This window comes from Malaclemys terrapin, chromosome 4 (assembly GCF_027887155.1).
Source record: "Malaclemys terrapin pileata isolate rMalTer1 chromosome 4, rMalTer1.hap1, whole genome shotgun sequence".
In the NCBI taxonomy this organism is placed as follows: Eukaryota; Metazoa; Chordata; order Testudines; family Emydidae; genus Malaclemys; species Malaclemys terrapin.
In genome coordinates, this window is record NC_071508.1 from 23,820,573 (window position 1) to 23,891,532 (window position 70,960).

Sequence of the window (70,960 nt, forward strand, 5' to 3'; positions counted from 1 at the left end):
CTCCTGACTGATAGAGCGCTGGACTGGGACTCAGGAGACCTGGATTCAGTTCCTGGTTCCGCCACTGGCCTGCTGGGTGACCTCAGGCACTGCTCTGTGCCTCAGTTTCCCACTCTGTAAAATGGGGATGTTACTGACCCTATTTGTAAAGCTCCACTATTGAGCTCCACTGCGGAGAAGCACCATATCAGAGCTAGGTATTATTTTATTCTGGTAACTGATCAAGGCTGATGAGGGTGAAACCGGACCCATCAGGACTGGTTAAAAACCACTATGATTGCATCATGTCATTTGCATAGCATCAGACGTGCGTGTGACATTTGACTGAGCTGACAATTTAGGTGGAGTGGGAATAGGAAGGCGTATCACACAGGTGCGGAGGTTGCTTGCTTTGCTTTGCATGCCGCACTGGGGGGTTTTGTTCTCTGTGCGTTCAGGACCTTCCCGACCAGGCAAATGAATATTTGCATAACAAAGTCTCTCCCCCGTGCCCAACTGACGTGATCTCTCCAACGTCACGGGGAAGCTAGTGTTCTGGTTCTGTAGCAGCTATAGTCCATTCCCTCCCGCCCACCCGAGGAGTCTCACATGGGGAGAAACGGGGGCACTGGCTCTAGCCAGGGGCTGATGGCTGTAGCTGCGGGACAGCCTGGTGAGGGACCCCAGCAGAGCTGCTCTCTACCAAGATGTTGTTCTCAAGATCCTGGCCTGGGGCTTCCCAAAGGTGTGGAAGGGGACTATGCCTCCCTCCCCAAGGGCTGATGGCTCTTAGAATTCAGGCCAGGAGAGTGGAGAGAAGGGATGGGGAGGAACAAAGTGAGCAAGTCTGACTCATGGGAAGTGCTAAAGGTGGAGGAAAGAGACATCTCCCAGTTGTTGTAGGGGAAATAAATTTTATCAGCTGGATGAAATCTTGTTATGGGGGGGGGGGAAGGAGGTAAAACCTCATTGAGATCTATAGGTTGGCACTCATCTTTCAATTAACATCACTGTAGGGAGAAGCTCCCACCTAAGACAAAAGGAGTATATGAACCCACCCAGGAGCTTTTACTGAAGACAGAGCAGGAAAAAACTCCTGGGTGAGACTGACAGACAAGACAGCTGGAAGGAGCAGCTGAAAGCAGAGTGGCTGAGCCCGGTAGAAAGCAGGGCAGAGGCTTTGGGGCAGGGGAGTGCAGGCTGAAAAGATTGGTGCTGTGAGGTGAGCAAAAGAAGCTGTTTCCTGCTATAGGATTCCTTCTGTGCTCAGTTACACAGGACTTGCTACATTCTTTGTAAATAAAGAAAACTGCGCCTAAGTGTCACCAATCTCTACTCCAGCTGGAACATCCTCCTCAGGGCCCCAACCTGCTCCTGTGTGCAAGGGCTTGGAGCAGCTCACCCTTAGCTCAGTGCATGGATCGCTCTCTCGCAATCATATTTTCTCCCTCTAAAGCAGGGGTGGGCAAACTTTTTGGCCTGACGGCCATGTTGGGTTTCAAAAATTGTGTGGCGGGCCAGTTAGGGGAGGCTGTGCTGCCCCCAAACAGCCAGGTATGTATGGCCCGGCCCCTGCCCCCTATCCACCTCCACCCCTGCTTCTCACCCCTGACGGCCCCCCGGGACTCCTGCCCCATCCAACCTGCCCTGTTCCCTGACCCTGACGGCTCCCCTGGGCCCCTGCCCCATCCACCCCACCTTCTCCCTGTCCCCTGACTGCCCCCAGTCGCCCCATCCAACCCCTCCTCTCCTTCCTGACTCCCCCCCGGGATCCCTGCCCCATCCACCCCCCCCTGCTCCCTGACAGCCCCCAGAACCCCCACCCCTGACGGCCTCCCGCAGCCCCATCCAACCCCTCCTCTCATTCCTGACTCCCCCTGGGACCTCTGCCCCATCCAACCACCCCTTCTGCTTGACCGCCCCCGGAACCCCTGCCCCTATTCAACCCCCCTGTTCCCTGCCCTCTGACTGCCCCGACCCCATCCACACCCCTGGCCCCTGACCACCCTCCGAACTCCCCTGCCCTCTATCCACCCCCCCTCCCCCACTCTCTGCCCCCTTACTGCGCTGCCTGGAGCACCTGCTGGAGCCAGCCACACACCGTGCAGCACAGAGCACCAGGTCAGGCCGGGCTCTGCAGTTGCGCTGCCCCAGGAGCTCACTGCCCCACCACCCAGAACATTGTGCCAGTGGGATGAGCTGAGGCTGCGGGTGAGGGGGGACAGCGGGGGAGGGGCCAGGGGCGAACCTCCCGAGTCAGGAGCTCAGGGGCTGGGGAGAACAGTCCCGCAGGCCGGATGTGGCCCGCGGGCCATAGTTTGCCCACCTCTTCTCTAAAGCAACCTCACATCACTAAGCATGGGAGTGAATTACAAGGAAATGGGGAACAGAAATTTGGTAATCGAGGGCTGTTCAGGTTAACAGACAAGTCTAGCAAGATCCAATTGCTGGGAGTTGAAGCTAGACAATTTTAGACTGGAAATAAGGACATATTTAACTGTGAGAGTAATTAATCAGTGGAACAACTTACCGAGGGTTGTGGTGGATTCTCCAGCATTGGAAATATTTAGATCAAGATGGGATATTTTTCTAAAAATTTCTACTTCAGTTCAACCAGGAATTAATTCAGGGACATCCTACTGCCTGTGTTGCACAGGACGGCAGACTGGATGATCACAGGGGTCTTCTGGCTTTAGAATCATTGAAATCCACGCAGGTCTCAGTAGCAGGAGGGCAGAGGGGCATTTAAGTGGCTGACAGAGTGGGGGAAGAGGCTGAGATGTGGGGCATCTACTTTGAATGTGGGCTTGGGGCCCATCTGAATATTGCTCTGCTTCACAGCCTGGGACTAGCTGGCACTGGGCCTCTCAAGGTGCAAATCTCTTGGATATCTTGCCCTGATTTCTTGGATATAAAACGGAGGGCCCGGTCACTTGTGGTCATTAAAGATCCCAGGGTATTATGGAAGGGCAGATTATTAGCTCTGGTCAGTTTCCAGTTCTGGGTATTACATTTATCCTACCTAAATTCCGCACCACAGTTTCAACCAGAGAAAAGATTCTCTTTACCCTAAAGCGACGGTGCGATCCCTCAGACAGTGCAGGGTTACTGGGGCAGAACATCTGGGATGTTACCACCCCAGGGGCCCAGGAGAAAAGCCCCCCCTGCACATACCACCTGCAAAGGGCTTTGAGTTCTCGTGGTGCTTTACAAGAGTAAAGGGTTTATTGGTCTTAAAGTGTCCCAAGGGACTTGTGGATCCTCTTATTTCAATGAGTGTTTGCCCTCACTAATCCTGCTTTTCAAGGTGCCAGGGGGCAGATTATAAAGTTCGCCTGGCATTTAATGAATCAATTAGTTCTAAATTCCATGCTGATAAGAGGATGATGACAAGATTGTGTCTTATATATACTATGTTATTGAACCAAGCCCAGATCTATGGCAGTACTGCCCTCGCCAGTAATTATAGCCCTTTCTCAGGCACAGCGGATACACCACCGAACAGTTCGGCTCGTTTCGATATGGCTCGGCATGAAAAATAATAAAACGCGCTGCAGCTGGAGTCAAACTAGAGCAACAACACTGTAGGCAGACAGGGGAATAAGACAGAGATGTGCAATTTTAACCCGTTAGTTACTGGACTAACATGCTGCACATAGTATATAGTGACAGGATTCAGAGTGGTAGCTGTGTTAGTCTGTATCAGCAAAAAACAACGAGGAGTCCTTGCGGCACCTTAGAGACTAACAAATTTATTTGGGCATAAGCTTTCGTGGGCTACAGCCCACTTCATACCATGCATGGAGTGGAAAATACAGGAGCAGGTATAAATACATGAAAGGATGGGGGTTGCTTTACCAAGTGTGAGGTCAGTCTAACGAGATAAATCAATTAACAGCAGGATACCAAGGGAGGAAAAATAACTTTTGAAGTGGTAAGAGAGTGGCCCATTACAGACAGTTGATAAGAAGGTGTTAGTAACAGTAGGGAGAAATTAGTAATGGGGAAATTAAGTTGGGTGGGTATTGCAGTTTTAAGATTTCCACCCTACCATCAACCTCAGCCTGGACCAGTCCACACAAGAGGTCCACTTCCTAGACACTACAGTGCTAATAAGCGATGGTCACATAAACACCACCCTATACCGGAAACCTACTGACCACTACACTTATCTACATGCCTCCAGCTTTCATCCAGACCACATCACACAATCCATTGTCTACAGCCAAGCTCTAAGCTACAACCGCATTTGCTCCGATCCATCAAACAGAGACAAACACCTACAGAATCTCTATCAAGCGTTCTTAAAACTGCAATACCCACCTGGTGAAGTGAAGAAACAGACTGACAGAGCCAGAAGGGTACCAAGAAGTCACCTACTACAAGACAGGCCCAACAAAGAAAGTAACAGAACACCACTAGCCGTCACCTACAGCCCCCAACTAAAACCTCTCCAGCGCATCATCAAGGATCTACAACCTATCCTGAAGGACGATCCCTCACTCTCACAGACCTTGAGAGACAGGCCAGTCCTTGCCTACAGACAGCCCCACAACCTGAAATAAATACTCACCAGCAATTACATACCACACAACAAAAATACCAAACCAGGAACCAAACCCTGCTACAAACCCCAGTGCCAACTCTGGCCATATGTCTATTCGAGGGACACCATCATAGGACCTAATCACATCAGCCACACCATCCAGGGCTCATTCACATGCACATCTATCAATGTGATATATGCCATCATGTGCCAGCAATGCCCCTCTGCCAAGTACATTGGCCAAACCGGACAGTCTCTATGCAAAAGAATAAATAGACACAAATCTGACATCAGGAATCATAACATTCAAAAACCAGTAGGAGAACACTTCAATCTCTCTAGTCACTCAATAACAGACCTAAAAGTGGCAATTCTTCAACAAAAAAACTTCAAAAACAGACTCCAATGTGAAGCTGCAGAACTGGAATTAATTTGCAAACTAGATACCATCAGATTAGGCCTGAATAAAATTTGGGAGTTGTTGGGTTATTACAAAACCTAAACTTAATTTCCCCATTACTAATTTCACCCTACTGTTACTCACACCTTCTTGTCAACTGTCTGCAATGTGCCACTCTCTTACCACTTCAAAAGTTATTTTTCCTCCCTTGGTATCCTGCTGTTAATTGATTTATCTCATTAGACTGACCTCACACTTGGTAAAGCAACCCCCATCCTTTCATGTATTTATACCTGCTCCTGTATTTTTCACTTCATGCATCCGATGAAGTGGGCTGTAGCCCACGAAAGCTTATGCCCAAATAAATTTGATAGTATATAGTGTGTCGCAATGGTGGACAGCGTGCTAGACCAAGGGGGAAAATGGTAAGAGGAAGGAATAAGGGAACAGAAAGTGTGAGTGAAGGGTGGAGATAACAGTGAAGAGAGACTAGAAGGATGATTATCTATCATCCCCATACACAAGGCCATCTACCCATCCATTCATCATCCCCACACAGCCATCTAACTACCAACCAACATCCCCAGACACACATCCATCCATCTGTCTGTCATCCCCAGACACACATCCATCCATTCATCATCCCCAGACACAAGGCCATCTACCCATCCATCATCATCCCCCCTACACACACAGATCTACCTACCAACCAACATCCCCATACACACATCCATCCATCCATTCCTTCATCATCCCCAGACGCACAGCCATCTATCCATCCATCCATCCTCCCCAGACACACAGCCATCCACCATCCTCCTCCTACACACACAGATCTACCTACCAACCAACATCCCCAGACACACATCCATTCATCCGTCTGTCATCCCCATACACACATCCATACATTTGTTACAATGCCCAATGAGAATCTAAGAGTTGATAAAGTGCAGTAATATGGGAGGGGCGCTCCAGTGAGAGGAGAAAGCAAGGAGGTAGCAACAGGGCGGGGTATGGGGGAGGGCTTGTGGATGGAAACAAGAGCTGGTGGCAGTGAGCGGAGAATAGGAGGAGGCAGGCATGGGAAGGAATCAAAGCACCAATGCAACCTGGTCCTTTTACCTTTAAGTCCCCAGTTCAAAACCAGCACATGTTGACGATGGCTGAAAGTGGCTGCTATTTGCTGGCTGTTCAGTGGCTCATGGAAATGACTGGGTGGATTTCAATCTCTTTCCCTAGTGAACAGATGCTCACGCCACAGAACCAACACTTCACCGACAGCCTCATTACAGAGGCCATGGGCTGAGCAGGCAGGAAGACCGAATTATCCATTCACTGTCATTATGTGAGTTACCATAGTGCCTGCGACCCCAGCTGAGATCGAAGCCCCATTGTGCGAGGTGCTGTACAGACCCCTAGTAAGAGACAGTCCCTGCCCTGGAGAGCTCACAACCCGAAGAGAGAAGACAGACAAGAGATGTATAATTACCCTTGTTTTGCAGATGAGGAACAGAAAACTTCAGGTCACACAGAATCAGGGGCAGAGCTGGGAAATAAACCAGGCGTGGGTGCCTGAGTCACAGTAAAAGAAGCCCCTGCCGCTCAGGACTGCAGGGCCCTAGCAGGGCGCAACACGAGTCAGTTTGCAGTGCCTCTGCCTGTGACGTGCTCGTTCTGCGGATGGAGGACTCCAGCTGGCTATCAAACCCAGCCTCCTTTGCCGGCACGGAACGCACACAATCACGCAGACAGATACAACCTCCCTTTGCTGTCCCTGCGGCAAACAGGCCGATGTGTCTCCCCTAGGAGGCACAGCAAGAGGCGCTTCAGATTAGAATCAAAAGGGTCATTGCCACTATTTCAGGCCAACCCGGCGTGTCCCCTTGCAGGTGGGTGTGGTGTTGGGGGTGAGCCCTTACTTGATATATCCCTCACCCAGGGTATCAAAAGCCAACACAGATTATAAACAAAATCTTCACCCCAACATCTCCACTGGGTGACCAGGTTGTTCTTAGTCTGTCTGTCCCCCCCACCTGAGGCCATCACTCGCCCCACTCCAGGCTCTTCCCCAGGGGTTCTCTTGGTTCTGGCCTTTGCCCCTGGTATTAAACCTCTTGCCTCTACTAGAGTAAGATCCTTCTCTAGAGTCCAGGGAGGTCTGCCCACTGTGACTCTTCCTAAGGGACAGTGGGTGGTTCTCCCCAGGCTGGGCTTCTGGCCAGTGTCTGGGAGACCTCCCCTGGCTGAGACCAGGCCTTCTCGGATACCTGCCAACTGCAGTCCTCCATCTAGAAGCCTCCCCTTCTAGGAGCTCTTCTTACCAGCTTCCATTCTGGTGGGTTCCCCCTCTAGGCTCTCCCTGCTCAGTCCTCTTACACAACCCTCTCCTGGGAGTACCTCTCCACAGCACCTTCCCGTCTCCCTTGGGAGCTCCCTTCTAACTGAGCGTGGGTACCCTTTATTAGGTCCAGGTGCTCACTTACAAAGCAGCCACCTTGGGCTGCCATACCCTAGGAGGGGTAGGGTTGTCAGACGTCCAGTTCTCGACCGGAACGCTTGGTCGAAAAGGGACCCTGGTGGCTCCAGTCGGCACCCTAGACCCCACACCCTCATCTGGAGCCCTCAATCCCCCCCCACCCCAACCTCCTGCCCCAGCCCGGAGCCCCTTCCTTCACCCCAAACCTCTCATCCACGGCCCCACCCCATAGTCCACACCCCCAGCAGGAGCCCACACGCCTCCGCACCTCAATCCCTTGCTCCAGCCCAGAGACCTCTCCCGTATCCTGAACCCCTCATTTCTGGCCACACCCGGAGCCCACACCCCCAGCCCAGAGCCCATACCCCCCCTGCACCCCAACCTCCTGCCCCAGCCTGGAGCCCTCTCCCGTACCCCAAGCCCCTCATTCTCGGCCCCACCCCAGAGCCTGCACCTCTTGCTGGAGCCCTCACCCCCCCACACACCCCAAGCCTCTGCCCCAGCCTGGTGAAAGTGAGTGAGGGTGGGGGAGAGCGAGTGACGGAGGAAGGGGAAATGGAGCAAGTGGGGGCGGGGCCTCAGAGAAGGTGTGGGGCAGGGGATGGGGCAGAGGTGTTCGGTTTTGTGCGATTAGAAAATTGGCAACCCTAAGGTGGGGGCCTTCATAAAGAAGTCACGAGCATACAAAGCCCTAAACCCCCATAAAGGGCAGCGGCCCCATGAAGATCATTTTTGAGAAAAACAAGACACTGATGTAAAATTTTATACTGAGGACAAATAGGATTTTGGCAAATATTAGACACAGTTAGGACATCATGTTCCTGGTTCAGAATTCAGACCATCTTTGGCAGCATGCAATTGCTAGCGTAGCATGTCAAATGCAATGCGCATCTCCTTAGCAAATCTGTAATACAGAGATCGTCTTTTTTTCATTGACATTAAAAGGGCCTCCGTTCTCTGGATCACTGAATGGAGAATACTGATGTCCCATTTCATATTTTTCTTCATGGCAATTGCAAGTGAAAGGAACATAACATGCGAATACATTTTTATGCCCCAAAGCGTTGAGCTACTAGGGAATCTGTTCTGCAGCATTTCCTTGGGTCTGAATCAACACAATGAAATATAGAATCATAGAAACGTAGGGGCACAAGGCGCTGTAACAGGTCGAATCACAGGAAGGGGTGCTGAATGATTTCAGTTCAGCTGGGAAAGTAGATCTGAGAATCTGGCCAAAGGACAGTCCTGATTTAACATGCATAGCCGAGGTGAGCCATGCACGAAAGAAGTCAGCACTGGGCTAGCAGGAATTTTCATCCAAACGAAACAAACGAAAGTAGGCTGCCACGTTTTCAAAAGTGACTATTATTTTCTGGAGGCCTCCATTTCTGGGTCACCCATCTGGTTTACAAAGGGTGGGTGCTCAGCACTTTCTGAAGGTCAGGCCCCTTTTTAGGCCTCTCAAGTTAATCCTCCCAAAATTGTGATGCTCAGAGTCCCCCATCATGCTTGAAAACGTAGGCTGGAGTTTGAGCAAATCATGAGAAGACATGGGAAAGATCTGTTGTCAGAAGCAGGTCTCCTGATTCTGTTTGTCATGTGGTATTGCCAACCTCTCCCCCCCCCACCATGAGATTGGCTTAAAATCATGAATTTGAAAAAAAATTATAATAAACGATGGGTTCTTTTTGTTTGCCTTCTGGACTTTGAGCCTTAAGGATGCACTTGGGTCACATTTTCAAGCTTTTCTCTGCAACCAGGAGGGCTAGAAACTTGCTTTATTTTCCCCCCTCAATGGAAGCTGAGATGATCAGCAAATCACTTGACTCCAGGAGCTGAAGCTTTAAGAAGAATGCTAAATATCACCCGACTCACAATAAGAATCATGAGAGTTGCCAGCACTGGCAGTGGGTGACATATAAGGGAGATAAACCTGATAACAACAACTACTTTTTAGGGACAGAGAAGAAGAGAGGTGATTCAACTTGCGGTGTCACATTCAGCAAAGCATGGGCCAGCCCCTAGGCAAAGAGGGGAGGCTGTAAGTCCCCGTGGACCCATCTCCTGTACAAGGACAAGCCACGATTACAAGCGTTGTGCTCTCCTAGGGCAGGGGGAGCAGAGTGGAGTGCATTGCCATAGCTTCTCTAAGGGTAGCACAGTAACCGGCCTTCCTGGAGAGCACCCCAGAGGTTCTATCACATCACGTTACTGTTGAGCATTGCTAACAATAATAACGGAAGAGTCTACAAGCAGGACATACAGTTCTGTGGGTGCTGCATGAGATGGCATATACTGCAGCTCACTCTTCTCTCTGCAGCGCTAACAGGAGTGAAAAGCAGACATGCACTGTTCTGGTTTGGTCACTGAAGTGGGATGTTACTCTGCTCCATGTGAGGAGCCGGGTTGCTGACTCAGAAGGTGCCATTTTTGCAGAGTTTTAAAGAGCAGAACTGCACTTTAGCTCCGAACCACGAGATCCCAGCATGAGTCCACTGGGGCCTGATGAGAAGCCAGTAGAAAGATTCCCTAATAAATAACAGGTTTTGGATCGGGACCGGAGCTCCCCTGGGAAGCAGATGAGGGAGGAACTTGACCCACTGTCGGTAAATAAGAGCATTCTCATTTTACAGAGATGAAGCGGCTTAAACCAGGCCACACAGCCAGTTGGGGGCAGAGATAGGACCAGAACCCAAGAGTCTTAACACCAAGTCCTGTACTCACTCCACTAGGCAAGGCTGCCTCAGTGGACAAAGCAGGCAACTTACAAACTGCATCAGCAGAACAGCCAGCGTCACCGTGATCAAATCAATCCCTAGAACATGACCCAGATAGAGTGAAATTCATTCATCCCGGTGCAGAGGGCCAGTGCATAGTCCAGGCACTACTGAAGTTCCACATAAATTCTAGTCTGAGTAGCCAATGTGGGATTTCAGCGTTGCATTGGCTTTGAGATGGCCCACTGCACGGGGCTGAATTTCATCTCTGTAGAATCGTGGACACTACCACAGCCACCCAAATGCTCCAAATCTAAATTTAGCTCAGTACATGGCATTTTGTACAGTACATACTTAAGTGATTCATGTAAGTATGTGATAAACTGACCTCAAACGATACCCCCAACAGAGCTTCTTGATGCATAATCTCCTTCTCCCAGGTCAATAGGTTTCAGAGAAACACAAGGCAGAAAAATACATTCTTCCCACTAGCCTTGACTTGTTTAAGAGCAAAAACATGCCAGCGGCCCTAACGTGGAACAGAACTTGTACGCAGTAACTACCCAACACAGTAAGCGGTGCAGGTGAGGTTCAGACATTACTGGTAATGTGATCAGATTCAAAATGCATCCCTTGTAAACTTGCTTCCAACTTCATTTCCTTGTCACAAAAGTCCATTTAAAATGGCACGTGCAACCTGCTTAGACTAGGCGTGTCACAGCAAGGCTGGCTGGAGATTCAAAGAAGCAAGTGCCTGCAATCTGCACAAGAAAGGCTCTCCCTGGATTCATTGTCCTGTGGCTAAGCTTTATGGGAGCATTGTTCCGAAGTGCTTAGCATCTCAAACTCCCATTGAAGCCTGTGGGAGTAGAGGGGCCCTAAATCCCACCCAGAAACCTCACAGGGCCAAATACTGAGTTGTGCTCCAAGCTGCACAGGCTCAGGGTCTTGCAGGATTTGGCCGTTGCGTCATGTGGCTGCAGGAACAGAACTGAGCAATCAGAGAACGAACATAAAGACTATTCATGGACATGGGAGGAAGCTCTGAGTGCCACAGAACCATTTTCGTAGTTCCCACGCCATCCCCAAATATAGGGCGCATGGTTGGAGGAAGATGGGCTGGCCAGGGAATGCTCCATCTGTCCACTTGTGGGCTGCCTCGGTGGCTCCCTGGAGAGCCCCTGGCAGCTGTGTTAGTTAGAGTAGCTCTGAGGCTGCTTCAAGTTGCACTTGGGGACATGGGATAGCTCAGTGGTTTCCGCCTTGGCCCCCTAAACCTAGGGTTGTGAGCTCAATCCTTGAGGGGGCCATTTAGGGATCTGGGGCAAAAATCTGTCTGGGGATTGGTCCTTCTTTGAGCATGGGATTGGACTAGATGACCTCCTAAGGTCCCTTGAAACCCTGATATTCTATGATTCTAAGTGGTGTAGCACATCATAAGCCTCCGAAGCTGTTCTTGCTGTAGAAAGGCCAGTCTCCATGATTTGGACCACTAACTTCAGTGGCAGTCAGACTGGGGGTGGGAAATAGACTCTGAAACTGACTAAACAATTTTCATTGTCCACGGTGCAATCGCGGGTATTAAAAAGGACCAACAGAACCAGTGATAAGGCCATTAGATTTGAACAGTCCTTTCAGCTTTAATAAACCATTGTGCTGATAGCAACACAGGGAATGGAAGTTCTGAGATTTAAACCTGACAGAATCCTGTTGAAGTGACATGTCAAGCGCGCAGCTGGGTGGAGAATTCAAAGCAAATGGAAGTCTTTGGAGGTTGTGTCTTTATAAGAACAAAGTAACAGGTTCAAGGTCCATTTTCTCAGTGGATACAGACATTGCAATATAGGGTTAATTGAGCAAGTTTTCAAATATAACATCGCCCAGCCCTCTGTGTAATCCCTTGTGTAACACCCACAGGCTCTGAGCTCCTTGAGCAAATCTCCGCTCATTCAGCACTGAGCTGTTCCTAAGACTGGATTGAGGGAGAATCCAATTTAGAAAAACACCCTCGAGGAAGAGCGGAGAAAAACAAAAAAGAGGAAATTTTGCAAGGGATGCTCGGAAAAAGCTAAGCTAGGGCCATGAGATGCAGGAGACTTCACACGCTCTACAGGCGTGCGGGCTGTGGGAAGATTTATGAGTTATTGTCTTAAAAGGAGCTCCTTACTTAAGCCAGAAGCGTGATAGCTAGTTAGGGTCTAATCTAGCTAGAGCTGCTTTGATGGGGGGAGAGAGTTTTATTTTTAGCCAGAGAAGTAATTAAAGCAGGCACTGAATCTGAAAACATCTCAGGGATCTGGCACAGAAGGGCAAAAAGTGCATCTTAGGCATTCCTGTGAACCGCAAAAGAAGCAGTGAATGTGTCAGAGAAGGGCGGAAAGAGAGCAGGCTCGGAGTTTATCTAGTAACAGCAAAACTGAACATCGAAGTTACAGAGCGCCTGCCCACTAACAAAACCACGTCTCTGCAGACTGAGCAGCTGGGATGGCTGAAGAAGACCTAAATGGCACCGGCACCCCCTTCTCTCTTTCTTTTTCAGGCAGTGGTTTTCTTGCACTTTACCAGATAGGGGTGGTCCAGTCGCTCTTGGAATTGGCACCTGAGATACTAAAATCAGCATCCAAAGTTTATGGAGCATCAGCTGGGTCACTTATAGCTGCAGCAGTGGTGTGTGAATCTAGCCTAGGTAAGAAAGGCTTTGGTTTATTCTGTGTATACGTTTATTATAATTATAATAATAATAATAATAATGAAAACATGGATTTTAATGACATGAAAGGATCAGAAAGGAATGATTTGTATAATAATACAATAAATAATAACTCAATCATTCAGCATCAGGGGACCTACAGGGCCAGATCCTCAGATGGCGGAAATCAGACTGGCTGTGTTTAAGTCAGTAGTGGTACATTGCTTTCCATCAGCTGAGGATCTAAACCATTGTTCTTCAGTGGGAGCTCATGGGACAGATCCAGCCCCCACAGGTCTTCCATTTGGCCCACCGCCAGCCTTCTGGGAAGAAGCAGAGCTCTCATCCCCTCCCCTCAGGAGCCTAGCTTATCCATCCCCTGGCCTCAGAGAGGGGGCCGAAGAACCCCCAAAAGAGCAGAGGTGAGGCTGGGGTCCCCACAACTGATGAGGGGGCTGGGCAGATGGTGGGCTAGCAGCAGGATTGATGGGGAGTGGGCAGATGCAGCTCAGTTTATTTTCCCTCTGTTTACCATCCTGCCACGTACTTAATTTAAAACCTTTCCATTTAAACACCTTGGCGCTAGCCTGTGTTGATACATTTCGACTTACAGCAGTACGCTTTTAATCAGACGTTCATTCAGACACACAGCGATCAGTAATCGACGTGCTTTCCGTAGCTAGTTTGATTGCTTTCTGCCTCGTCCTTTTCCAGAAAAAAAAGATGATGCCAAGGAGTTGTCAAAATCTCAGGCAATCAGGGAAATTAGACGTGCCTGCATTTCTTGTGCGTTTTAAACTTATTTTCATTTCATAGCTTTAAGAGTAGAATTAATATTGACAGCATGATGATTTAATAGCATTGTAGTCTATTTGTATAATCACTTGTTTATAAGATTTCATTGGAATATTGCCTATGGATGCCCAGTTTTTTATTTTGAGATTATTAAATACAATTCAGCACATCACGGCGTGAAAGGTTGCGACCCCTGGCTGCTGGCAGACTCCCTAGAGAGCACACACGTGAAGAGCACTTTGGCCTGTCCAGATCTGGACATTTCCTTACCTGGCCTGCCAGGAAATGCAATTCCATGCCACCAGTCTAGACCAACATATATTAATATATTGTTTCACCTGTTCAGCCAGTGGCCCTGATCTTTAATGGGTGTAACGAGTGCACTGAAATCAGTAAAGTGACCCTGATTTACACCAGCAGTGGATCTCGACCTGTGTATCCATCTAGATCATTGCATGTGCTCAGTGAGTCAAATCTTCAGCTGATATAAATCAATGTCCTTCCACTGAACGGAGCTATGCCAACTGATACCAGGGGAGCCTCTGGCCTGGTACCATTATATTCAGCGGTCAGGTTTTAGTGTTTCTTTGGACTAGTCAGTAGGGGTGGAGTACTCAAAAGGAGTCAGGCGTCTCTGGCCCTGTTTTAACTGTCTAAGTCCCAGTGTTGGAAGCACTGTGATGCACAAAACTCCCGCTGAAACCGTAAGTTTTTGCAGTAAAGGATTCCTCAGTGCCTATGTTTCTGCCTCTGGGCACATGCCCTACGGCCCCTCTGTGGTGTCCGGAGGCCTATCTCCTGCCTAAGCTCCAGAGTGATTCATCAACCAGGGATAATCGTTCGGCTGCCTAAGTTGTCTGAGGGGCCCAATCCAGCAGACACACTCAGAGGCTGCCTACCGGAGCGGGCCCCCCCCCATAGGGGAGCTCACATGAAACAGCTTGGGAGGAGGAGAGCCTTCATCACCACTTTTAGCCCCATGGTTAGGGTCCTCACCTGGGTGGTGGGAGACCTTTGGTTCAGAAGGGATTTAAACAGGGATCTGCCACTTCTCAGGTGAGTGCTCTAACCAATGGGCGCTGGGACAGTTTAATGGAGGGGGCCCCTCAGTCTCTCCTGTTGAAGTGGTTGCACTGTGGAGAAATGAACGGCTCCCTGGAACAGGGGGACTGGATCCTGGATCACCCACCGCCTGGGTGAGTGACTTCATAGCCTGGTGGCTGGCACATTCTCATTCTTGTGCTCTCTCTCCTGCTCTCAAAGAATTATGCGGGCTAGAGAGAATAGCCCAATGGTTAGAGCAGCCATTTGCGAGGTGGCAAATCCCTGTTCAGATCAATACCCCACCTTCCCGAGGTGGAGAACACCTAAATCCTTTTGAGCATTCAGCCCTAAATGCTTCCCCACTCAGGAGAAGAGGCTGCACCTTCCTTTCCAAGGAATACAATGCCTTTTCCAGCCGCAACACTCTAAGGGTACGTACAGACTTCCCGAAGCCCCATGAGCCTGAGTCAGCTGATTCGGGCCAGCCCGAATTACAGTGTAGATGTACCCCAAATCCCTGTGATCTTGTAATGTAAGGGCTTGATCTTGCCCCTGTTTAAGAAACAGCAAACATCTCATTGGCATCAATGGGACCAAGAGGAGCAGCCCCTGGGTGATTTGTCTATCTCCAGGTGCTGGTTTTAGTGTAGAAAATTAAAGGCACTATGTTAAAGTGCACTAGGGAACTTTTAGTTCACACCAGCAAGGTATACACGGACCAGTTAATACGCACTTTAGAAATCACACCCATGCAGTGCACAGTCCTGCTCCATGTAGACACACCCCAAGATTTGCTGTTTTTAAAGAATTTTTTAAGGCAGACAAAAAAATGCATATCCATGTATGTACCAATATCTTAGCTGCTGCTTGTAAGACAGTGGTTCCTGACTGGCACATTTCCGCGCTTGCAAGGGGAAAGATACCTCAAGGAAATCTATAGCGGAGGCAGCTGTAATGGTACAGTCCAATAGCATCTTCCTGCTCACAGGTTGTCCCACTCCTGGGCAATCACAGCCAGTAGCTCTGGCTCTCAGAGATCAGTTTGGAGCCCTCTTGTTTAGTCAGGCTGCAGACCAAAGGAAGGTCCATGCCGCTCTGGTTTATTATGGCAAAAGGCACCAACGTTTGTCATTTGGTTTTCAAGCAACTTTGATCTGAAATTCAGCTCCATTACCACCTCACTTGACCCCGCAAAGCATTAGTTGTTATGTCACATACCCGGAATATCTGCTCAAACATTTATAACTGCTCTTAATTCCTGGGTTGCTCCAGTGCCTTCAGGACACTAAGATATTTTTGCTCCGTCTAATCTGTCTGTCTGCCCGTCTTTCTAGAGCAATCTCAGGGGTTGCTGCACTGGGACAGCCAGAACAGGGGCCCAAGGGAGCTTTGTTCTTGCCAGATTAGGCCCTAACCCTGCAAAATCTTGTGCAGGTGGCTCAATTTTACACATGTGAGGAGCCTCCTGGATGCCGGTGGAGCTGGTGAATGTGCAAACTTCAGCACGTGCAGAAATCTCTGCAGGATCACGGGCTGAATGTGCTTCTGGCCATACATGAAATCATCATGGGCTCGAATGGGGGCGGCAGGTTATCCCATTGCTTACTCCCAAAGAGTTTCTTGCACCTTCCCGTGAAGCAGGAGATAGAATCTTGACCTAGATGGACCCCAGGTCTGATCTGGTCTGGTAGTTTCTAATCTACAGGAGCTACAATGCCGATCCTCAGGTATTGCTCTTATTCACGGGTTCAGTGGGAGCCTGCCTACATCAGGACCAAGTATAATTAAGCTGTAAGCAGCCGCATGCTGGAGCTGAAAGGCCATCAGCCATTCTTCCACAGCCCTCTCCCCTCTCTCTCTTCATGCTGCTGAAAAGGGACACTGCTCTTAGCCCAGGACTGGGAACCAGGAATTCCTGAGCTCTGACATTGACTCTCTCGGGCAAATCATGTCCCGACTTTGTGCCTTAGTTTCCCCAGCTATCAAATGAGGAAATTCCAGTCCCTATCAGCCTTACAGGGCTGATGTAATTATTAACGACACCTTGTTTCCTCCCATGTGAAGTGGGGGATGATAATATTTACCTATCCTCACAGGGATGCGGTGATGAACAGTGCAGAGCCCACCCCACCCTGTGATGAGAGGTCATGAGGGAATCACATGAGGAGCTTCTCACAGCAATTTCTACTTCCTGAGCCATCTGAGTCAGGATTTTACCAGAAGACAGGATGATCTGACCCAACAGATCGGTGGCACCACTCCTGCAGTTTCCCACATACACTCAGCTCCTCTGCTAAACTCGGGACCCATCCGAGCCTCCCGCTGAAACAACAGGGCTCAGCTTGATTTTCCTGAACTGTTCCAGTCCCAGATGTGCCAGAAATGGCCCTGTGCAACTTCTCTGGGTCTCAGTTTCCCTGTCTTCAGACTGAGACTCGGGTACCGATGTGAGACTGTGCTCCCAGTCCCTAAGAAGGGATGTGAAATACAGCTCATCAAAGGCCAGTCAGTGCAAGAGGCAAACCTAGACCTCACTTTCTCCTGGTCTCTAGCCCAGTGTCCTGCCTCTAGGCCAAAGGGTATTGTGGGAGGAGGAGGCAGATCCCTTCTGTGAATCACAGGAAGCCACAGCTCCATGCGGCTGCTTTGAGATAATGCCAAGGCTCCGAGGGGCCTGGCAGAATGCACAATCCAGTAGAACGCGAGTCTGCATTTTGATAAAATGTTCAATCGTTGTGCAAACCCTAACGGGCCTTTGATTGTCACTCAAAGATTATTTCCTGTGGTTTATGACTGGGCTGAATTTCGATGAATTTCCTCTGGGAGAGCAAAAAGGCACTTCTGTGACCTCAGGGTTTTCCCCCTGCCAAATTTCACCTTCCTTCTCCAAGCTGCCAAGGGTATGTCTACACTTTGACCTGTGTGTGTGTGTGATTCTGTGACACAGAGGCTCTTAAGCAAAGGATCCTCTATTCTGCACAGACAACCCTCACCTCAGACCTGACAAACTCATTACACCAAGCACACGTCTTACAGGATATTTCTCCATAAACTCATAGACTCATAGACTCATAGACATTAAGGTCAGAAGGGACCATTATGATCATCTGGTCTGACCCCCTGCATGCTGCAGGCCGCAAGACCCTTCCCTGGACTCTACCGTTGAAGTCCCCAATCCTGTGTTTTAGTGACTTCAATCGGCTTAGACCCTCCTGCTAGTGATCCCTGCCCCATGCTGCGGAGGAAGGCGAAAAACCTCCAGAGGCTCAGCCAATCTACCCTGGAGGAAAATTCCTTCCCGACCCCAAATATGGCGATCAGTAATACCCCGAGCATATAGGCAAGAGTCTCCAGCCTGACCCTTGTTGGCCATTATGCTGTTCATGTACCATTGCTTGGTTTTCCTTGGCTACTATGTTTTATCATTAAACCATTCCCTCCATAAACTCATCCAACTTAATCTTAAAACCAGACAGGTCCGTCGCCCCCACCGTTTCCCTCGGAAGGCCGTTCCAATATTTCACCCCTCTGATGGTCAGAAACCTTCGTCTAATTTCAAGCCTAAACTTCCCCCCGGCCAGTTTGTATCCATTCGTTCTCGTGTCCACATTAGTACTAAACTGGAATAATTCCTCTCCCTCCCTTGTATTAACCCCTCTGATATATTTAAAGATAGCAATCATATCCCCCCTCAGCCTTCGCTTTGTCAGACTAAACAACCCAAGCTCCTCTAATCTCTTTTCATACGACAGGTTTTCCATTCCTCTGATCATCTTAGTCGCCCTTCTCTGCACCCGTTCCAGTTTGAGTTCATCTTTTTTAAACATCGGAGACCAGAACTGCACACAGTATTCCAAATGAGGTCTCACCAGCGCCTTATACAACGGAAGCAGGACCTCCCTATCTCTACTAGATATACCTCGCCTAATACATCCCAAGACCGCATTGGCTTTTTTCACCGCCACGTCACATTGCCGACTCATAGTCATCCTGCGGTCCACAAGGACCCCTAGGTCCTTCTCCTCTTCCGTTACTTCTAACCAATGCGTCCCCATCTTGTAACTAAAATTGTTATTATTCGTCCCCAAGTGCATCACCTTACACTTTTTACTATTAAATTTCATCCTATTTCTGATACTCCAATTCACAAGCTCATTCAAGTCTCCCTGCAGAGTATCCCTATCCTCCTCCGAGTTTGCAACTCCTCCCACCTTCGTATCATCCGCAAACTTTATCAGCCCACTCTTGCAATCGGTCCCGAGGTCAGTTATAAATAGATTAAATAAGATGGGTCCCAAAACCGAACCTTGAGGCACTCCACTAGTAACCTCCCTCCAACCCGACAATTCACCCTTTAATACGACCCGCTGCATTCTCCCCATTAACCAATTCCCTATCCACCTCTGGATTTTCATATCGATCCCCATGTTTTTCATTTTAACCAATAGTTCCTCATGGGGTACTGTATCAAACGCCTTACTGAAATCCAGGTATATTAGGTCCACCGCATTTCCCTTATCTAATAAGTCCGTTACTTTCTCAAAGAAGGAGATCAGATTCGTTTGGCACGATCTGCCCTTCGTAAAACCATGCTGTAATTTATCGCATTTGCCATTAACTTCAAGGTCCTCAACTAGTTTCTCTTTCAGAATCTTCTCCAGTACCTTGCACACTACTGATGTTAAACTAACAGGCCTATAGTTACCCGGGTCACTTTTTTTCCCTTTCTTGAAAATAGGAACCACATTGGCTATTCTCCAGTCTAACGGGACTACCCCCGAGTTTACAGATTCATTAAATATAGTCGCTAATGGGCCTGCTATTTCCCGCGCCAATTCCTTCAATATTCTCGGATGAAGATCGTCCGGTCCACCCGACTTAGTCCCATTGAGGCGTTCTAGTTTTGTTTTTACCTCGGATGCGGTAATCCCCCATCCCGTATGCCCCTCTGTAACGGTGCTAGTATCCCTAATACCTTCATTGGCCTCATTAAACACCGATGCAAAATATTCATTGAGATATTGCGCCATGCCTAGATTATCTTTAATCTCCTCTCCGGCTATAGTCTTCAGCGGTCCCACTTCTTCTTTCTTTGCTTTCTTCCTATTTATATGGCTGTAAAACCTCTTACTATTACTTTTAATTCCCCTCGCTAAGTCCAACTCTTCCCGGCCTTTGGCCTTTCTCACTCTATCTCTACATTCTCTGACTTCGCTAAGGTAAGTTTCCTTACTGATCCCTCCCCTCTTCCACTCTTTGTACGCTTTCTGTTTTTTCCTAATCGCCCCTTTCAGCTGGTCGCTCATCCAGCTCGGTCTAAGTCTCTTGCTTAGTAATCTTTTTCCCTTTTTGGGGATACAGGCCTCTGACAGCTCTTGCATCTTTAACTTAAAGAGTGACATGTAAGGGATCCACAGAAAGCTCGTCATTTGTCAAACTCATAATCTTTGCAAGATGTCTATGGGTAATATTTAAGCAATAATGCATTTATAGTGAATGTATGCTTTAGGGACTGGGAGTAAAAATTAGTCACCAGGGGACAATCTTGGTGATGGTCCATTTAGGCCGGAAAGAGTTGCCTCCCCACTCTGTTTAGCCGATGATGTAATGCAAAGCTCAATTGCTTAGCCTTGGCAATAACAAGACTTTCAATGGAAAACCATCAGAGGTAACTTCAAACAATCAAAACCACTGGAAGGTGAAAAAGGAGCCTTATAAAACAGGCGTTTGCCCTGTCTGTGAATAGAAGCAAAAGACTGTTTCAGTATAACACAGAGGAAGGAGAAGTCCTCTGAATCCGTTCACTGAGGAAACCCCTTGTGGAGAGGGGCTGTTTTCACGAACATTTAAATCCTGGTTCTTGTGAAACCAGCCAGCTCTCCAACAGCCTGAACTCTAGGAGGGAAAAGCCTACTTTATTACATAGGAGAGGGAACTATTGATAAGCGTAGACCCAGGTTTGAATTTAATGATACTGTTTTGTATTGTAATCATTTGTTTCCAGTACTTTCTCTCATCTAGTTAAATCTTTACCCTTTCTTAAATATACTTATAACAAAATAAAGGTACGTGCTCACAAGTGCTGTGTGTTGTACAGGAAAGGTGGTTTAATGTAAAACTGGACCTCTGGGGGTGGAGGATCTGGGATTTCTGTAAGCAGCCAGCATCAGGGGCGGCATATCACAGGGGAACATGTCAAAGGGAATTGGGGACGAGGGTACGCCTATTGCTAATCCACAAGACGAAGCTGGGGCTGGCGTAGCTCAGAGGAGAGCGCTCGAGGGGCTGACAGGCTGGTGGTGTCAGTGAGATGACACCCAGGCAGGCACAGAAATAACTCCTTCTCAGTGAAGGCAGAGGATAACACAGCGACTTTCAGTCCTGGGTACCCTGAGACCGTCACGGAGCCCCAGCCAGAGGAGACATACACACACTAGCTCTCATGGAGCTTGATGAGAGCTACTGTGGCTACGTCTCCTCAGGCTGAAATTTCTGGGAATCTCCCCCCACCCAGCACAAAGTGTAGACATACCCTAAGACGCTACCACTGCTCAAAAGGACACCAACAAATAATTAATGTTGACCAAACTGCCTGTTTGTCATTAACTTCTTTCTCAAAAACAGCTGCTCTGTTGTCGATCAAACTTTCTGAAAATATTCCACTTAGGGCAGAGAGTGAATGTGGGCAATTTCCATCCAAAAGGTTACAGCTCGCCAAAATGGTACGTGACTGAAAACACAGGAGAATCATGTTGGACAATCTTAGGACTATTGGGCCTTTAAAGAAAGCTGGTGATAAACGACCTTTGTTTTCCCTCCCTCGATCAGAGGACCTAAAAGAATCTTTCCATGAAGCAGTGAGAGACGCCAGGAAAACGATTCTCGGCCCTCTGTCTCCCGGGTGCAACACGCTCCGCACCATACAGAAGGGATTGTACAAGACGTTGCCAGAGAACTCTCACCAGGTGGCTTCGGGGAGGCTGCACATTTCCCTTACCCGGGTGACGGATGGACAGAATGTCATGGTTTCCGAGTTCAGTTCGAAGGAGGATCTGATTCAGGTAACGGGGTTTCCTCTCTGCTGTGCCTGCAATGCAATTAAATGGGAAAAAACCACAAGCTGAGTTCATGAGGGAGAGGTGAAGTCAACATACATGAACAGGTAGAGGGAGGAGAGAATTCCACCTCTGTCTCGGTCCAGAGATTCCACCCTGATCCTAGGTTCAGAAGCAGCATATTAAGTTACGAGCACCAGACGTGGCCAGAAAGTAGCTCTCATGGGTACCTGCTCCTGGAAACAGCCTGTTCTGTGTGTGGCAACTGCGGGAGTGCCCCCTCATGCTAAGTGTTCCTAGCGCCCCTTATTGTGGAGCTTTCTAACCTTATCGAAGGCTGCGACCTCTGCCTCCCAGCCACGGCACTTTCCAAACCTTGTCCCCCATTCAGTCTAAACAAGCCAAGTCCCCACATCTAGGGGCCTTTATGTCGAGGCCTCATTCCCCTTCCACAACTGCCAGGCTGCCTCTCTCAGTCCTGAGGCTCATACCATCTCCTCAGTTGGGGAAGAGGCAGGGGAGCCCCCGCCTGCCCTCTCCCAGCCCAGGGACCCTATGTAAGGCAGGTCAGGACCGCTCCTTCCAATCCCTTGCCACCTTCCTGGGCTGCTTCTACCTTCTCCCCTCACCCCTTGCCAGAGTGAAGATGCCATTGCTCCTGCTCCGTGGTTTGGTCATCTTGGGGGGCTTCTTCCCATTCAGCTTCTGAGGAGCTTCTGCAAATCTTTCTGGCTGCTGGGTTGTGCTCTGTGGAGTTGCCCCGTCTCTCCTTAGGACATAAATCCTCAGCCCCTTCCCTTGGAGCTGGGCTGCCTCCCAGACAGCTACTCCAGCCCTCCTCAAGGCAGTAGTTTCCCCCAGCTGCTCCCCTGGAGCTGGGCTCTCATTCAGGGCAGCTGCAGGCCCTCAGCGAGCATCAGCTCCAGCTGGCCCTTCTCCCCCAATCAGTCTTTTTGGCTTTGGGCTTGGAGAATCCAGCAGGCCACCTGGAATACTGTGCTGCTGTATTCCAACAAGGGGACAGAAGGCAGCCTATATGCTAGTCCCATTCCCCCGCTCATCCCCAATAGGTTGGATTTAATGCTGTTCTTATCAATGCCTGTCCTGATTTAAATACAGATTGATGCATCACCGACTAGGCCCTAAGATCCACCCCACATTTAAAAGTCTGGATTAGAGCTGTTCAAAATTGTCTGATGAACATTTTTCTGTTGCAGATTTGGCCACGTTGAAATGTTTCGTGGGAACGGACGGATTTAGCACAATTTGCAATGCAAAATTATCAAAATGTTTCATTTTGATATGGCCGAAGTGCTTCCTTTAGACATTATCATTTCCACCCTGGTTCTATGATAGTTCAGTATTGAAATGAAGCACTTTGAACTCCCTGGGACAATTTGTTTCAATAGGGTCGTTTTGATATTTCTGAAACGAAAGCTTTGGAAATTTGGTTTTGCGGGAAATTTGGAATGTTGGCTTTTTGTGTTGGGGTGAAAGAAAATGTTTGACATGTCAGAATTTCTCCCAGAATGAAAATTCCAAGTTTTGACCGGCTCTAGTTTGGATCCAGATCACAGCACCTCAGTCCCAGTGTATCTCCGCAAAGAAGCCCGAATCTCTGGGCGATAAATCCAATCGCCTCTCAACTTGGGGAAGTTTGGGGGTGAAGTATGCTTTTCTGTGACCCTTCTGTGCGTCTCTTCTCCTCACAGGCACTGATCTGCAGCTGCTTTGTTCCTATCTATTGCGGTTTCATCCCTCCCTCCTTCCGAGGTGTGGTAAGTGCTCTCTAGCAAATATTCCAGGGGATACGATTTCTGTCCTCACCAATCTATTGCCAGACTCTGCTCTCAGACATAAGGCCAAATCCTCAGCTGGCATAAACAGGAGTTGCTCCACAGACTTCTGTCAGTTTACACTAGCTAAGGGTCTATCCATTCCATAGATCTAAAGGCTGCAATGGGCCATCAAGTCAGACCTCCAGCATAATCCAAGTCACTGAATTTCATCCATGAATTCCCTGCGGTGGGTGTGATGTGATCTATAGCTCCGGGAATCTTGCTGCTGGGGGTTCACTTGGATTATTCCTGTTTCAATGACTTTTAGTTTGCTCTGTTTCAATCCCTGTGGCTTCGCACCGTTTCGATTTCGGCTGTAAATGTCAGGGTCTCTTGAATCCCGCATGGAGAGAATAAAAGCCCAAATGTAACCCACGGTTGAATTCAGCTCAGTGTAGTCCGGAAAGTGTTCCCTAGGGGGTTGGAAGTGATTGTTCCATACAGAAATTGCCAAAGCCAGCAGGAGTTCCGCTACAAAAAAGCACAAGACGCAGGATGTTGCCTTTAAGTAGCTCTTTAAATTCAGAGATCTCATAGTGCGCTGCCATGAGTCTAGTATTTACAAGCTTGACAAACAGGCTCATGAGTAGCTGGATATTCCAGTGGAGTAGCTGGGATACTCCCTCCCACGTGGGCTAAAGCCTTCATGAGCCGCCCTGTTACCTTTATATAATCTTGACAACAAGCCTTTAATAATCACCGCGGCTTGTGTCATCATGTTCATTGCAACAGGCCACTCGCTACCATAATGGCTGCTCTATAGTAACCTGTGTTTTTTAACAGGGGTGGGGTTTGGTTTAACTTTCCCATCCATTCTCATGTCCCACTGGCTACACCTCCCATGCAGGCAGGCCCTGGACTCCAGCCAATAAGTCTCTCTCCCAAGCTGCTCTTGGCCCCTAGCTATGTGGGGAGAACCTGGCAGTGGGAGGAGGCATGCAGAAGCAAGACAGGTTGTTGTGGGAATAGGCAAAGTTCCAAATAGGGGTAGGAGTATGGTGGGGCTAGCTCCTCCCAGTTGGTTGACCAGACAGCAAATGTGAAAAATCGGGACAGGGGGTGGGGGGTAATAGGAGCCTATATAAGAAAAAGACCCCAAAATCCCCAAACCCTATAAAATCGGGACATCTTGTCACCCTACCTCCCAGGAATCCAGACTCCATTACAGACCTTTCCTCCCTCATTGGCACAATGCACCCTACAATTATCCATGTAACGTAGCAAAGCAAACAGTGCAGCAAAGTGGCCAGCCCTGAAGGCACCCCAGTGCCTTAAGGATTCATAGAACATTTTAAAAATAGACGTGCGTTGCACTTTGCTAGCACTTCCCCTACAAGGATTACAAAGCTCCTTTACAAGCAAGTAATGCATTCAGTCTCACAATACCCCTTGGGTGGTAGGCAGATTTCATTGTCCCCCCCACTGTGGTACTGAAGGGATAAGTGACTTGTCCAAGTTCACACAGGAAATCTGTGGCAGAGGCAAGAATACATTCCACGTTTCCTGACTCCCGTTCCTGTGCCTTAGCCACAAGCTGATCTTTTGTCCTTTGGGATCAGAGATCAGTGGCCTGGGATTCAGGAAACCTGGGTTCTATTCCTGGCACTGGCCTGCTGGGTGACCTCGGGCAAGTCACATCACCTCTCCCTGCCTCAGTTTCCCCAGCTATAAAATGGGGGTGATGATGCTGATCTCCTTTATAAAGCACTTTGAGATCTACTGATGAAAAGCACTAGATAAGAGGTAGGGATTATTATACATGCTACTAATTTGCATATCCCAACTGAGGTTGCAGGTACCCTATTCAAACACCCACATGTAACGAACAAGGCCTGCATTGTTCACACGATCACCTGTCCTGATTGCTGTGACACTGCTGCCTATTTTTAACTTCTCCAAACAAACTCCTCTGTGTTTTCCACCCTCTACCTCAGCGCTACGTCGACGGAGGTTTCACTAACCTGCAACCATGTTCTGACCTGGAGGCCGTGATCACGGTGTCCCCATTCACGGGCGAGCTGGACATCTGTCCCCGGGACTGCCCGGCTATCTTCTACTCTTTTCAGATCTTTAACAGCAGCATTCAGATCTCAGTGGAAAACCTGTGCAGGATTAGCTATGCTCTCTTTCCACCTAGCTACCTGGTAAGTGGTCCCTACCAATGTACCCCAGTGCTTCTCAATCGTCTTACCCTCAAGTAGGGTTCCCACCTCTCTAGGTTTTCCTAGGATTGTCCCTTTTTAGGTAGCTGTCCCAGATGAGATAGCCTTTGAGCTGGTACCCCTACCCACTGGCACTACTTCTATCAGAGCCAGTGAGCTCGGGACCCACCATCCCATGCTTCAGGGCTTATATCGATCTCTATTAGGGATTAGGCTGAAACCTTCAAAGGTGGGTGGTGGTGGTGGAAGATTATCCCACATCTGCTATTGTGGGGTTCTTACACCTTCCTCTGAAGCATCTGGGACTGGCCCCTGTCAGAGATGGATACTGGACGGGATAGATCTTGGGTCTGCTCCAGTCTGGTGACCCCCTACATCCCTACGCTGCAGACGAGGGGCTAGAACCTCAGCTAACGTAATCAGCCTAGCCCCACTGAAGTCAATGCCAGGTTACACCAGCTGCAGCTCTGGCCCAGCACACATCTGTTGCTGTGCCACCCAACCAGGATTGTGCCACGCAGTCCTGGGATTAATGTGCACCTCCAGTTCCGGATGCCATGGGCCCGATCTTCAGCTGAGGTAGGCTGGCATAACTCTTGGCAACATCACAGCTGCCTGTTCTCTTGCTCCCCATCAATTCTGCCCTCACATCCATTTGCCCTCCTGCCGCCCCTGGGGTACTTGACCTCCCCCTTCCCAGACCTGCACCAGGGTCCCCTCCACCTTCCTTCTAGGCTGAGGCTGGGGGTGGTCCCAGGGGGTCTTTCCCTCCCCTCCCCCCGGTGCCCCCTGCTTTCCCAGGCCAGGTGCTGTCGCATGGGGGGAAGTGGGGAGGAGCAAAGGTGCTGCACCTGTTGCTCACTGGAGGAGAAGGGAGAGTGTAGCTGCCCTGAGCTGGTGGATTTTTTCTGCTCCCTCTTCCCATCCAGTGCAAAGGGCATTGGGGAAGTTGGGGGATAGCTCTGCCTGTTTCCTGCAGCAGGACAAGAACCAGAAATTACAGTCTGGTTGGCTGCTCTAGCCCAGGAGGTGGGGAAGTGGGGAGGGCAAGCAATCAGAGGGGCTTTTCCTCCAGGTCATGCAACCCTCAGTGACCAGCTTGAGTTGCAGAAGTATTATTGGCCAGGTCTATGGCCCCTTTTGACCAGAGACCCTTTAAGCACTGAGACCAGCTGAGGATCAAGTCCCAGATGTTAATTCTCCATATGGTATATCAAACAGCATTAGAGAAGACATGGCTTCTGCCCCTCGAAGAACACTTCCCGCAGCTGGAATTCTTTCTGATTCCGGGTGCTTTCCTCCACAGGTCCTGAATGAGTTTTTTTCTCGAGGGTATCAGGATGCTGTCCTTTTCTTACACAGGAACAGTAAGTGTTACCCCGAGCCTGTAAACAGACAGGAGGCATTCTCTGTATGGCATTGCATGCCATACAGAGAATGAAGGGGGATTTGATAGCTGCTTTCAACTACCTGAAAGGGGGTTCCAAAGAGGATGGATCTAGACCAGGCCTGCACAACCTGTAAAGCGGCGAGGGCCATATTACTCCAAAGAAAACAGCTGAGGGCTGAAACCCCCCGACCCCACCGAAACCACCCCCCAAGCACCACCCAGCCCCCCCGAAACACAACACCCCCCCCCAGCGCCGCCTGCCCTGTGGAAAAAAGCCCTCCTTCCCCAACACCGCCCTGCTGAAACAGCAGTATTGAACCTTGGTAATATGTTATAGCTGGCCCCTAAGGTAGTATAATTAAGGTAAAAGAAAAATGTCTTTTTGCTAGAAGTAGAATAAGATCTTCCCCCCACTTTGTAATCAATTGCCCTGTTGAATGAATGAGGTGTGAATGAGGAAGGTGTGAAAGGCAGGCACCTCCAGACAGCTGCAACCCTTGGAGAGGGGATGGGAGCAAGACCAGATCAGTAGAACGGGTCAGCCACCGACTTGCCGCTTGCCTCCTTAGCTCCCCTTCCCCGGCTCGCCTTCTCACCCCCCGGCCACTGCCCACCCACTCACCTCCTCAGCCCCTCACCGCCCCGGCTCACCTACTCAGCCCCCCCCGCCGACGACTCACCTGCCTCCCCGCCACTGCCCGACTCCTCAGCCCCCCCCACCCCCCAGCTCGCCTACTCACCCCCCGCCACTGCCCGTCCGCTCGCCTATTCACCCCCCGCCACTGCCCACCTGCTCGCCTCCTCAGCCCCCACCGCCGGCTCACCTGCCCCCCTGCCACTGCTCGCCCGCTCGCCTCCTCAGCCCCCCACCCCTCCAGCTCGCCTACTCACCCCCTGCCACTGCCTGCCTATTCTCCTCCTCAGCCCCCCTCCCTCACCCACTGCTTGCCTACTCACCCCCCGTGGGCCGCACAGTGAGCCCACCTACTCACCCCCTGCGGGCCGCACCGTGAACCCATGCAGGCCGCATGCGGCCCCCTGGCTGCATGTTGTGCAGGCCTGATCTAGACTGTTCTCAGTGGTACTGATGACAGAACAAGGAATAATGGTCTCAAGTTGCAGTGGGTGAGGTTTAGGTTGGATATTAGGAAAAAAATTTTCACTAGGAGGGTGGTGAAGCACTGGAATGGATTACCTAGGGAGGTGGTGGAATATCCTTCCTTAGAGGTTTTTAAGGTCAGGGTTGAAAAAGCCCTGGCTGGGATGATTTAGTTGGGAATTGGTCCTGCTTTGAGCAGGGGGTTGGACTAGATGACCTCCTGAGGTCCCTTCCAACCCTGATAGTCTATGATTTTATGATTGATATGCAGGAGGAATGATAAAACACATGGTTTTAAATCCCCTGCACCTCCACTACTGAGCAATACAGAAACGATGTATCTAAATGACTTGCTTCTCACTAGGCTATTGGAACCATCTCTCTCTGTTCATGTTTATTAATTGAAAACTTCAAAACAAGAACCAGAAGTTACAGTTGCCTTAGGGACTGTACACAGATAGAAAAAGAGAATATCCAAATGCTCCATACCCCAAACCCTATAAGACCTACAAGGTCAATTTGATATGGCTGGAGACATCTCTCTGTTGTACTCTCTTTGACCATGGCCTTCCATGACAGCTATGTTCCTCTAGAACAGGGGGAACTGTCCAGCAACAAAGGGAGGCTTGTATCCACAGGCAATAGAACTTCCACAGGAGCCTGTGGAACTCACTGCCTCATGAAATAAGAATCAATACTAACCTTGGTTTTGCTAAAGCCCCAGGAGATGTGAGTCAGAAGCTCAGACAAACCTGCTGGCCAGGTGCATTTAGGCTATGAGGGGGAAGTTAATAAAGGCACGGCAGGCTTCTAGTGAAAGTCAACAAGCCATGAAAGTCGATGGGAATTAGGTGTCCAAATGTTTCCAGTCTCATGAAGTCTCACCAGGATCTTCCACATAATCCCCTGCAATCAAACATCACTTAGTTTTACCTGACTATTTATGAACAGTTTTACCCTTTGTTGTCATGTCTCATAGATGCCTTTGGTATAAATTATCCCGCCAACACGGTGACCTTCCGGTTTGCCAGTTTGCTCAGTAAAAATGACTTGTCTCGAGCTAATGAGGAGTCCTCATGCCGGAACCCAGACACAGGAGGGCTGGAATCCAACGGGCCAGCTCCCAGGGACCTGCCCCCGAAGCAGGCTGCTGCGGTGAGCGGGACACTCAATGGAACAGACCAGAAAATACAGCCGCAGCTGCCCCCGTGCCAGCACAAAGGTAGAGGAATCTGATTTCTTTCCTCCTGTTAGTTTTACACTAGCTGAGTAATGGTTCCCCTGGGATCTGCGGGAAGAGAAGGGATGTGGCCTACCAGGTTTTGTTTTGTATTGTATGGGATCCTCCCATTGGGAGGGATGGGAAGAGATTCCAGGCCTCATTCAGCGAGGTGAAGGCCTTTGAGCCCGGCAGTCAAGTGGGATTTTTATGGCTTTACTATGTCTTTTATATCTGCTTCGCTGTGCTTGAAATAAAGCAGCAAAGCCCTTCTTTCGATGGACAGATGCCTAATAAATATCGTTACTAAGCCAAATCCCGAAGCACTTACTTACCGGGACAGTTCTTGGGGCACCTCGGATAGACAGTGACCTTGCTACCCTCTGTCTCCACGGAGAAGGGGTCTTCCTTGTGGTGGGTGGGTGTCAGTTACCTACCACCATCAGCCTTTCAGCCTCGGGCTACGCCAGCCCGAACTTCACCTTGTAGGTGAACAATAGGTACACCCCAGTCCCTGAGACCCTTTGACTTGTTCCCCCGTGATGTCCAGCCCCTGACGCTAGATGCTCACAGAAATCCCAGATCCTTTGCCTCCAGAGGTGCACCGTGTCCCATTTCACCTTAAACCACCCTTCCTGTATAACACACAGCATTTGTGAGCTCATGTAACAAAATAAAAGTAGGTTTGGTTAAGAAAGGGTACTAGAAACGAGAGAAAATGCTGGAAACAAATGGTTACAATACAAAGCAAAATCATAAAACGCAAACCTGGGTCTACACTTATCAATAGTTCCCTCTCCTATCTCAGAAAGTAAGATTTCTCCTCAAAGATTAGTCTGTTGCAGAACTGGCTGGTTTCACAAGAACCAGGATCCAAACGTTCATGAAAGTCTCCCCTTGCTCCTTAAGATGTTTCCTCAGTGAATGAATACAGAGTGCCTTTGCCTACCCTCTGTTAGATTGGAACAGTCTTTTGTTTCTGTTCATAGACAGGGTCAATCTGTGTCTTTTTGTAACGTTATTTTTGTATCTTCCAGTGGTTTCAATTGTTTGGAATTGTCTTTGATTGTTTTCCATTGAAGTCTTGCATTGCATTGCATCACTGGCTAAGCAGGGTGGGGTGACAATTCTCTCCTGGCTAAATGGGCCATCACCAAGACACATTATCCCCTGGTGACTAACTTTCCCTCCAAGTCCATAAAGCAGACTTTCAATATAAATACATTATCCTTTAAATATCTTCCATACATACATCTCACACTGATCATGAGTCTTGATGAGCTTTCTGTAGATACCTTCATGTTACGCTTTATGGATAAATATCCTGCAAGACGTGTTTGGTGTAATAAGTTTGTCAGGCGTGACATGAGAGTTGTGTGCAAAGAACAGGGGGAGGAGCCTTTGCCAAGGAGTGTCTGTGTCACATCTACTCAAGCCAATCTCTCATCGAAGCATGGATGTGTGCACAGATATTCCAGGGGACAACAAAGGACGATCCCGCTGAGAACAGCTGACCTGTGGCTCCACCCCACTCAACCTACCTACTGTGGTTATCCAGTGGTAGTGCTCGGTGGGGTCAGGAGCAATGGGGGAGGGTAATGCTACGGTGATGACACTCATTTTGTTGTCATGGTCCTCATTCCAGAGGCACAGCTGATCCAGCCCCCTGTGTCTGGGATGTGTGTTGCAGTTGGGGTAAATGCACGTTGGGAGAGTGAGTATGGTAAACGTTAGGGTTGCTACATTGATTGCTGCTCGATGGTGAACTATAGTAAATTGTGTGTGTGTGAATGCGTGTGTATACATATAAATGGAAAGTGTGTATAAAGTAGCAGCCACAGATTGAAAATTCCTGACACATTTTTGGTGCATTCCAACCTCGTTTCCATTTCTCTGAAGTTCCGAGGGAACTAAAGACCCAGTCAATGCCCATAGCGCAGGTAAGTGACAAGTATAACACTAATATCTATTGGTATGCGCAACAGAGGGGTCAAAGACCATCACTGGGATAGAGCTATAACCAAAACTGGGGTGAAGGTGGGCTTTGCACAGGGGACAAATTGTTTGTGTCCAACTCCCATTGGATTCCAATGGGATTCGGGTGCCTAATTTCCTTACTTCCCTTTGACAGTTCAACCTTTTAAAGGAAATTCTCTCTTGGAGGGTAGGCCAGGGTGTTTAGACTCAGCACAATTTTCAAGAAACTATTCATTTTGGGGTTTCCTTTAGTTGAATTTGCTCCATAAATTATGAGTAATTTTTAAAGCCTTGTGTTTGTTTATCTGTTATTGGCATTTGGCTGTTACTCCAGCTGCCCAGGAGAGGCGGAAGGCATCTGGATTGCTGGACTCGGTGGCTGAGATAATATCACAGTGTCTTATGTCATATAAGCTTCCTACAAAGATGATGTTTTCTCTTAGTAAGAGGTGAGTCAAATGATGGGGTCTAAATTAGCTGTTACCACTGAAGAAAGAAATCTTGGAGTCATTGTCGATAGTTCTTTGAAAACATCTGCTCAATGTGCAGCGGCAGTCAAAAAAGTGAACAGAATGTTGGGAATCATTAAGAAAGGGATAGATAAGACGACAGAAAATATCATAGTGCCTCTATATAAATCCATGGTACACCCACATCTTGAATATTGCATGCAGATGTGGTCACCCCATCTCAAAAAAGATATATTGGAATTGGAAAAAGTTCAGAAAAGGGCAACAAAAATGATTAGGGGTATGGAACGGCTTCCATATAAGGAGAGGTTAATAAGACTGAGACTTTTCAGCTTGGAAAAGAGAAAACTAAGGGGAGATATGATAGAGGTCTATAAAATCATCACTGGTGTGGAGAAAGTAAATAAGGAAGTGTTATTTATGCCTTCTTATAACACAAGAACTAGGGGTCACCAAATGAAATTAATAGGCAGCAGGTTTAAAACAAACAGAAGGAAGTATTTCTTCACACAACGCAGTCAATCAGTCTGTGGAATTCTTTGCCAGAGGATGTTGTGAAGGCCAAGACTATAACAGGGTAAAAAAAAGAACTAGATAAGTTCATGGAGGACAGGTCCATCAATGGCTATTAGCCAGGATGGGCAGGGATGGTGTCCCTAGCCTCTGTTTGCCAGAAGCTGGGAATGGGCGACAGGGGATGGATCACTTGATTGCCTGTTCTGTTCATTCCCTCTGGGGCATCTGGCATTGGCCACTGTCAGAGGACAGGATTCTGGGCTGGATGGACCTTTGGTCTGACCCAGTATGGCCGTTCTTATGAGTTTGTGTTGAATGAGAGTTTCTGGTGGCTTTTCAGCCATGATTCTTTGGTGAGACTGTGTGGCCTACTGCAAGGGAGTGGGAGTTGGGAGACTTAGGCTTCTATTCCCCATTCTTAGGGCTGGTCAAAAATTTTCTGTTGAAGCTGTTCTTTAATGGAAAACTGGGTTTTCAATTAAATGAAAAGTGTCTGCTTACTGAAGAAAAGTTTGATTTTTTCATCCAAAAGCAAAACACCGGAAAACTAAAATATTTTGGACAAAACCTGAACTATTTCAATTTGGATAACCCACCGGAATGGCTCATGGGAACTGTCAATCATTTTCTTCATGTCCCCAATCTCCTCCAGAGGCCTGGCTCTGCATTCACAGCACAGTGACCGCAGTCCATGTCTTTGCTTTTAAAGGATAGAACAGCTCTGGGCCTTGTTGGACGAGATGTGCTGGATGGCACAACAGTTCAAAAGGACCGGGCGTTTGGTCAGAAACACTGCTGCTGGTTTGTCAAATGGAGTGGTGTCAGAGAGGTAAGAGGTTTTATTGCTTTACAACCTTGATGGAGAATTGGGATTTCCTGAGGAGGGAGGGGCATTAGGAGAAGATATTCAAAGGCACAGCAGCTAAATACCTTTGAAGATCTGGGCTTAAGTGCCTAACTCCCATTGATTTCAATAGGAGCTAAGCACCTGAATACCTTGGAGGATCTGGATCCTAGCTTTCATTGAAAGTCAAGGTGAGTTAGGGGCCTTATGACCATTGGTGCCTTTGACAATCTCCCCCATGGAGTTTCATGGGGAGATGAGTCAGCCCTGCAGGAGAGTCATTGGCCATGGAACCGTCTAAGCACTTTGGCTACAACGTACAAGCCTGCGTGCCTAGAAGGAGGTTCTAAAGGAAAAGTGGCCCCATTTTCCAAGATATTGAGCGCCTGCAGCTCTCACTGACTTTTGAGAGTGCTCCAACCCTGAGAAAAATCAGGCTACTTGGGAGGCTAATTTTAAGGTATGAAAATTTTGGGGCTCAGCAACTCTGTATAGACATACTAAGCGGGGAGAAGACAGACTTTAGCTTCCTTCAGTGAGATCCCCCAATGTCACTTCACAGAACTTAGACCAATTGGACAATTAGCCCATCTTCACTGTAATGTCTTCCCTCAGCCCATGCCTGATGGTTCTGTGTGATATTTTCATCAGAGCTTTGTCCAGTCTGGTTTCTAGCTTCGTAGAGGGCTCTTTTTTTCAGCTAGAAAATTTGCTTTGGGCACGTAAAGCCTGATCCAAATCCTATAGAAATCTATGAAAGTTTTCTCACTGATTTCAGCAGGGCCATGATGATATTGAAGAACCTCTACTGAGTCATTATGTTCCATCTCTCCTGGTCCCCGGGGAACACATATCATTTTAAGCAGAGCAGCAGAAAGTTTTAGCCCATCACTCTCATAGCAATGTGTTAGGTTGGGAATTTTTCACTGAAACTTTTTTCATCAGAAAATGTTGATTCATCAAACCGAAACTTCCCGCGGGAATGCATCAATTTTGACAAATTGTTCCTGTAGAAAAAACAATTGCGGGTGTGGGGGGAGAACTGTCCCATTTTAACATTTTTGGAATAAAATGATGTAATTTTTGGTTCAAAATAACTTTTCATTTGAAATATTAGTTTCATTTAAATATTTTTTTAAAAAGGGCAATATCAAAATAAAATGTTTTGATCAACCCAAACTGAAGGGTTTTTTTTGGCGGCGGGTGGTGATGGTGGTGGTTTTCTGTTCATGAAATTTGACTTTCTGTCCTTGTGGGAATGGGAGATTTTTGAAACTCTCAAAAATTCTCACAGGATAGGAAAACCACTTCCTGCCCAGCTCTCATTTTAGGAGGCACGTAGTGTGACATGCACAGCTTTTCTTCAGAAGTGGATCATATGTAATAAATGTCCATTTGCTTTCTTTAGGAGGCTGTCATCACTGGGCATGCTGCAGTATTAACGCTCGGGTGACTCTGCAACTGTGCTGCTGATTGAATGGCTTAAGCAGCGATGGCTGAAATTAGGACTCAGTTCACACAGTCACTATTGCCTCTCTGAGGACATGTTCTTTAAGGCAGAGGGGGCAAGCTTAATTTCTAATGCTACCAAGAGCTTACCCCTTCTATGAGAAGTATTCAAGAAAAGGTTGTCACACTCAGCCTGTCCCGGTGCACCACTTTCCAAGGAGAGATATGTTCTGGTGAGATGGAAATCAATGCATCTTTATAATTATTAAATGGCAAAAAATGTCATTGACACAGAGTTAAGGCTGCCCCGTGATTGCTCATGCCTTTCCACAACATCGACTTCAGCAAATCTCAAACTCCAAAAATCAGGAAATACAGAGTTAAGGTGAATGCCCACACAACCTTAACTCTGCCCCCCAGCGCTGGCAATAGGTACTGGGAATTATCTGCAGTCACTCCAGCTGCATTCACTGTGCTGGACATAGCTGTACTGAATGATGGAGAAATAGGCTGGAGTAGCTTGGAAGAGCTGTGATTGTGACATGAGGAGCTCTGGGTTTGAGTGCCCCCATGTGGAAGCAAGAGGTGTGCGTGTACCTTGAGGTTCCAGTCTACCTCATTACCACAAGAATTGTGTAGAGTGTGTCAGGGCACTGATGGTCTTCTTGCCATTGGTATTGTCAGCAAGGAAATAGGATATCAGAGCAGTCTGGATTTAAAGATGGGTAGGGGAATGCCCATGTTTGGGTGGTACCCTATGTGAAGGGGTTGTAAAAGGGTAAGAAGTGGTGGTTACATTTCACAATTGTGGTATTATGGTGGGGAAGCAGGCTCAGTGTTTCAGAGTACAGAAAAGTGCAGCTAGCACCTGTCCACTACTGTGAAATGGCAGAGTGGGAATCTGTGTGTTACGGGCATTGTGGGTGCTCAAAGAGGGCAGAGTTAAGGTGGTGTGAGAATTTATCTTAACTCTGTATTTCTTGGCTTTCAGAAGTTTGAGTTTTGCTGACCTCAATGTTCTGGAAGGGCAAGCTATCACTGGGCAACCTTATTTTAACAATTTTTTTGGCCATTTAATTTCCTAGCTTTCTAAACAGAAAGAGAAATGTTCGTTGGGAGGAGTTACTGGTAATTTAGACAGTTGTAGTTCTCGCCTAGATTTGCAGTTGATATGCAACTGAATCTAGATAATAACCCCAAAACCTAGTTTTTATATAGTGCTTTTCATCAGTACATCTCAAAGAACTTTACATCATTATCTCCATTTTACAAATGGGAAACTGAGGCACAGAGCATGGAAGTGACTTGCCGAAGGTCACGCAGCACGCCAGTGGCAGAGCTAGCAATAGCCCCAGTCCAGTGGTTGTTCCACTATGCCACATGGTTGCTTGTGATTTGAAATGTTGGCAATGTGCAGTTGCTAACAGGGCCAATGAGAGAAATCTTATCCCTGGTCTATGTCCCCCAACCTGGCAGTGTTAGTACATGGTGGTTATAGTAACTTTAAGCATGTGAGAGAAGACTGGTGTGGTGTGTCTCTCTCCTTCCCTACTCCCTGCCCCACTATTCCCTGCAACATATAGCCCCCTACCGCCAACATTTCCAGCTCCCTCTCCCCTCCCTGTCCCATTAAGCCTTTAGCTGGTGCAGTAGAAGCCATTAACATGTAAGAAGTTGCCCCTCACTGTCTCCTGCCCCGTGCTGCTGTGTGCACATAACACAGATAGCAGCTTACCCGAGGACCACACGCTACTTTGGTTCTGAAGCCTGAGCTGCACATTGAGACGGGCCCTGCCTCCCACTTCCCACCCCCAGCTGGGACTCCGGCACCTGCTTCAGCCAGGCTTCTCCAGTCATGTTCCAGCTCCACCCAGCCCACCGCACCTCCAATGTGTCCCCCCACGCTCTGCCCAGCTCCACCACCGGTGGCCACTGAGGCATTCCCAAAATATTGGACATGCCCAATACTTTTGGGAACATCTGTCAGCCCCCCCATTGCCCTCCGAGATCCTGGCATACACACAGGTGGCAGGGAGTGGGTCTCAGACACCACTGGTGGGGGCACACCCCCCCAAATTCCATAGGAGGTAGGGGAAGGGCTCAGACACCCCCCCATCCCAGAAAAGCAACCCCCCAGAACCTTGCTCACATGAGGAGAGGCAAGGAGAGGGGTCAGATCACTTCAGATGGGCAGGGGCCTACAGATTGTGGCATTCACATGGGAGGGCAATGTGGGGCTGACAGCTGTCCCTACCTCAGCCTTTACTCTGCCCCATTCCCCTTGTCATTCACACCCATTTCCCCCTTCCCAGTCTCGCACCCTTCCCCTCCCTCATCCCCTAGTCCCCATCCCCTAACCCCTCAGCCCCCTCCCCCCCACACTTCCACCCCTAATTTCACGACAAACTTCCTAACTGTCAGAACAGCAGGACAATGGAGCAGACTGCCTTGGGAGGTTGTGGAAGCTCCTTCACTGGAGGTTTTCAAAAGGAGGCTGGAGCCATCTGCCTTGGCTGGTTTACACACAACAAATCCTGCATCTTAGCAGGGGGTTAGACTAGATGACCCTTGCGACCCCTTCTAACCCTGATTCTAATAATCATCCTCCCCTCCCAGCAAGCCTTTGCTTATGTAGTTTATTTTCTTTCCAACAATAGTTTCAGCGTCTTTTGACTATTCTGCTGTATTCAGATTACATTTCCCCCAAATAAAAACCCCCTTTGCTAGAGGCAGATTGGAGCAATACACCTGTTTTTTTGTTTTGTTTTAACTTCAGACTTCTGCCCTGGGCTGGATTTGAAATCACAATTCCTAGATTGGTGCTTCTATTTAACACCCACGACAGTCCCTCAGAGCCACCTGGGTCCTATGATAAAGAGAAAGTTCTCCAGGTAGCTGGTACCTGCTCCCTTTAATCCAACAGGGCTTGTGAGTTTAACTGGAGAAGCAAACCCTTTTTGAAATGACATTTCATTTCACCGCACACACACAATTTGATAGTCAAGTAGTCTGGTTTTCGTCTTTCTTTCCCGTATTCATTCAATGGGTCCCACATCAACAGAAGATACTGCGTTTTCCCACCTGAGAAACAAGATACTTTCCCCACGTGTGATACTGTAGGTTTCTCAGAACTATCCCCCACATGTCCCATGTGTACCGAAGCACTGGCTTTAGGTTGTGATGTGTGTAATGATGGAGGGGTGTGTGTCATTGCTGCAGTTACAAGGCGCATCACATTTTACTGCCCTCACGTGGACTCCTGGATTGTGACCACAATGGGCCAAACTCTTCCCTACTGTAATTCCATTCATGGCAGTAGAGCTGCATCAGGAATAAACTCAGCCCAATATTTCTATGACTTGTTGCAATTTTAGGCTGGAGGAGGGTCCCTCAGGGAAGCTGTGGCAGAGAAGGGAGCAGGTCTGCAGTGCCCCTGTACGATCCTTCCTCTCTCCCTGGCAAAGTGAGCCTGTGGAATGTCTCAGAAGATTTTGTCTTCTGCTTGTCTGCTTCCGCTTGTCTGTTACTATCATGGGAGGTGTAGCCTGATTTCCTTGCAATTACCTTAACAACCACACCTGGGATGTATCAGCGGCTGGGAAGCCCTGCCAGAGACATCTTGCTGTGGAAAATGGAGCAACAAGGATCAGGATGTCTGACTAGGCAAATCTAGTGACATGATGTAGACAGATGTTTAAGTATCTTGTTGAATCCACAGAAGAATTGGGTTCAGATTGTAGGCTGGGTCCTAATTTGGTCCAACACTTCTGAAGACCTGCAGTGGGAAGAGCAGCTGCAGATCACCCTTGTTTTCATTTTCCATGATGGCCAGTTACCTTAGAAAAGGTGAGCGGAGACCAGTGAGTTTCAAGGATGTTTATGACAATTCTGCAGATGTGGCTCATGCTCCAAGAAATGGACAATGTCCCTTCAGTTCTCGTAAACTGCCTTCAGTCCCTAAACATCACAGAAATTGCACAATTTTGGCACGGGAAATTTTTTTGGGGATTAAAACCACACAGGACTTTTCACGATTTCCTCCTCCTCCCATGCGCTCGCCAGCTGTAGTGGCCAGACATCTCCATCAGATGGAACCTCTGAGCTGAGTAAGGATGGCTCATGTGAATGCAAGATCAGGACCACAGCTGTTAAGATCTTGGATGCACGGACTTTTGTCTTCCTACTTGTTTGCAAAGCCTTCTCTAAACAGCTGCCCCAATGTAAGTGATAATAATAGAAATACAGTCTACCTCCCTGCCTGAGGACCGTTAGCCTCTGATAGACCCCACACTGCCTTTTCCTCCAATAGATCAGTAGCTCCATCCCAATCCACAACCTCTCCAGTGGCGATTTAAAGCAAGTCAACTTCTTACCGCAGCTGCTGCTTTACTTAGAGAAGCAAGCATGGCATTTTTGACACTGTCTGATTATTCTCAGCTGTCTGGCAGCCCAGCCTATGACTCCCAAGGAGCACCGGGACTGAACAATCCTGTCCAAACAAAGCTACAAACTGTGTAGGTGCCCATCGGTATCTATGGAGTCTCATGATTGCCAAGGTCTGACAAAAGGAAAGTCACTATAGACTGTATTTCTTTCAAAGCACCCCCACAGAGCACTTTGCAGACCTATGCACCGCGGGCACAGTCACTGCACACTGGATAGGATCCAGTCTTAGGGGTTTTGCCGTTACTACTTATGTAAACTTCAACGAGGCAACATAAACCTCAGATGACAACTCGGGCTGAGCTTGACTGTTCATCGTCTTTGGGCCTGACCCTAATTGCCTCTGCTGAGAAACACACCACAACTCATGTTTCTAGGGTGAAATCCTGGTCCCACTGAAGTCAGTTTAGCAATTGACACTTCAATGGAGCCAGGATTTCACCCCTGGATTGTAAGGTGGGATCAATTTGCTCCATCAGGGTGAGTCAGGAAAAGGGCTCTGCACCTCTATACAGAGCTCTAGAACTTGCCACTCTGGTACAGGTCAGCATACAGTTCACACGCACGCCCACGGTAGGCGCTAATTATATTTTATAAATGATGTAGCACCTTTTTTCTGAAAGGAGATTGAAATTTTTTACAAATAATCTATTACTGAAAACACAAGCATCTGGCGAATAGAGACTCTGTGGCAGAATCATGAAAAGAATCCAGGTCTCCAGACTCTCCGGCCATTGCTGTAACCACTAAGATTCTTTGCCACCCAACTCACTATGGGTCAAATCCTGTTCCCATTAGTTAGCGGCTCTACAGTTGTGCAAAGGCAGAAACTCTCCTGTGTCTGATTCCGATCTTCTACTCAGAGAAAGGGCAAGTTTCCTGGGGAGTTTGTCATGCCCAAGACCCTGTGATGAAATCTCAGTGACCGAGAGCAAGCCTGCGCTTGTCTTTTTTTTGTCTCCCCCTTGGGAGCTGCAGCCACAGGCAAAAGCCAATAGGTGGGAAAGGCAAACAAAGAATAGGGATAAAGCTGAAAAACCTCATAAATGGCCCATAAAGCAAGTTCAGCCAAAGAAACCATTTCCTGAAAAACAGGCTGAATCCAAATGTCACCTGCGAAAAGGTAACTTTAATCTGTTGCTACAAGTGCTACTATGTAGTTGGCATTCATCCATCAAGAGAAATTCTAGATGCTGGTTTACACAGAACAGAGGAAGACAGATATAATAGACATCTATACACATAAAATGACATTGGCGGAGCCGTTCAAATTAGAAAGGACTCTGGACTAATGCTATCATAATGTACGGGACCATGTTCAGCCCCCAAATAAATGTGCACAGATCCCAGTTGGGTACTTCTTTTAAGTAGAGGTTTTACTACAGTATCTTCCCATTGATTCAACAGCTAGTTCGATTTTCCTCCATTCGATTTGATCTAAGTCCAAGAAATGAAATCATTTGGATGAAAGAGAAATACAACATCTATCTTTTAGTTTGGATCGGTGTCACCCTCTTTAGGAAGATATGATACAATTTAATCACTAGCTATAGAAAACAGATGTTTAATTAGTAAGTTAAGAGCCTCAAATTTGGAATGAGAGAGAAGGGAAAAAGCAGAGCCGTAGGCAGAATCCCCGGTAATAAAAGATGTCTCCCAGGCCTATTATACAGAATTTGCAGTTGCTATGAAAGCATTGTCATGTGCTAGGCAAAGCTGTGATCAAATGGATAATAAAATCACCAACTTGTTTCCAAGTAGCAGGAACAGTCCTGTCCAGAATGAGAGGCTGGGTCTGATCTGATCAGCACCGGTGCAACTACATTGAGTTCAGTGGATTTACTCCTGATTCACGTTGGTGTAAAGTGAGATGAGAATCAACCCTGCCACCTTATAGTCTCCAGGTCAGTTTAATGGACACAGAAGGGTGACAGCATCAGCTTTCGGAAGGGGAACTGGAACGCTGTCAACAATTCATCATTACTCTTCAGAGGAATAGCTTATACATGACTAATTTCATTGATCAAGTGGCCTTCCCCAGCTCAGTGGCTTGGGGCACTGCACTGACAGCTGACATATAATTTAGATTTGATTGTAAAGCCAGGCCTGTGTGAACTGAATTTAAAAGGGCGTTTCAGCCATTAATATCAATGGGGGCAGGAGCAGATTCTTAGGTTACAGGCTAGTTTTACTTGGGATCCAGTCCTGCACTTGAGTAAATGACTCCAATGAGCCGTGCTCTAGATGCCAGAGGGCCTAGGCACGTATGTAAAATTACTCACGGGTGTATGCATTTGTAGCACCGGCCAACTGGGGAGAAAGGACAATGAGGTACCTACTCCCCCTCCCTATAAGTCCCCCATTCCCTTGGGCCATTCTGCAGAGCCCCAGCTCTCCCACTTGGTCCCTGAGGGGATGGGAGAGCGATGGAGGGGGACCAAAGCCTGCCTCCCCCAGCAGGAGGATGGGTTTAGCACATCCCTGAGCTGCCCTGCCCATAGGGCTTTGCCATGCCCCAGCAGTGGGACGGTTGACCTGCTTTATAGGGGGACAGTGCTCTGACCTCCTCAGGAGCATGATGGGCTCAGTGTGGTACTGACCTGCCCGTGGGGGTGGAGGATTGGGGGTAGTGACCCGACAGGCCTCTCTGAACTTTTATGTGTCCCTGCAGCCATCGAATAACGAGCAGGGGAGTCCAGCTTCATGAAGTACTTAATATAAACAATGAAATCACACAGAAGGGGGAGATTCAGCCTGTGGTTATGGCATCCTCTGTCTGCTGGTATAATCGCAGCAGCAGGAAATCGTCCAGGTGAGGCTGTTACAGCGGTGCTCAGAGAGTGTAGGGCTGCTTCTCACAGCTAGCTTTTCTATGGCTATGTGCTGTTTGGCTTCATTATCCCAAAGGATGGGGCTTTCATCCAAATTAATAACGCCTAGCTCTTTTCATCCCTAGATCTCACAGCCATTTACAAAGGAGCTCCTTATCATTTCCCCCCTTTACCCAGATAGGGAAACTGAGGCACATAGGTTCTTTAAAACTGTCCGTCTGTCTGGAATGAGACCTGAGAAGTGATAGACTCGACTCAGCCATGAAGCCAGAGGAATGGTGTCCCACAGGAACATGAGAGTCGCTTAGCTATTGAGTTGGCCTGGAAAGGAAATCTTCCAAGCCTGTGTTAAAGAGGGAGTTGCCTTCATGAGTCCTCTTTGTTCAGTCCTGTTGTAACTAGCTACACCCTGCTCAATAGGCACGCTGGGCCTTCAGCAACATAGAGCAGTATTTCCCAACCAGGCGTGGGGTAGGTGACAGACTAGTCCAGGGAGAGCAAGGCGCAGGAGAGGAGCAGTGAGTGGAGAATGCTGCTCCACACAGGATGTACCCAATCCCCATGCATCTGCCTTCCCTGCTCCTGCAGCAGACCCTAATGCACCTGTCCAGGGCTCAGCAGCCCAAGTTTCTTTTCTCTGTTCATGTGGCACCCCGGTCAGCCCCCGGAATGCACATGGCTTAACCACTGAGAGCCACTCATGGGCAGACACTTCCCTCTGCACGCTGGGCAGCATGTGGTCTACTAGCAAGCAAAGGAACACAGAAGAGAAGGGAAGGGAAAGGAAAGGAAAGGAAAGAGAGGCAGAAAACATGAGAGAGAGAAAATAGATATGGTAGCAACTATGCCAGGCCATGGAGCAATGAGACACAAGGGGTGTACGTGGAGGGGCCAATCCACCAACCAGGAGGTTCCACCAGTGAAAGCTGGGGAAACCCTGGTTTAAGGACCTGAATCGCTGCTTTGCCAGACTCCAGGGCTGCTCTATGAATGGCTGCCAGCCTGGGCTCTATTCCCAGCTCTGCCACTGACATTCTAGTTGGATTTTCAAACCTCCCTAGGCGCCTAACTCCCACTAGGTGCTGATCTGCATCTTAGGTGCCTCAATACCTTTAAAAATCTGGACCTAAGCTCCCTGGGGCAGGGAATGTCTCTTACTGTGTGTTTATAATGCACTTAACCCAATGTAGGGTGACCAGATGTCCCAATTTATAGGGACAGTCCCGATTTTTGGGTCTTTTTCTTATATAGGCTCTTATTACCCCCCACCGCCATCCCGATTTTTCACATTTGCTGTCTGGTCACCTTAACCCAATGGTCACAGGGCACTAGGTCTGTTCCTACTTTTGTTAAGTCAGTGGCAAAACTCTCATAGTCTTCAAAGGGGCAGGATCAAACCCATAATAAACAAACACATAATTCTAATAAGTACAAAGAAATGCATTTCACTGCAACACAATCACCTTAACTCTGACCCATCGATTATTTGAAAAATTGATTTTTTTTCCAACTTGCATTTCAGTATCTAAACAGTTTCTTTCAAGGGATATGTTTCAGTGGGAAAGCTCATACATAGATACATACATCTTTCAACCCATAGAGCGCAAAGCCCTTTACAAAGGAGATGAGGACCATTATTTCCATGTTATGATGGGGAAACTGAGGCACAAAGCACTGAAGTGACTTGCTGCAGGTCACCAGCAATGCTGGGAATAGAAACCAGGCTTGCCCAGGCTGTCATGCTTTCTATCTAATAGGCCAGTGGTTGTCAAACTGTGGGTCGGGACCCCATTTTAATGGGGTTGCCAAGGCTGGAGTTAGACGTGCCTGGGCCCGGGGCCGAAGCCGAAGCCAAAGCCCAAGGGCTTCATCCCTGGGTGGCAGGGCTCAGGTTACCGGCCCCCGGTCTGGGGCTAAAGCCCTTGGGCTTTGGGCCCCCCAACCTGGGGCAGTGGGGCTCAGGCAGGCTTAGGTTTCGGTCCCCCGTCCTGGGATCGTGTAATAATTTTTGTCAGAAGAGGGTTGCGGTGCAATGCAGTTTGAGAACCCCTGTTAGGGAATGCTGTCTCTTGACCTATATAATCATCTGACATGGAATTTACTGGTACAGAAATTTTAATTACTGTTTCTTAAGAATAATCATAGAAGATTATGGTTGGAAGAGACCTCAGGAGGTCCTCTAGTCCAATCCCCTGCTCAAAGCAGGACCAACCCCAACTCAATCATCCCAGCCAGGGCTTTGTCAAGCCGGGCCTTAAAAACCTCTAAGGATGGAGATTCAACCACCTCCCTAGGGAACCCATTCCAGTGCTTCACCACCCTCCTACTGAAATAGTTTTTCCTAATATCCAACCTAGACCTCCCCCACTGCAACTTGAGACCGTTGCTCCTTGTTCTGTCATCTGCCACCACTGAGAACAGCCTAGCTCCATCCTCTTTGGAACCCCCCTTCAGGTAGTTGAAGGCTGCTATGAAATTCCCCCTCACTCTTCTTTTATGCAGATGAAACAAACCATTCCTTCAGCCTCTCCTTGTAAACCATGTGCTCCAGCCCCCTAATCATTTTCGTTGCCCTCCGCTGGACTCTCTCCAATTTGTCCACATCCTTTCTGTTGTGAGGGGCCCCAAACTGGACACAGTACTCCAGATGTGACCTCACCAGTGCCGAATAGAGGGGAATAATCACTTCCCTTGATCTGCTGGCAATGCAATGCAGCCCAATATGCCATTAGCCCCCGTGCCAAGAAGGGCACACTGCTGACTCACATCCACTTTCTCATTCACTGTAATCCCCAGGTCCTTTTCTGCAGAACTGCTGCTTAGCCAGTCAGTCCCCAGCCTGTAGCAGTGCATGGGATTCTTCCATCCTAAGTGCAGGACTCTGCACTTGTCCTTGCTGAACCTCATCATATTGCTTTTGGTCCAATCCTCCAATCTGTCTAGGTCACTCTCGACCCTATCCCTACCCTCCAGTGTATCTACCTCTCTCCACAGCTTAGTGTCATCCATGAACTTGCTGAGGGTGCCAGTCATCCCCATCATCCATCATTAATAAAGATGTTGAACAAAACCGGCCCCAGGACCAACCCCTGGCTTGATACTGGCTGCCAACTAGACATCGAGCCATTGATCACTAACTGTTGAGCCCAACAATCTAGCCAGCTTTCTGTCCACCTTATAGTCCATTCATCCAATCCATACTTCTTTAACTTACTGGCAAGAATACTGTGGGAGACCATATCAAAAGATTTGCTAAAGTCAAGGTATCTCAGGTCCACCACTTTCCCCATATCCACAGAACCAGTTATCTCATCATAGAAGGCAATCAAGTTGGTCAGGCATGAATGGTGAATCCATGTTGACTGTTTCTGATCACCTTTCTCTCCTCCAAGTGCTTCAAAATGGTTTCCTTGACGACCTGCTCCATGATTTTTCCAGGGACTGAGGGTGAGGCTAGTTCCCCAGATTCTCCTTCTTCCCTTTTTTAAAGATGGGCTCTATATTTGCCTTTTTCCGATGTCCCCCGATCGTCACAAGTTTTTAAAGATAATGGCCAATGGCTCTGCAATCACATCAGCCAACTTCCTCAGCACCCTCGGATGCATTAGATCTGGCCCCATGGACTTGTGCACGTCCAGCTTTTCTAAATAGTCCTTAACCTGTTTTTTTCACCACTGAGGGCTGCTCACCTCCGCCCCATACTGTGCTGCCCAATGCAGCAGTTTGGGAGCTGACCTTGTTTGTGAAGACTGAGGCAAAAAAAGCATTGAGTACTTCAGCTTTTTCCACATCCTCTGTCACTAGGTTGTCTCCCCCATTCAGTAAGGGGCCCACACTTTCCCTGACCTTCTTCTTGTTGCTAACATACCTGTAGAAACCCTTCTTGTTCCCCTTCACATCCCTTGCTAGCTGCAACTCCAGTTGTGCTTTGGCTTTCCTGATTACACCCCTGTATGCTGAAGCAATATTTTTATACTCCTCCCTAGTCATCTGTATAAAGTTTCCGCTAATGTATATGATGCCCATGTAGTGGATAAGGAAACTGTTACTATATGGTAAAACTGTGCCAGTTCGGTGGAAATGCATTTGAAGTTTGTCACCGGGGTCATTACTGTTTGCACAAACAATGTGTTGTACTTGTACTCTGTGATTACCAATAAAGAAAGCAACCTTCATAATTACTGAGTGCGAAGTGCTATGGAGCAATCCCACTGCTACGAGTTGATGAATGGCGTCAGATAAAAAGACCAAGCGTCTTCTGACTCCACCCAACCCTGCCTACACCTCAGTGCTGAGGGCTCGTCAGCAAAGGCAGACATTCTGTCACTGACTAGAAGCACAATCTGCTGAGTGCTGCTCGGCACCCCACTAACTCTTTTGCAAAGTGCAGGTGTGAGCTCCCAGTGTGGTTGGCAATGGCTGAAGAAGATCCAGAGGGCCCCGGAAGCCCAATCTCTCTCTCTTTTTCAGGTAGTGGGTTTCTTATAAACTACCAAGTAGGAGTGGTGCAGGCTTTATGGGAATTGGCACCTGAAATACTGAGATCAGCATCCAAGGTCTACGGAGCATCGTGTGGGTCAGTTGTAGCTGCATTAGTGGCATGTGAAGTTGATGTAGGTAAGGAAGGTGTCGATTTACTTTATTCCATATGTGTGTATTTTTAAACGTGGCTTCTTCTAGGGGTATTTCAATGGGCAGAGAATCAGATAAATGGAAGGCTGGAAAGGACCTCAAGAGGTCAGCTACTCCAGTGTTTCCCCATGACTGGTCCAAGGACCGGTGCCGATCTCTGAGATCTCCCTGTCACCATTTAGGAAGGCAGGAAGACAGTCCCTGGTATCAAAAAGATTGAGAAACACTGATCTAGTCCATCCCCTTGCACCGAGGCAGGACCAAGGAAACCTAGACCAGCCCTAACAGGGGTTTGTTCAACCTGTTCTTAAAAACCACCAATGACGGGGCTTCCACAATCTCCCTTGGAAGCCTATTCCAGAGCTTAACTTCCTTTATGGTTAGAAAGTTTTCCCTCACATCTAACTTAAATCTCCGATGCTGCAGATGAAGCCCATTACTTCTTATCCTACCTTTAGGACATGGAGAACAATCGATCCTGGTCCTCTTTATAACAGCCCTTAGCATATTTGAAGATTGTTATCAGGTCCCCCTGGTGTGCCTGAGGGTAGCGACTTGTATATATGAGAGAAAGGCTAGTCCAGTGGTTAGGACACTATTTTAGGACTGAAGAAACCTGGGTATAATTCCCTGTTCTGTCACAGATTCCTGTATGCCCTTGGGCAAGTGACTTAGGGCTACTCACAAAAGAGATGCACGTGCCTCAGTCCAAAATGTAGGCATCATGGGCATTCACAAAACCGCTCCTCAGCTGCCACCCAAAGACCTCTGACCCCTACGTTTCTGCAGCTGGGCGTGCACACGGCCCCCCTCAGTCCTGACATGACTGAGCAAGTCGGTGCCAAACTCACATCTAAATCCCAATGGGAGTCCCAAACTAGGCGTTTCTCCATCTGTTTTGCCTGTGGGGACCAATCTGGCAGGCATGCTCAGAGCCACCCTAAGAGCATGCTGCCTCCCCCTCCCATACCCAACAGTCGAGTGGTTAGAGCACTTAGCGGGGTGTGGTTAGACCCAGGTTCAAATCCCCACTCTGCCTGACCTGGAGCCTGACTTGAACACAGGCCTCCCAGGCGGATGCCCTAATGACTGAGCTGTCGTGTATTCTGGCGCAGAGCGCTCTCCTGTAGAAGTGATTGCGCTTTGTCTAAACACTTAACTATTCAGTGGAGTAGGGACTGGAACCATGGGCGCTGACTCTGTGGGTGCTCCAGGGCTGGAGCACCCAGAGTAAAAAATTAGTGGGTGCGCTGCACCCACTGGCAGCAAAGCTCCTCTGCCATCTCCTCCCCTGAGTGCGCTGCATCCCCGCTCCTCCACTTACCTCCCAGTTCTTCCTGCCCTGCTGCCGCCAAACAGCTGTTTGGCTGCTCCGGGAGGGAGGGGGGAGGAGTGGGAACGTGGTGTGCTCAGAGGGGGAGGCAGGGAAGAGGCAGGGCCGGGGTGGGGATTTGGGGAAGGAGTCGGAATAGGGGCAGGGAGGGAGCGGAGACTTTAGGGAAGGGGTTAGAATGGGGGTGGGGCAGGAGTGTGAGGGGATGGGTCAGGGTAGGGGCGGGGACTCATGGAAGGGGTGGAGTCAGGGCGGGGCTGGGGACAGAGGGGGATTGAGCACCCACCGGCGGGAGCAGAATTTGGTGCCTATGACTGGAATGTGGGTCTCCCAGGTGACTGCGCTACCCACTAGGTATTGAGTCATTCTCTGGCTCTCCCTGGCCCATACTTAGGGCTGTTATGGAATGGCTTATTCTGGTCAAGCTCTCTATATCTTTATTTCTCTTGCTCTTTGGCATAATTCCAGAGAGCTACACCTAGAAACCTCTGGCATTTTGCCCCAAACATCTGGTTTCTGCCAGCACTGTCCTGATCTCTGGAGAAGCGGGGGGCAGCCACTGAGAGTGATGGTTGTGACAGATATGGAATTTCCTCCAATATCCCTGGGAGACCTTACTGAATTAAGTTTAAGTATGTTTGGGGTCCGTTGTATTAAACAAATGGCTTGTGTGGGCTGGGATTGTATGTCATGTACCTCCAGAGCGGAGATGGGATGTGAACATTGGGAAGTGTTATGAACTTCAAATATGATACTGAACAATGTGCCAGGCACGAGTGGACTTTGGGGACAAAGAGGGTCAATGTGGTTTTCCTGGGGAATCTCTAGGTGGAGGTGAATGCAAATTCCCCACTTCTGGATATGCAAAAACCCAGGCTACACTTTGAGGAGGGGACCATTTTCTGATGATCACCTGCTCCTGGAGTCTCAGTATCAAAGGCCCCAGCTGTATAAAGGAAAGACTGAACTATTCATGGGGGTGCTAGTTCGAGCTAAGGCTATGAATTTGTAACCACAGGAAAAACCCCTGTTGTGGTTTGAAGGACTGATTCCTACCAGAGCACTCTCAGAGTGAGGGGTGATCTCTGGTAAGTTTGTTAGCATGAGCGTAGGTTCTTTTATTGTTTTAATAGGTTTCCTCAGGAATGCTTTCATGTTAAGAATAAATGTGCTTGCTTACAAAGGGCTGTGTGGTCAATTGTCACGACTGCCAGTTACAGCTGCTTCTAGCCGTCAAAGAGACAGCAAAGCACAGAAGCTGGGCTGTTTAGGCAGTCTGGCTTGCTGGGGATATCACAGGGCAGGGAACTGTGCATCATGGAAAAACCCTGGTCAAGAGGGAGAGAGACACAGGTCTCTACCCACGAGAGGTGATGGCTGAGTTGCTGGGAGCACAGAGTGGGTGCCGTTGGTGGACCACAGAGGGGAATACAAGTGCAGTTGCCCTGAGCTCTGACAGAGGCAATGGGGAACGGGAGCCCTGAATAGAAGACTGGAGGGGGTCTGGATCAAGGGACAATGTGTAAGAAGATGGTAGAGGGATAAATGAGGATTGGGTGGGTCATAACTGGCATATTGCTGCATCCCTCATGCATACCCCCTTTGGCCCAGGGATCTTACTTCCTTTTCCTCCCCGCGGAACTGGTTTGATAAGCATCCTGGAGCTCATCAGACCAGATCTCCCTACCAACGGGCCACAAACACACTTCTCCAGTGTACCTACGCCAACCTGCTAATGTTGTTGAGGAGTCAAAGTTAAGGTCCTGGCATTGCAGCACAAGGTAGATGGATGAGGGGACGAAGCATCTCTCTGTGTTTGGAGGAGGCGCTGAGTCTGCATGCTCTGCACGTTGTTAGGTGTTAGGATATAGTAGGGGGAAGATGTTTCTCTTAACTCATCAATTCCTTTCTTTTAGAGATGAGTGTGGGGGGGGGTTGCCCTTCCGCAAACCAACATGGTTTTGAAAGGAGGTTTGGCTGGTGAGATGTAAGGTTGGACCAAATCCAGAGACCTGTCTCGTGATATTGTGTGTGGGTGAAGCACACTGGGGAGGTGTTAGGTACAGCCTAGTAGCAACATGTGCAAACATCTTCAGTTACAAAAGTTGTTGTCTATGATGCAATATTTAGATTCTGCTCCTGAGGTGAAATCTACAACATTGAGATTGCTGCCAATTTACGGGTGAGCTAAAGCCCTCTGAAGTCTTTCCATTCACCTCAGGATGCTTTGGATCAGATGTGGTAGCCCAATCTCAAAAAAGATCTATTAGAATTGGAAAAGGTTCAGAAAAGGGCAACAAAAACGATGAGGGGTATGGAACAGCTTCCGTATTAGGAGAGATTAATAAGACTGGGACTTTTCAGCTTGGAAAAGAGACAGCTAAGGAGGGATATGATAGAGGTCTATAAAATCATGACTGGTGCGGAGAAAGTAACTAAGCAAGTGTTATTTACTCCTTATTATAACACAAGAACTAGGGGTCACCAAATGAAATTAATAGGCAGCAGGTTTAAAACAAACAAAAGGAAGTGTTTCTTCACACAATGGACAGTCAACCTGTGGAACTCCTTGCCAGAGGACGTTGTGAAGGCCAAGTCTATAACAGGGTTCAAAAAAGAACTAGATAAGTTCATGGAGGATAGGTCCATCAATAGCTATTAGCCAGGATGGGCAGGGATGGTGTCCCTAACCTCTGTTTGCCAGAAGCTGGGAATGGGCGACAGGGGCTAGATCACTTGATGATTCCCTGTTCTGTTCATTCCCTCTCGAGCACACGGCATTGGCCACTGTCAGAAGACAGGATACTGGGCTAGATGGACATTTGGTCTGACCCAATGCGGCCGTTCTTATGTCCTTATGGCCATAATGCTTTCTTGTGAAAATGCAGCTGTCAGCTAAATAGCAACTGCGGGGAGAAAAGATTGTTTCCCCCCTGCTAGATTGTTTGATTTTTGTTTTCTCCTTGACTCCTGATATTTATCACACCACTCCGCCCAACACCCCCTGCAGGAATCACTGGGAAAGCCCAGATACACAGCTCTTTCTTTTGCAACCGTGAGAAGATATGCTCTGAGATTCTTCTTGGAAACAGTTTTCACATATAACCCAGTGCTAGGTGAGATCGCTTTATACTGTTAATTATTTATACATCACGATAGGCTACAATGAATCCAAATGTGCCTAACATATAATGGAGAGCATCAGCCCTGAAGATATTACCAATGGCGTGCAAAGTAACATCCATTGGGCATTATAAATTGTTACTATTACAAGGTCACAGACTGTGAACCTGCTCCCTGGGCTACACCCTAAATAAAACGCTTACGGCCCAGATTGTGGGCCAGAGTGGATTGCAAATGCCTTATTTAGGGTGCCCCCCGATAATCTGATCAGGTCCTTAATAATAATAAACAATAATGGATATTGCCTAGCCCATCATTGCGGAGGGCTTCACAGATGGGACTCGATATTATTTGTTTGGCACATTTTGACTCACTAGACACATTGGACTTGTGTAAATACTTAGTCTCTCTTAACACAAATATTTGTGTTCCTGGGGTTCTGATCCAATTAAATGGAGGCTGAAGTTACCCAGATATCAAATTAACTGTAAGGTACCGTGAGCCAAATTCTATATGCGTACCACACAGCTCCCCTTGACTCTCTTAATCTTAGGCAATAGGCATCTTGGAACAGAGACCATTTCATTACTTGCGTGTACAACACCTAGCACTATGGGACCTCTGACTGGGAATTCTAGCTACCTCCACAAGACAAGTAACAACCACATTCTTGTCTACAGATTTTAGAATATTCTATTCTATAGGTTCTCATATCACACTCATCACTGTATAGCATCTGCTATTGGGACGTGAGAGAATTTGTTCCTTTTTGTCTATAAACACTGGTGATCGAGATCGGTTACTCCCTCCCAGGTCTGATAGAAGAATTTTTTCATGAAGCTATGGAAGAAGTCAGGAAAGCGAGTATTCTCACCCTTTGTCCAGGTCACTGTATGCTTCGGATCATAGAGAAGGGGCTGCGTAAAGAGCTGCCGGAGAACTCACACCAGCTGGCTTCGGGGAAGCTTTGCATTTCCCTCACGCGCTTGTTGGACTTACAGAACGTCATCATTTCAGAGTACAGATCGAAGGAGGAGCTCATACAGGTAACGGTGGCTTTGTTTCCTATGTATTTAGAAGAGGGGGAAGTAATTAAACTGACGATGCGCTAGGAAAATAACAACTGAGTTTATTAGGGAGAGAGGAATCCTGTTGAACTTAATTCAAACTGCAGGTGCAGGCTGGGACGGGAGAATTCCAGCCTGGTCCGGTTCCACAGAGACTCCACCCCCAGCTGAGCATCAAGTTATAAGCAAAATATTCCATCAGCTCTAACTCTTGTTGGCTTATTTATCCAGAGGCCATCTGGATACGGAGGCAGCGGCCACATACAAATTAACCCATAGTGACTGACTCTGCCTGTTGCATGATCTGTGCCCATGAGTGAAAATGCCAGTTCCACTCTGACCTAGCAATTTATAGAGCTATCCAGCTGGATTCACCATCAGTTTCTCTAGAATTCTCCAATCAGGCGGCACAATGGGAATCAAACCTTTAACAGGCTCTTGGAATTCAGTCCTCATTTGAATCAGTTGTGACAATGTGTTGGTCTTAGATGAGTGGGCAGCACTGACTGTAGAAGAGCTGGCCCCGTATGGAAGAAAAGCATCGTTATGCCCAGTTTACAGATGGAAAAAGTGAAGTAGAGGGAGGGGAAGTGACTTGCAGAAGGTCCCATAACAAGTCAGTGGCAGAGATGAGACTAGCCCCCGCCTCACCTGGTCCGTTGCCCTACCTCAGATGGAAAGTGCAACTAACCAACAACAGAGCAGCCAAAGAGCCTGTACACAAAACGCTGGCAACGGCACAGCATCAACACACTGAAATAAAGACATCCAGGCTGTTTCCCCTCTACGCTCGCCCCATCGTGTCAGTCTGAGGTGTTACTTGTAACAATAGGTGCAGCATTTTCAGAGGGAAATTTCTTGGTTGATGATGTGCCTCTAAAATATTTATCTCTACTCACCTGTAACCCTCTGCCCCTCTCCCCACAGGCAGTGATCTGTAGCTGCTTCCTTCCTATCTATTGTGGATTCAACCCTCCCTCCTTCCAAGGCGTGGTGAGTGCATTTTGCCAATGCTCCAGGCGGAAAATGTTCTGATCCCACCAGACGGTGGGCTGACATGGATCTCAGGCATGCAGCTGCGGTGCGCAGTCCTTACTGCCTGGGGTCCTAGTGGGTTATTATTCCAAGAAGCATTTTTGTCAGTTTCAAGTCCATGGGACTTCACACCCCTTGAGATTTAATGCAAGTTTCAGTTTGGCTAGGAGCTGTGGAGGAGGCAAAAGCGCAAATGAAACCAGTGAGCTGAGTTAAGCTCTGGGCATATGGATCCCTCCAGGTTGCAAGTGTTTGCTTGAGCCATTAGCACTATCATGTGCCCGGCTAGCACAAGTTTATATTCATTTGCAGTATGCTTATAGGGCCCGTCCTGAACCCAGAGCTACACAATGGCATCTAGAATCTCGAGACCATGTTCTCACCTGGTGTGAATTGGAATTGCTCCAGTAAACGCAATGGACTTGTGCTGATTTACTTCAACTGAGGATCCACTCCCTAGATCTCTTTACTCCCAATCCGTTGCCTTAACCACGAGACCCCTCTTCATTTAATGGCATTAGCTACATAAGGGCTTGATTCTCATTTGCACTAAGACAGTGTAAAAAGGCCTTAAAATGGGCATCAGTGTGATTTGCACTCCAGTGTTAAGTGGCCTTAATGTAAATGAGAACCGGGCCCAAAAGTTCCCATTTTACGTGCTTAAGTTGTGATCTGGACTTCCTAATGGGATCTGGCTCTCTTGTTAAGGCGTACACGAGATAAGCATGCTGTGATTCACACAGAAGATGAACCATTATCTGATTCAAACCACATGTCTTCTCAGCGCTACGTTGATGGAGGTATGACTAACGTGCAGCCTGGCTTGGACTCGGATACCGTGATCACAGTATCCCCTTACACAGGAGAGGTCGACATCTGCCCGAGGGACTGCCCTGCCTATTTCAGCTGCATTAGCTTCTTCCAAAGCACCTTCCAGCTCTCAGTTGAGAACTTGTGCAGGTTTAGTTATAGTATTTTCCCACCCAGTCCTCCGGTGAGTAGCCTCAGGCACTGCACAGTGCCACATCATTTCAGTATTGCCAACCCCAAGCATGTGAGGATCATAAATCAGCCCCCAGCCCAAATCATGAGATTGCTTAAAAATTGCCTTAGAAAAAAATTGCCTTAGAAAAAAATTCTGGGTAGGTTCTATTTGCCTTCTGATGTTTCAGCCTTTAGAATTCAAATTTTCAGGCTTTTCTCCACAGCAATGTTTTTTAATGAAAGCAGAGATGCACACCAATAAATAAATAAAGTAAATAATTTTTTTTTAAAAAAATCACATGACTCCAGTAGCTGGTGCTTTAAGAAAAACACCAAATATTGCGAGATGCACAATGAAATGGCAAGAGTTGACAACACTGTAATTACTGCCTACAGGGACACTTCTTTTGCAATTGGAATGACTGTCCTTTATAACGCTGAGTGGTTTCCCCTGCAGGTGCTCCGTGAGTTTTATTTACAAGGATATCACGATGCCATTTTCTTCTTACAGAGGCACAGTAAGTGTTACAAAGCTTGGTAGGCCTATGTGAATTAGGAATTCCTAGCTTGTGCCATCTCACAAAGCATCACTGGGATTTTTTGCACAATCCCAGGTCATTACACATCACCCAAGTTCATGTGATTATTTGCGAACATGTAACTCTTGTAATTATCAATAGGGGAGAACGGGACAGTAAATGGAACGGACAAGAAAATACCGCAGCAGACGCCTGTGCGCTGTGACAAAGGTAGAGGATCTGTATTTCTTCTCTCCCCTTGGTTTTCACTAGCTAAGTAACATTACACTGAAATCTCTATGGCATGCTGCAGGAAGTGAAAGGACATGAAGTACCTCCTTTGCAAACCCATCAGGAATGCGGTGAGGAGAACGTCAGGAAAGGGAGGGAGCATAGGTGTCAACTCTGTGGTTGCTCAGGGCTGGAAAAAAAATAGTGGGAGCTTAGCGCCCACCAACCATAGTTGTTTGGTGGCTTGTGGGAGGGCAGAGAGCAGCGAGGGCCTCAGGGAGTGGGGGTGGGAAGAGACAGAGTGAGGGGGAGCCTTGGGGGAGGGGGCAGGGTGAGGGCGGGGCCTCGGGGCAGAGAGGGTTGTGGGGCACCTGCAAAGAAAAATAAAAGTCAGTGCCTATGGGAGGGAGTTAAGGCCATATTCACTAAAGTGACTGTTATTATTAAACTTGCTGAGCTGGTTCTGTGTGAAACATCATCAAATACACAGCTGTTCCCTGTTGCCCCATGGGCTGACTTGGGCCAATATCTCTTGAGTGTCTGGGATCTTTCTCACTCCCTCAGGGCTGAGAGGCAGAGGTGGTTATCACAGAATATCAGGGTTGGAAGGGACCTCAGGAGGTCATCTAGTCCAACCCTCTGCTCAAAGCAGGACCAATCCCCAGACAGATTTTTTACCCCAGTTCCCTAAATGGTCCCCTCAAAGATTGAACTCACAACCCTGGGTTTAGCAGGCCAATGCTCAAACCACTGAGCTATCCCTCCCTGCCCCCATCATCTTATATGGTGATTATTCATTACTTATGTAGCATCATAGATGTGCATTGGGAGCCATGCCCAGCAGCAGCCACAGAGGGGTCTTTGCGAGAGGAGCATGCACTCCAATCTGGATATTGGATGGGTAGCTGGGGGGGGGGGGAGAGGAGGGAGTTGAGGATGATTCTATGGTCAGTGGCTCGTCTGCAGCTTTATCCCTCTGCCCCTGGCACTGACCCCATAACAATAAGGGGGAGCAGATATTTGAGTTTCATCTTAATTGAATTTGCCTTTATTGACCACTTGTTATTTAAGGATTGTATTTGTTTGTTTCACCTCCGTTGGCTTTTAGCGGTAGCTCTGCCTGCCCCGAAGAGCCAGGAGACGCCTGGATCCTTGGGCTCAGCTGCTGAGGTCACATCACAGCATCTTGTGCCATGCAAACTTCACATGGACACGTCACTTCCTCTCAGTGATAGGTGAGAACGACCTGTATGGGGATTTTAGCTCTTTTCACAACAGCATTAGCCATGAAGGCCCTGTCTTCATCAGAAAAGAAGGGGGTGCTCTTCATTCAAGTTAGCAGCAGAGTGAAGACAAGGCTCCCCCCATAGTCTTTAACGCGACCAGTTCACTTGTGTGAAAACTACACACTGCCTTGTCTTCCTCAGGGATGTTCAGCTAATTTGATGGAAAAACACACTTTTTTCCCCTAAGGAAGACACAGCCTAAGGGAGGAGAGAGTGGAACCGATTCTCAGCTGGTGTAAATCAGCATAGTGCCAATGACTTCAGTTAGAGTTATTCTGATTTACCCCAGCTGAGAATCTGACTCCAGTGTCCCTTAGTTGACAAGTAGCTAGGACACCTGGGTTCTGCTCCCAGTTCAGCCACTGATTCGCTGTGTGACCATGGATAAGTCACTTAGCTTGCATGGGTGTATAAGAATAAGTTCTAATAAGCTAAATCAATCAGTGGGAGTTGCTAATCCAGGGTTAAAATTGAAACTGGGTTTCTCTTTTACGTCCTATTTTGCCCTTCCCAAATATATTCCACAAGAAAAGTCATATCAGCTGCCTTATTGATTGATTTGATCTAGTGCCAAAGTACAACTTTTTGTTTTGCAAGATTTGAATTGATTCGGACAAGGGGTCCCTGAATTATAACGCCCTACAATAGAGATGTTAAATAATTCAAAGTCTTCCTATAAACTTCTTCTAACCTTTTATTGTCACTTTGTAAACACCCCTCCCCAGCGCCTCCAAAACAATCCAAATGAGAAAGAAAAACAATTCAATGTAGGCCATGTCTACAGTAGTAGTTATGTCGGCAAAACTTTTGTCACTCGGGGGGAGGGGGGGGAGGGGAAATCACACCCCGTGAGCAACATATGTTTTGCTTGCATAAGCGCTCCTGTGCACAGCGCTATGTCAGCAGGAGCCGCTCTCCCGCTGACATAGCTACCGCCACTCTTGAGCTGATTTTCCATGTCGACAGGAGAGCTCTCTCCTGTCTGCATAATGCAGCTACACAAGCGCTTTTACAGCAGCACAGCTATATCGGGACAATGTGCCGCTGTAACTGGAGAGATGGCCTTCGTTTATTAGAGCCACAGGGATCTATGCCAGGGGAGAAATGTTTGCTCGGTACAGGAAGACAATCAATAATCCAACTTCCAAGGAGGCCATTCCGACAGCAGCCGCATAACTACGCTCTGCAAGGACCTGATCAAAGCCCACTGAAGTCAATGGGAGTCTTTCCATTGACTTAATGGGCTCTGGATAAGGCCCGGAATGAGGACCAGGGCAGTCTATTGTGCTGTCCAGTTGGCCACTGGGCCCACTCTGAAGTACATATGAAGTCACAGAGTTCAAGGCCAGAAGGGCCTGACCTCCTGTATCTCACAGGCCACTAACACCACCCAGCTACCCCAAGTGTGTAGGTGAAGAATGAAATGTGGCTCCTAAACTTCCTTTCTAAATTTGTAGCAGAATCGGGAAAGACGGGTCTGAAATGAAACATGCAGGTGGATAAATAGCGGGATTTACAGAGTAGTGGTAGAGGCAACATGGAGGAATCAAAGTGGCATTTGCCATTTTCTCGACCATCTGATGGTCCAAAATATTATCACCGCTGGGAAGGGATCGTCTCTCTTTACTTTCTCTAGGTAACTACTGACGAGGGCTGTTCTGGAAAATCTAAACCAGGGTGACTTCTTATTAAAAGCCTTCAAAAGTGATGGACCAAGTGAAGATGCTGTTTCCTTGCGCAGAACCCACAGCTGCCATTGACTTCAGCTGAGATCATGGGTGCTCTGGAAATCAGGCTTTACATGTATAAATAATATATAGGTAAAGAAATGGGATTAACACAGCGTGAATTGTGACACCAGGTAACCTAATAGCCTAAGGCCCCTCTGCCATGTACATTGGCCAAACCGGACAGTCTCCACGTAAAAGAATAAATAGACACAAATAAGACGTTAAGAATTATAACATTCAAAAACCAGTTGGAGAACACTTCATTCTCCCTGGCCACTTGATTACAGACCTAAAAGTTGCAATATTACAACAAAAAAACTTTAAAAACAGACCCCAACGAGAGACTGTTGAATTGGAATTAATTTGCAAATTGGACACCATTAAATTAGGCTTGAATAAAGACTGGGAGTGGATGGGCCATTACACAAAGTAAAACTATTTCCCCATGTTTATGCCTCCCCCTCCCCCACAGTTCCTCATATCTCCTTGTCAATTGTGGGAAATGGGCCATTTTCATTACCACTACAAACAGTTCTTTTTCTCTCCTGCTGATAATAGCTCACCTTAACTGATCACTGTCCTTATAGTGTGTACGGTAACACCCATTGTTTCATGTTCTCTGTGTATATATATATCTTCCTTCTGTATTTTCCACTACATGCATCCGATGAAGTGGGCTGTAGCCCACAAAAGCTTATGCTCAAATAAATTTGTTAGTCTCTAAGGTGCCACAAGTACTCCTGTTCTAATAGCCTGTGCACATCTCCCTTCCATTCCTACCCCACCTTGCCTGCCCTCCCTTCTCACTGTATCACACTGCGTTTTATCCAACTATCTGTGCAACCCCTGGGATGGGGTTCAGAGTCCAGCAAAGGACCCCTGGGGTGGCCTTTGGAATGAGGTCAGGTGCCCTACTCCTCTCTGATTGTAAGGACCTGGGGTAGAGGCTATGTTTTTTGTTTGTTCTATGCATAGCTATAGTGCTGTATTATAAAATACAGGTCTGTCGCATCTTACGCACATTTAACATGCGCGATTTCAGCTTTACGCGGTCGGCAAAAAGAAAAAAAAAAGAGAAATATAACAGTTTTAATACTGTGCCTGTAGTGCGGGTGATTCCGCCTGCCGTTCAACTCAATGTAATTTTGACTATACGCGGTTTTCGCTTTACACGCTAACCGCGGAACGGAACCCCTGCATAAGATGAGACTCGCTTGTAATAATAAAGATTCCTCTTTCCTCCGATATATCAGAGCTGATTACATCTGTTGCGTTTCCCATACACAATGTGTAAACAGGTACTGTCAGCCAGGAAGAGCTTTTATTTCAGATTTAAGGGAACAACTAAGCAAGAAAGAACAAAAGTAAAGTCTCCAAGAGCGGGCACAGTGTGTGTCTTCTGAAACAATCTGCACTGAACTGCATGCTCTGCAGCTGCTGATCTCTGCACACCAGAGAGCCCTTATAAAGGGGTATTATACAGAAGGCAAAGGCGTAAGAGTTACACAATGAAATATACTGCAAAGCTTAAACAAATAGCCCTTCTGCACCTTGACTAACCCAGCCCCATCAGGGGAAGAGGAGAAGCCACAAATCTTAAGAGATGAGTGAGTGTGAAACAAATGTGTCTGTTAATCTGAGTCAAATCCTATGGTCTTTACTTAAGCAAAACTCCCACGGAAGTCGCTGGGGAGTTTTGCCTAGCAAGAATGAAGGACTTTCCCTTGGTCTTAAAGTCCTTTGTTGATGAACCACTGCTCAGTTAAGGGGAAAGACCCTGTGGGAGACCAAATCAATGGGAGCTGCAAAACCATCTGTTTGTAAAGTCCAATACTAGGCTCCAGTTGAGCAAAGCATGTGCTCAACTTTAAAACAAAAAGACGGTCCGTGCACCAAAGAGTTTATAATCTCTGACTGTGACTTGTGTTTCCTTCAGCTCTTATCTTCAATGCAGTTGTTCCTCTCGCTAGCCTTCAGATTCCAAGTTTGGTTCCGCTCTGGAAAGTGACACCTTAGTGTTCCATGTTTATTGAGCCTTAGTGATTTTTGGTGTGGATTTGCTCAGTATACCAGTCAAATGTTGGCTGCTTTTTTCCCCTCACGGCCAAAGATGCACACGCATCCTGAGATTTGAAAGTCAAGCTGTTTCTTTTCTGGCTTGTGCAAAATCATCAGTAACAAAAATTGTATGGGCCAAACGCTGGGTACTAAAGTGAGCAAGTAAGAATCCGAAATGTACAGAGGGGACAGCTGATGAGACTGTGCCATTCTTACACAATCAGAGTATAACTGCTCTTTAAAAAATATTGCTTCAAACACGTGCGCCACTGAGATGCAGCCACCTCTGAAGTGAAAAGCAGCAGTTTTTAAACTGAGCACAATGTTACACAGCACCATAAGAGAGGAAGAATATTGCATCCAGTTCAAGCTATAAGGAGGAGTGTTTAATACCTGTAGGCAGAATAAAATTGCCTAACTTAAGAATTTAGCCAGGACACTGGGGTTAACACCCCTGCTCTGACCACACCTATTGTGGGATGTTTAAGGTAATAGGACACTAATAACTCTACACACTTCCATGGCATCTTCCAACCCAGAACATCAAAGCACAAAGGTGGACAAGTATAATTCAGATGTTACAGTGACAGGGCCCGTAGAGGTATCTACTTAGGGACAGTCTTATTATCATAGTATGATATATAGGGAAACTGAGGCACAGAGCAGTTAAAGGACTGTCCCAAGATCATTCGGTGGCAGAATCAGGAACAGAGCCCTGGATTTTTTATGTTACTAACCCGCTGTCCCTTGCTGTAACTACTACGACACATTGCCTCCTCCTCTAATGACCACAGGAGGTGTGAAAAGACTATAAACCCCAGCTGAAACTCTCCTTCAAGTTGCTCTTACCTCTAACTGAGAGAAAACACAGTGTTCTCAGGCAGCTTGGCTGACAGAGGAGGTGATCTCAGCAGCTGAGCCCAGCAATCCAGGCCCCTTCTGGGCAACTGAAACTTCAACCGAAAGCTGATGGATGTGAAACAAACATGAATGAACAAACACAAGCCTTAAAAAAATGACTAATGGTGTGTAGAGCAAATTCAGCTAAAGGAACCCCTAAAATCGATAGGTGTCTGGATATCAGGCTCGGCCCAAACACGCCTGCCCCCAAATAGCACAGCTGCCCTCTCCTCCAGTAGTTAGAATTTCCATTATGCAGCTGACCTGATAGAGCAGCTCGAGTCTAGAGATCCCAGTTTTGGTTAGTTTTGGTCACAGATCCAAGGCAAGGCATAGTTACCAGGCTTTGAGGCTATCCAACAATCTGTGACACATTCTTCGTCTGTCCTGACATTCTCCTCGCAATGTTTGCAAGCCTCCCCCGCATTTCCCACAGAGATCTCAGAGTAGATGAAACAGGGCTAGTGAAAACCAAAGGCACCAAAGGAAAGCCAGAGCCTTTACCATAGTTGCAGTAGCAGCTGTTGCTCTTCTTGTCTATTCCATTTAGGGTCCTGTTCTCACCTGCTGGAAATGGTGACAAAGGGCCACACATTAAAAACCATTCAAAGAAAATATTTTTTTTCCCCCCACACAAGATATATTTAGACTGGGGAACTCCTTGCCACATTATGTCACCGAGGCTGGGAATTTAGCAACGTTCAAAGAAGGACTGGACATTTAAAAGTTAAGACTAGCCAGAGTTATCATAGTAAATATTACGAAAAAAGCAAGGGAAAGGACCTCATGCTACAGGGTTTAGACCAATCTCTAGCTACTATGGATTGGGGGCAGATTATCCCAAATCTGCCTACGGTTGGGTTTCTTGCACCTTCCTCTGAAGCCGACCGCTGGCAGAGACATAATTCTGGTTTAGATCTACCTAATGGTATTTGTATGCTCCCCATTACCATCACACATTGGAGCGCCTCACAATCTGTTACATTCCTATCTTCACAAGCCCTTGGGAGGCAGGACGGTGCTGGGATTAAGCAGAAGGTCTCCATGAGCACAGCACTTACTGTGCCTTTCTAAGACAATGTCGGCATCCTGATACCCTTGGGACCGAACCTCCCTCAGCACCTGTTGTCTTTGCTACAGAGGTAGCTTCCCTCTCGCTCTTGTACAAGTCAGTCAGCAGTTACCTCCCCCCCCCCACCCCAAGAGAGACATCTAGGACATTTCGGCAGAAAACAGTGTCTTCTCCTCTGCAATAAACACATACTTAAAGACCTGATCCAAAGCCCACTGAAGTTGAGGGGAAGACTCCCTGTTGACTTCGAGAGGCAGGATGGTCCAGTGGGTAGGGCAGTAGCTGGATTTAAGAGACCCAGGTTCAGTTCCCTACTCTGCTACAAACTCCCGGTGTGATCTTGGGTGAGTCACTTAGGTTCCTGAAGGACTTCTAAATACCTTTAATAATCTGGCCCTAACTCACATTGGAGTTAGGTACCTGGATGCTGACCCATGTCTTTAGGCTCCGATATACTGTTAAAAAGCAGACCCTTAGTATCTCTGGACATCCATTCCCCATCTGTAAAATGGGGAGAATAGCACTGCCCTGCCACACGAGGGTGCTGCAAGAAGAAATACATTAAAGACTGAGACACTTAGATACCATGGTAACGGGGCCCACAAAAGTACCTCCTATAGATTGGCTTCGGTTTCCAGCCCACAACAAGGCTAATTATTGCTCCCTTTCCCTCCACTAAGCCCAAGGCCGAGGGCTTTTTGTGGAGGGACACAGAACTCCTCTTCCAGACCCTGCAGTAGGGCGGGACAGGGACATGTTCTCCGAGTCCCAGCAACAGGAAGCTTTATGACCAGTGCACCTGCATCATTGCAGACTCATGCCCTTGCCCTAGCCTCCCCCTCTTATAGGAACATCACCCAGTCTCCCTGAGAAGGCAGCGCAGAATTGTTCACTACTGGGTGATTTGCTACTGCTTTACCCAATTTAGTTTTAAAATAACCCTAGGCATGGATCAGGCACCTGAATTCCTACATGAAGGTGCTCATCTGTCCTGGACAATCTGGCTATTGCGGTAAAAATCCTGCTCCATTTTAGAGAGGATCTAAGACCCAGATCTTGAAAGGAATTTAGGGGCACCTAACTGCCATTGAAATTAAGGTGCCTAAATTCCTTTGAGGATCCGGGCTGAAGTGTGTTTTAATTATGACCCTATTATAGCCCTGTTGTGTCCAAAATGGTAACTTTTGTTCAGGTACACGATTAAAACACAGTTAGGTCCTGGCTACATTACGGTAAGAAACCGAGCATTAACCAAGTCAGGGAACAAACATTTCATAACTGGCAGCCCCAAATGCATTGCTTCTACAGCTTTGATGGAGCCAGAATGTCCAGGATCTACCACAAGGAAGCAAATTCTGATGGCAAAGTAGGATGACAGAAAAGCCATTTTATGTCAATTTTTAACAAACCCACCTCCAGCCTGAAAATCCAAGAAATGACAGATGTTGAGCTATATTCACCCCGGCTGATACTAATGGAGTTATACCAGCGACAAAGCTGGGCAGAAGTTGTGAGCTTCTCCTTTTCCATGTCAGGGAATGTAGCAAGGCAGCTTGAATGATCCTGGCATCACTTTTGGGCTTTTCATTGATAAGGCCGGGTCAAATGTTTGATGGGGTCAGGGGCTTTTCCAGTTGCACAATTCCCAGCAGCTGCGTCCTTATCTTATGCCAACCCCTCAATGGCAGCCCAGGCTCTTTTAATCGGGTTGTTGGGTTACTGCACTGCCCTTTTCAGGAGGGCTGTGCAGGCATTTGAATGTTGTTCAGAAGGCACCGGAGCAACTGATCGTAGGTTTGAGCTACTGTTGTTATGTTTTGCTTACCTGGCAGGCTGCCTATGAAGTGATAGATGTGAGTTAGAAGTAGCATTATTTTTAGCACTCTGAATTGCATTGTTTCCAATGTGTTCCTTGAGGTTATAACCAAACAGTTGCGATACTTGCATGCCGTATGCTTAAGGGTCCCATCATCACAGCTGAAGACAGCAGGTGAAAGTGGGTTTTTATTTATTTATTTATTTTGGCTATGGCAAGTCTCTAGAGTCCCAATACAAAAAGCATCAGTCAATGGAAAGACTCCCACTGATTTCAATGGGCTTTCAATTGGGTCCTTAGTAATCAGACTTGCGCCGCACAGAAATCCCTCCCTCCGTCCCCCTTTTAAAAAAAAAAAGTATTTAATTCACCCTGGTACTTATCACAAACATTAATGAACTTCCATAGCACCTGAATGCCTCACAAACATGAATGGACTTAACTCTACGACGTACCTAGGAGGGTAGAACACTGAAGATGAAATCCTAGCCCTATGGAAATCAATGGGAGTTCTGCCATTTACTTCAATAGTACCAGGATTTCACTCTAAATGTTGTTAATCCCATTCTACAGATAGGGAAACTAAGGCACAGAGAAGTAGAGCCTGGACTGACAACACTCAGAACCTCTGAAAATCAGGTCACTCTATTTAGATGTGGCACTTCAGGTACCCAGGTTTGAAATCTCACTGGGGTGTGTGTGGTTTACAGTCACTGAAATCCAGTTACACCAGAACAGTGATCAATCAAAAATAAAGCCATGACATCAAGTGTGAAACTTCTGAGAAGTGATAGTGGCACAGAAGTTGCAGCTTCAGACCCGACCTCAAATATTTTGACTACACTTGGAAGAAATGATTATTTTAAAGATTCCTTTGACTAGATCCTGCCTTTGCTTAGGGTAATTAACTTGATGATTGAATAGGACTTTGTCCATTTTTAGCTACTATAATCCTCCAGGAACCTATCTTCTTACCGAGCCACTTGGAGAGACGTCCCAAGCAGATGCATCCTTTTGAACGTTAGCATTAAATACCATGTAATTTATATTATTGGGTCTGCATGACAAAGAAAATCTGCCATTGAGGTGAATTCCCCTCCCCCCTTTCATATTTCATATTTATAATCCACACAAAGTCTTGCAGACAGGAGTTGCTATTTAGAGGGAAACGAAAAAGCAGAACAAAATGACACACATGCAATTTTTTTTTTTTTTTTGCATAGCCTTTATATGCAGAGAGGGATCGCTTTGTGGATTAGAGGGATTTAAGTGCTAATTCTTGCATTTAATTATTTGCTCCCTGACTATAAAGATTTGTGAGTAGGACATTGTTCCAAAATTTACCATGCAACTTGGCTTATTGATATCCTTCATTATTGGTGTAGTACCAATAATGTACCAAACAATCCCCACAGGTCTGGAAAAGATTAGGGACCACTTTCTGCTCTCAATTACACTAGATTGCATTGAGTTCAAAGGAGTTACTCCAGTGTTACGGTATAGCAAATGAAATCAGAGAGAAATAAGGTCTCTGCCTAAAGATGTCACTATCATTAGACAAAGCATACACAAGGAAAGGGATGTAACAAAGGTGATAGGAATTGGGTTATTTAATAATGGCTTGTCTTGTTACTGCCAGATTCAATAGCTGCTTGGATCCTGGTATATTAAAGTCACTGGCCACAGAACCACAGCACAGAATTTTTGTTTGAAAAGAAAAAGTTGTTGCCAATTGTCATGGTTGAGAACACGACCTTAAAAATATTAATTGACTGCAAGCCCAAGCTGAATTGTCTTCCTGAGTCTGCAAACTGGAAAAAAAATAAAATGCTGTTTCAAATTAACCTGTTCAATTCATGACAACGCTAAAGTTAACAACTACACATACCAACATTAATTATTTCACTGGTTTTATTTATTTTTTTTTAAAACGCCACTAGCCATCACCCATAGCCCCCTCTCCAGCGCATTAAAACCTCTCCAACGCATCATCAAGGATCTACAACCTATCCTGAAGAACGATCCCTCCCTCTCTCAGATCTTGGGAGACAGGCCAGTCCTCGCTTACAGACAGCCCCTCAACCTGAAGCAAATACTCACCAGCAACTACACACCACACAACAAAAACACTAACCCAGGAACCAATCCCTGCAACAAACCCCTGTGCCAACTCTGTCCGCATATCTATTCAAGAGACACCATCATAGGACCTAATCACATCAGCCACACCGTCAGGGGCTCGTTCACCTGCACATCTACCAATGTGATATGTTCCAGCAATGCCCCTCTGCCATGTAAATTGGCCAAACCGGACAGTCTCTACACAAAAGAATGGACACAAATCAGACATCAAGAATTAGAACATTCAAAAACCAGTAGAACACTTCAGTCTCCCTCGACACTCAATAACAGACTTAAAAGTGGCAATTCTTCAACAAAAAAAACTTAAAAAACAGACTCCAACGAGAAACTGCAGAACTGGAACTAATTTGCAAACTGTACACCATCAAATTAGGCCTGAATAAAGATTGGGAGTGGATGTGTCACTACAAAAACTAATTTTCCCCTGCTGATACTCACACCTTCCTCAACTGTTTGAATTCAGCCACCTTGATTACATTGGCCTCATTAGTATTCATCCCTTGTCAACTGTTGAGAATAGCCCACTTCCACCTTAATTGAATTGGCTCATTAGCACTGACCCCCCCAATTGGTAAGGCAACTCCCATCTTTTCATGTGCTGTGTATTTATACCTGCTGTATTTTCCACTCCATTCATCTGATGAAGTGGGTTCTAGCCCATGAAAGCTTTTGCCCAAATAAATTTGTCCCTAAGGTGACACTAGGACTCCTCGTTGTTTTTGCTGATACAGACTAACACGGCTACCACTCTGAAATCTGCTAACGTGTTTATTCCATAACCCCATGCACCCAACATGCAGCACTTGGCATTAATTGCACTCTCATTCAACAAAAGCATCCATTTTAAAAGATGCCCCAGAATCACCCGTCATAGGATCATAGGACTGGAAGGGACCTCAATAGGTCATCTAGTCCAGTGGTTCTCAACCTTTGTTCATTTATGGACCCGTAAAAAATGTGAAGTGGAGGTGCGAACCCCTCTGGAAATCTTAGACATGGTCCGCAGATCACAGGCTGAGAACCACTGATCTAGTCCACTCCCCTACACTCAAGAAGTGGTGTGCCGAGTCTTCATTTATTCACTCTAATTTAAGGTTTCGCGTGCCGGTAATACATTTTAATGTTTTTTAGAAGGTCTCTATAAGTCTATATATAATATAAATAAACTACTCTTGTATGTAAAGTAAACAAGGTTTTCAAAATGTTTAAGAAGCTTCATTTAAAATTAAATTAAAATGCTGATCTTAAGCTGCCAGCCTGCTCAGCACGCTGCCAGCCTGGGGTTCCGTTCCGCTAGGCCGGCAGCAGGCTGAGCGGGGCCTGCGGCTGGAACCCCGGCTGGCAAGGGGCCAGCAGCCAGAACCCCAGGTTGGCAGCGGGCTGAGTGGGTCAGGCGGCTGGGACCCCAGCTGGCAAGGGGCCGGCAGCCAGAATCCCAGGTTGGCAGCAGGCTGAGCGGGTCAGGCAGCTGGGACCCCAGCTGGCAAGGGGCTGGCAGCCAGAACCCCAGACCTGCGGCGGGCGGAGCAGGGCCAGCACCCCAGGCTGGTGGCGGGCTGAGCGCCTCTGCCTGCTGCCGGTCTGGGGTTCCGTCCGCTGGCTCCTGCCAGCCAAGGTTCTGGCTGCTGGCCCCGCTCAGCCCACTGCCGGTCTGGGGTTCTGGCTGCTGGCCCTTTGCTAGCTGGGGTCCCAGCTGCCAGCCCTGCTCAGCCCCCTACCAACCTGGTGCTCAGGGTGGGGGGTGCAAGAGTCAGGGCAGCGGGGCGTGGGGGGGGGCTGGGTATGTGTGGAGGGTGCAGGAGTCAGGGCAGGGGGTGTGGGGAGTGCAGGAGTCAGGGCAGCGGGGCGGGGGGGTGCAGGAGTCAGGGCATGGGGTGTGTGGGGACTGGGTATGTGTGGAGGGTGCAGGAGTCAGGGATGGGGTCCTGGGGGGATGCAGGGAGCTGGGGTGCAAGGGTCAGGGCAGAGGGCTGGGGGCGTGTGAGGGGGTGCAGGAGTCAGGGCTTTGAGTTGAGTTGTCCCGGAGAGGGAATTACAAATGTTTACATGATGTTCAACACTATAATACACATTACAGCTTAAAATCCTGTTACAAGAAAGGCACTTTAGACTAATCACTGCATTACCAGTCAATGCAAGGCTCATGCCTTAACCCTATTTTAATGTACAAGGGCATAGGTTAACATGAGCAAAAGCGAAGGGAGATGGAGACTAGCTTTCTAAACAGAGTTTAGGGTAGGTACACTGCTCTGACCTTCATTGATCCTCTACATTAGGAAGGGTTTTCACTGTTACCTATACAGACATCAGGACAACGAATAACATATTGACACCAGAAACGTTGAATTTCAAATTGGAGGTGGTGGAAAACGTGATACATTTTAAGGAACAGAATCCTACCCTCTGCTGAGCAATCAGTTGTACTTTCCCCTGTTCTACCACTGCTGCTGTTACCGGGGAGGCAGCGTGGCATCCTACCCTCTGCTGAGCAATCAGTTGTACTTTCCCCTGTTCTACCACTGCTGCTGTTACCGGGGAGGCAGCGTGGCCTAGTGGATAGAACAGTGGACTAATTAGAGACCAGAGTTCCATTTCCAGATCTGCCATTGACCTGCTGTGTGACCATGGGCATGTCATTTCACTTCCATATACCTCAGTTTCCTCAGCTGTAAAATGGTGATTTATATGCTTTGAGAAGCAGATGAAAAGCAAAACAGAAGAGTTAGATTTTTAGTTCTTCCATGAATCAAATTGTTTTACAAAGTTGACTGCATTTTTTAAGTGCAATAAAAGGAGTTTTGTGATCCAACAGGATAGGAAAGCTGTAGAACATGGGAAACTGGATGGTTATATAGCATATAGTTATATATATATATTGGCTAGGTTTCCGTAATCAAACCAGTCTGTTTTATAAAGCCAGGAAGCAATATGCGGATATTTATTAAGTATATACAGTGCTTAGTAGTGCTCCAGTATGGAATTACATGCATGTTTGAACTGTATTGAGTAAAGCAAAGCATACTGGCACCCAGTTGTGTAAGTTGCAGGTACTAAGTCCCATCTGTTACTTCTAGCATTCCAACACCCTTGTCTGGCGCGGAGAGTTGGCGCCTGTCCAGGTTCTGAATGCAACAGTTTGCATTTCTATAGTGCCTTTCATCCAAAGATATTAAAGTGCTTTATAAATATTATCCCTACCACACCTGTGAAGTACTATTCCCATTTTACAAATGGGGAAAGTGAGGTAGAGAGAGCAGTTACATTTCACAACCAAGGTCCCACAGCAGTCAAAGAAGCAAGAACACAGAGCTTATTTGGTTTTCAGCTGTCCAATAGGTCTGCACAGCTCTATTTAGTTCTAGAGAGCATGTACGTGCAAGGATCTGAAACCATTTCTTTCCCATACTACTATATGCTCTTGGTAACTAAATATTGCAATGCAATAAACATGTTTCTGAAAACCTCATTAGTAGATTTCACGGAGGTTGATAAATCAGTATGAAAGCTTGGATTAGATCCCAGGGGGCTGGGCTCCTCGACTTTCCATAAAGAAGACATGCTGGAATTTTCAGAGGAGCCTAAGGGAGTGCCTTCTAAGATGTCTATCTTTAGTGGTAAATCAAGTCTGTGCGTAAAATAGTTTTGGGTTTTGCTATTTTTATTGTTTTTCCAGAACAAAGTGATTAATCAAAGAGCCCAAATCCCATGTCCTCGTCAGACTCTTCAGATTCTTCCTTCTTCTCTTCCTCTTTTTTCTCTTCTGCAAGTCAAAGAAAGTGTAAATTAATAGTATGTTAATTTTAGTGTTTGACTAATGAATACTGTGTGCATGTACACTGAGACAAATGTAGTATGTATGAATTTAAACAATCCTTTCCCTCCCCGCCACTTGCAGGCAATAAAACTTATGCTTTAAGGCAATAAAAATTATGCCCCAGGAAAAGAAATTTTGGGCAGGCAGGCCCTCGTTTTTAAGGCTTATTTTGTGCAAACTGGGAGAGACTTTCAAAAGTGCCAAATGACATAGGTGCAAAAATCGAATTGATATTTAATGGGACATCTGAGCCTCTCACCCATGTAGCTTTTGAAAATGCAATCCTCAGTCACCAAAGTGTTATGCTAAAATGAACAGTCACTCCTGTAAAATGTTTCCCAATCTAATCTTGATTTAAAAGTTTGCACTGTGTACATTAATTTTTTTTTTTTTTAAATCTACATTTAAACCAACAATAGCAGCTCCTACAATTAGGACTGCTATGAAGGCTCATGCTTCAGGTCAGATTCGTCATGGATTTTCTGTTTATGGATAATAAGAGAGCCTCTTTTAAGAGAGAAGCATTCTCAGTCTCACACAGAACTCAGGAATTCTCCTCCTTCAAAAACAAGACCTACCTGCAGGTGCGCCTTCACCAGCAGCCGGAGATGCAGCAGCGGCTGGAGCAAGAGCACTGCCTGCTGGAACACAGGCTAACTTGGAGAGGCCTATGACACGAGAGACTTGTAAATAAAACATGCACACACGGCCTCATTCTAAGAGCCCTCGAAGTTAAGCAGAATGTGTTGTACCTAGGTAACCTCTTTCGTCTTATGATATCCCATACTAGGACAATATTTCACATACAGGGCACAAGTGCACGCCTGAAGCAAGATAGCACTGTATGGGAAAGCACTTGAGACGAATGAAATGATTTTTAACCTTTGTCTCACGTGTTTAGTAGACATATGAAGGCAACTACTCTGAAATGTATACACAGATAAACGCTGCCCAAACAGAAATTCACAAGCAGCTGCACTAGATGTATTATGCAATAAACAAATCAGCATGGTACAAAATGGCCATTTTGAAGTTCAGTTATTTCAAATCACTTTTGCTCACATGGGATGAAAGTTACTTAAAAGTGAACACTAATCTCGGAAGTGTCTGATTTGTGCTGGGAAATTATTTGGTGTGCAGAATGAGAATTGGGCTGAAAACTAGTTCACCAAAATGAAACTGGGTCTTCAACTTTGCGATTAATTTATTCCAATGCTCAAGGCCACAGTTTTTGAATTTAGAATGTGGCTCTGAATTATACAAGTTAAACTGCACAGGAA

The 70,960-nt window shown here is 47.3% G+C and overlaps 3 protein-coding genes across 4 annotated transcripts in view; 2 read left to right on the top strand and 1 right to left on the bottom strand.

The window, feature by feature from the left end:
• Positions 1–12,096: 12,096 nt before the first annotated feature.
• On the top strand, positions 12,097–34,960 carry LOC128836801 (omega-hydroxyceramide transacylase-like). 2 transcript variants are annotated; one of them, XM_054027413.1, is made up of 9 exons: positions 12,097–12,804; positions 21,475–21,707; positions 23,414–23,479; positions 25,474–25,683; positions 27,008–27,068; positions 29,170–29,412; positions 31,721–31,835; positions 33,082–33,201; positions 34,625–34,960. In XM_054027413.1, the coding sequence occupies exons 1-9, from the start codon at positions 12,603–12,605 to the stop codon at positions 34,656–34,658; spliced, it is 1,284 nt and encodes a 427-aa protein (XP_053883388.1). In that variant the 5' UTR covers positions 12,097–12,602; the 3' UTR covers positions 34,659–34,960. The 2 variants fall into 2 exon arrangements, with proteins under 2 accessions (XP_053883388.1, XP_053883389.1); XM_054027414.1 differs by lacking the exon at positions 34,625–34,960 and adding an exon at positions 33,995–34,303.
• An 11,327-nt stretch (positions 34,961–46,287) lies between these two features.
• Positions 46,288–58,539, top strand: LOC128837221 (omega-hydroxyceramide transacylase-like). The gene is made up of 8 exons (XM_054028206.1): positions 46,288–46,556; positions 51,841–52,073; positions 53,022–53,087; positions 53,914–54,123; positions 54,571–54,631; positions 54,794–54,862; positions 55,971–56,097; positions 57,785–58,539. Exons 1-8 carry the CDS (start codon positions 46,355–46,357, stop codon positions 57,786–57,788), a joined length of 972 nt encoding a protein of 323 aa, XP_053884181.1. The 5' UTR covers positions 46,288–46,354; the 3' UTR covers positions 57,789–58,539.
• Positions 58,540–69,503: 10,964 nt separating this feature from the next.
• Positions 69,504–70,960, bottom strand: part of LOC128837316 (60S acidic ribosomal protein P2-like) — an 8,213-nt gene continuing 6,756 nt past the window's right edge. Inside the window, exons 4-5 of the mRNA XM_054028378.1 lie at positions 70,259–70,348; positions 69,504–69,626 (exon numbers count right to left, since the gene is read on the bottom strand). Of these exons, the coding sequence (XP_053884353.1) occupies positions 69,550–69,626; positions 70,259–70,348 (167 nt within the window). The 3' untranslated portion in view covers positions 69,504–69,549. The remainder of the gene's footprint in view (positions 69,627–70,258; positions 70,349–70,960) is intronic.

What these genes read in the sequence shown, in the direction of transcription:
- LOC128837221 (XM_054028206.1), top strand. Translation starts at nt 46,355, where the DNA reads ATGGCTGAAGAAGATCCAGAGGGCCCCGGAAGCCCAATCTCTCTCTCT. An exon ending in CTCCCTCCTTCCAAGGCGTG is followed by an intron (nt 53,088 to 53,913) that starts GTGAGTGCATTT and finishes ATGTCTTCTCAG; the next exon opens with CGCTACGTTGATGGAGGTAT. An exon ending in TTTTCCCACCCAGTCCTCCG is followed by an intron (nt 54,124 to 54,570) that starts GTGAGTAGCCTC and finishes TTTCCCCTGCAG; the next exon opens with GTGCTCCGTGAGTTTTATTT.
- LOC128836801 (XM_054027413.1), top strand. Translation starts at nt 12,603, where the DNA reads ATGGCTGAAGAAGACCTAAATGGCACCGGCACCCCCTTCTCTCTTTCT. An exon ending in GCCCCCGTGCCAGCACAAAG is followed by an intron (nt 29,413 to 31,720) that starts GTAGAGGAATCT and finishes CTGTTACTCCAG; the next exon opens with CTGCCCAGGAGAGGCGGAAG. An exon ending in ATGTTTTCTCTTAGTAAGAG is followed by an intron (nt 31,836 to 33,081) that starts GTGAGTCAAATG and finishes TTGCTTTTAAAG; the next exon opens with GATAGAACAGCTCTGGGCCT.